The sequence below is a fragment of the Chenopodium album genome, chromosome 25 (assembly GCF_948465745.1).
Source record: "Chenopodium album chromosome 25, dcCheAlbu1.1, whole genome shotgun sequence".
In the NCBI taxonomy this organism is placed as follows: Eukaryota; Viridiplantae; Streptophyta; class Magnoliopsida; order Caryophyllales; family Amaranthaceae; genus Chenopodium; species Chenopodium album.
The window spans coordinates 20,015,045-20,087,133 of NC_137858.1; the positions used below are offsets into that span (position 1 = coordinate 20,015,045).

General features: G+C 37.9%; 3 protein-coding genes across 3 annotated transcripts; 1 reads left to right on the forward strand and 2 right to left on the reverse strand.

Moving 5' to 3' along the window:
- Positions 1-27,384: 27,384 nt before the first annotated feature.
- On the reverse strand, positions 27,385-29,880 carry LOC145613852 (replication protein A 70 kDa DNA-binding subunit B-like). Its single transcript, XM_081668894.1, has 10 exons — positions 29,737-29,880; positions 29,372-29,645; positions 29,135-29,231; positions 28,932-29,056; positions 28,538-28,695; positions 28,163-28,308; positions 27,953-28,073; positions 27,703-27,876; positions 27,531-27,625; positions 27,385-27,445 (listed from the first exon to the last, which is right to left on the reverse strand). Exons 1-10 carry the CDS (start codon positions 29,878-29,880, stop codon positions 27,385-27,387), a joined length of 1,395 nt encoding a protein of 464 aa, XP_081525020.1.
- A 1,931-nt stretch (positions 29,881-31,811) lies between these two features.
- On the reverse strand, positions 31,812-33,251 carry LOC145613853 (uncharacterized). The gene has a single exon (XM_081668896.1). The coding sequence runs from the start codon at positions 33,249-33,251 to the stop codon at positions 31,812-31,814; it is 1,440 nt and encodes a 479-aa protein (XP_081525022.1).
- A 12,741-nt stretch (positions 33,252-45,992) lies between these two features.
- Positions 45,993-50,778, forward strand: LOC145613077 (polyadenylate-binding protein 2-like). Its single transcript, XM_081668133.1, has 9 exons — positions 45,993-46,588; positions 47,592-47,710; positions 47,941-48,597; positions 48,677-48,754; positions 48,847-48,936; positions 49,529-49,663; positions 49,779-49,955; positions 50,033-50,224; positions 50,333-50,778. Exons 1-9 carry the CDS (start codon positions 46,288-46,290, stop codon positions 50,573-50,575), a joined length of 1,992 nt encoding a protein of 663 aa, XP_081524259.1. The 5' UTR covers positions 45,993-46,287; the 3' UTR covers positions 50,576-50,778.
- Positions 50,779-72,089: the final 21,311 nt, after the last annotated feature.

Below are 72,089 nucleotides of genomic sequence, written 5' to 3' on the forward strand. Positions count from 1 at the left end.
TCGCCCTAGACGTGAAAGGTTTATACTTTTCTGAGGGTTTGGTCCCAAATCTAGTCTAAACTTTTTAACTCTTTCTTTCAATTATTTAATTTAATTCTTTGATTTAATTATTTTTATTATTGTCATTGAAGTTTACTAACTTGTGTATTTTGTTATTAGAAAGAGGTACGAGGCTTCAAAGTATGTAATCTTATTACTCTCTTTCAATGTAGAAAGCATGTTTATTATTTATTAATTCCTAATATCATGTTAGGATGTTATTAATGCTTTCTAGAATCATGTTTAGGGTGCCTTTATTTATTTCTAATAGCATGTTAGTACCATGTTAGGTTTAAAGCTTTGATCTTTATTATTTAGTGACATGCTAGGATTTGTTATTAATCTTGTTAGTATCATGCCTAGGATCTTGCTATTATTATTTAACCTTTATTATTACCATGATTATGATTATTTATGATGTTTATGTTGCTTGATATTATTTTTATTTATTGTTATTGCTTGATCACACCTTTTATGCATGTTTAAAGGGAATTTGTACTTGAAATCACGCTTAATAAGATAATTAATAATTTGTTTAGGCTAATATGATTTTAATTCAAGTGATCGCCAATAATAGATTTATTTGTGCATTAATATTCAACCAACATAGTTAAACAGGTTTAGGGTTAACCTAATGTTTGCATGTTAGTCAAAAAGCGCACATGAATGCGAGTAGAACAAAGTAGAGGCCTATTTTATAGGGCGGGTCCTTTCTTTTGTAGATTGGATTCGTACCCTCATCCCCAAACCCTATTTGGTTCCTGACCTTATGGAGTTGACAATCTCCTGGATCGTTTTGGGTTTACAAGTTCCTAAAACTTGTTGGCGACTCTTTTGCTCTAGCTTTCTTCCCTTTGGAACGCCACCATACTTAAGTGTATGATCACAGTGGGGTTCAAACTTGGGGTTATAGTGCTTGAAATATTCCCTATAGTTTTTTGGCGACTCCACTAGGGAGGGTTTCTATTTTAATTCCTAAAATTTATTTTGGCAATTACTTAGAATGAGCGGATGAGACTCGAAAAATTCTAAGTATTTCATGTGCGTAATTTTGATTAACATTATTGTCATATGCATAAAAAAGGTCCTCATTGGATAGACCATCCGAAATGAGTCAAAAACATAGGATTTTACACGTAGGAAATTTGAGAAATATCTTTCACAACTAGAATCGAAATAATACTGCGAAATCTGGAAAATTCTAAGAACACAGATACCTGCTGAGGCATGTAGGAACTAGCATCTAGAAAACAGAGACCGTCGCCTGTAAAGAGCTTCTGTTGCCTGGCGACAGTTCTGTTTCTTGGCGACAGAGGTTCTTTTGCGGCGACAGTTCCTGTAGTCTGGCGCCAAGTTCTTCCAATACCGAGCTAGAACTCTGCCTTCTTGTTTTGACTAATCCAGTACTGTTGGCTCGATTCTACTTCCTGATTGAGTTTTTCTCACTTTTCTAAAACCCATATGTGTTCTACATATGGCCATAACCCTCTGGGGGTTCACGCTCCATCTACCCAATCGAACGCTCCTGGCAACGACGGGTACATTCGAGTTAGTGAATCCACCAAACCATGGAAGCAAGTTTTTAACTTGCGGGGTCTCATCCATACGCGCCAACCCTTCCAAAGGTAAGGCTTCCGCGCGATGCATCCAGACTCATAACCATGGACCCTCTTTGACTAACCCATATCCTTGAACTTTAGAGAAGTAGAGCCATGGTTAGGTTGCAAACTCATTGCATCATATTGTGACTTCTTGACTACTTGTGCATCTCTTACTTGTGCATACTTATTATGTGACTAAACTAACCGTTTGGTTTGACTTGTGTTTGTAAATAAGTCTTAATAAACTAACCAATGACTAAAGGACTTTTTTTAATTAATTAATTAATTTGAACTAATAAATATGCCTTAAATCGAGTCATAGTTCCTTTAAGTCAACCCGGATTTTTTAACCCCGTATACTGCACATGCGTCAACTTGTTTTGGTCATAGCCGGGGTTCTAGGAAGAGTTACGAGTCATACAACTTATGGATCTGTAGCCCCGAGTTTTATCTTTAATTTGGCGTTGGTTTTGTCCCAATCAGAGTCACAGATTAAAAGTTATGACTAAAATACTACAGCCTGTCCAGTTTAGTGCACATACATGAAGTCTTAACTTAGTCTTTGCTTGAGTCTAGTCACATAGTCTAGTCACATGGTCATGACACAAGTCTTAACATGTCACCTACACTCAATAGTTTTAGCACACACTTTTATATGTCACCATGACCATGTTTTAGGTTCATGCATGAGTTGTTTTTTCGTCATTTGAGTTAGGGGGTTCATTCTATTTCTAGTTTCCTCTATATTTCTCCATCTACATCATCTTCCCACTCTCCACATACTTCCTCCACACATATCATTCTTCCATAATCTTTTTTTCATCTATTGCATGTTGAATAGAGCTTGAGTCAAAATAATTAGTATAAAACTTACCCCTAATTTCCCTTTTCACAGTACTTGGTCAAGGAGAAAAGGGCGACTAATCAAGGACAACACTTTCGTTCAAGTAGCACTTTTTGACAAACCAATTGGTAGGAAAAGGAAAGCTAAGAAGATAATGGCAAGTCAAGAAGAACTCAATGAAGTTAGGGGAGAGGTAGCTAACTTGGCTGAAATATTGAAGAGTTTAACTCTTCAAATCAACGACCCTGTGAAACACCAACAAATGGACCTCATCCAGGAAAGTTTGAGCAAACTATCTAATGATTATAGGTTCCAAGGGATTAGCTCACAAGGGGTCTCGGTGGACAAGGATCTTCTTCCGCAAAAGTTCAATGCCAATGACATCCCTAAATTCAAGCCTATAGACAACCCTTATTTTCATTTAAGAGCTTTTGAAACCATAATGAATATTAAGGGAATAGATAAGAAAGCATTTCATCCTGTGTTCTCTTTATCTTTAGAAACTGTGTGTTAACAATGGTACTTTTCTCTTGACAAAGTAAAGACCTCCAATTGGGAAGAAATAAAAAACGCTTTCATCGATAGATATAAATGTAACATTCAAGTTGAAACGGACCATAGACAGCTTGAGATGCAAAACAAAAAGAAAACGAAGGTTTCACTTCCTTCTTCAACAAGTGGAGGGAAACTTCCGCTAATATGATTGAAGTCCCTAATGAGAAGGAGTCTGTGAGGTTGTTTGTCAAGAACTTACAAGAAAAATATTCGAAACACTTGAAATATCAACACAACTTGAACACTTTCAAGGCAGTCTATGACATAGGCATTGAGATTGAAGATGACCTTGCAAAGCAAAAAGCTACTAACAATAGTAACCACAGTGGCTGGAAAGGAAAGAAGAACGACAATCCTTCTTCTTCCGAAAGCACCCACTCGAGTAACAATGTTAGTACCTTTGACCTCAATGAAGTCTTAGCCATGAATAACCAAGAATCTAAGAAAGAATTAAGGAAAGAATTCACTCCTATTGGGATGAGCTATGATGCTGCCTTCGATCGACTCCATACTAAGGGGCTCATTACTCCCATTGGACCTATTCAAGATCCCGCACCTGTAAAGAGATTGCCTAGTTGGAATCCAGATGCACATTGCAAGTACCATCAAGGTAGGGGTCATACTACTGAGAGCTGTTGGAAGCTAAAAGAGGCCATCCAATATTTGATCGACAATAACAAGCTTCCTATACCTCCAGTCGGCAAGAAGACCGAGTGATGATAAAACACAAGACAAGAGGCGAGCTTTAACGACAAGATTTCGTGACCTCCTTTTTCTATTTCTTTTTTATTCTTTCCCCCAATAAGTCTAGCATAGGCACCTTTCATTTTCCCCTAGTTTTTACTTTGTAGGACTTTCATTTACTTTTTACTTTATCCTTTTAATAAAATGAGCATTTTAATTTCTTGCATATGATCATTGCATTGCATTATTCAAAAAAAAAAAAACTCCGAATTAAGCACAACGTATATCAATGATTGGAGGCACCCCTTGTAGCCATGTTATATCACCTTTTACACTTCAAATATACAATCCTTTTTTTTGATAAAACACTTTGAGCCTCGTCTAACGATAGACCTTTCATTTTTCTTCAACCCACATCTACCTAACCTTGGGATGGGATGGTGTGTAACTTATGCAATTTACAAATATGAAAAGCTTGAGCGATCTCAAAAGAATAATATAAAAATAAAAATAAAAAATAAAAGTGTACAAAAATGCAAGTGTTCCAATGTCTATGATATGAAAATATCTTTGATAAGAACACGTCTCGGATTGCGTCTCTTATCGAGTGCTCGGTACCGTGCCTGAGAAACATGAATGCCAAGTGAGTGATAGACTGCATGATCGGGATTGCCCACAGTTATCAAAATAAAATTGCAAAAGCAAAAGAGAAAAAGCAAAAAATAGAGAAAAAAAAAAGAAAGAGAGCTCAAAAGCGAGAAAGCCTCAAGCATAAAAATACAAAGATTCAAAAGCAAGGTTGCACACCTTGGGGGCTTATCTAGGGTCTTGAGCCTTTATCCCCTTCTTCTTTAACCTTTAGCCTAACCACGTTACAACCCTTAAAAAGACCTTTTTGAGGTATACACACACTTGTGCGAGGTTCTGTTAGAGTTACGTTTGGCCTGATTCCTAACGGATACGTAGGCAACCTCACATTGGGGTGCGACCGTAATAAAAATGCATTCATATTCACACTTACACCATGATCATGTCAAGGGATCTCCGATGCTCATCCCTATCTATTTAGAGCTAGACTTGGGGGCTTGATCCCTACATCATTAGCCTACCTAGCCTAAGAGTCATCATTATTTGACTCTTATCAAATAATACTTTTCCATACCGTTAGCCTTTGCAGCCTAACTTTAGTGTCACTTTCACACACATCACAGATACATGACCAAATAGACTTCCAATTAGGAACCCTTTGTCATGAAGTCTTAGCACAACGTTGAAGCATGCTTTACCAAAATCACTCATCACTCGTCAATCATAATCATCATTGTATCAGGAAGTATGAAGTGCTTAACCTCCGTGCCTAAGTTACCTAAATACTTTCATAATCGAGTCAACTAAGATAGTTTAGGAGGAATTAATCCTTGCACCTTGAGGGATAGTATCGAACGCGTATATTTGCCTAAGCTCATTTAACATGCACCATTAAACACTTCAATTCCTTTTTCCGCGTCTTTCTTTTTCGGGAGAAAGTCGGTACCCTCCACAAAAATGACGGAAAATTTTTGTTTTTGAGTCATGTACACATCGAGTCGAGTGCACACACGAGTCACACGTAGTGAGTCATCATTAAGTCAAAGTTCACACCTTGAGTCATGTCAAAACACATGTGTCAAACGCTTTGAGTCAAGTCATGTCAAGTCAATGAGTCAAGCAACACTAAGTCTTAGGTCAACCCTAAGAATAATTGCAAAAATATGAGCAAAGTCCTATAGTCCAAGATATGGTCACCTTCGACGGTCCCTCAGATAAAGAAGAGATTGACTATAGCGGCGACGCACTGCCGTGGCGACGTACTGCCACAACCCTGAAGATAACGACGTACAGTTATTTCGACGATGTTCCCGAGATACTGTGGAGGATTGTCGCCAGGAAATGTTGAAGATGACGACGCAATGTTACCTTCGAAGATGGCGTTCTCTAGCTTGTAGAAGGTCTTCAAAACAAAATACAGCAACAAAAACGGTTACTCCAGAGACGTGTGCTCGACGGTGCAAGATACGCGTTTCTTAAACTCTTTTATCTGTTTAACTAACATTGTTTTACAGGTATCGGCGTTGATTTGGGTAAAAGTACCCTAGGCCAGTTGGCCCAATCAGAGTCCGCCACGTGTCGCTAGAAGGGGCGCCACCTTGGACCTCCCAAGGAACGACACGTGGCAGACGGATAAACGGACCTAGGATTGGCGGCTTTCAGGCCCAAATCCCGAGGTCTGCAAAAGCTGCGCGAATATTCCCTAGGGCACGAAACCCTAGGGTGTGCACACTTTTTGAGGAGCCTATAAATAGGAAATGACCTCCTCATTTATGGCTACGCACATACGTACACTTTAACCTTTACACGCCTTACGAGGAATATTCAGTGATTACTAATCATTGTCAGAACTGTCACTCTCAAGAGAACAGTACACCCGAGCTCGGAATCCGAGCAGATAACCTTTTCATTCCGCTCCTTATTCTTCGGACCTTTACTAACTTAGGCTTCGGAGGCGGACCACCGACCACTCGGTGCTCCGTTGTTTTGCAGGTACAGGCGTCCAAGTGAGCATCCAGTCTTAGTGTTGTAACTCTCCCAAGGGACTCAAAAAACCCCGAAACATTTGGCGCCGTCTGTGGGGAGAGTACCTCTAAGATGGCCTCTTTGGAAACTGTACCAATTCCTGAAACCAATCGGCCTCCGGAAACCAATCGGCCACCGGAGACCAGACAGCCACCAGAGACCAATCGGTCCCTGGAAGAAGTATTGGTCCAATCGGACCATGACTCATGTGACGACGGTGACGTTGAAACCTATACTGCCAGAGATGGGTCTCTCATCTCCAGGCGCATTCGCAGCAAGGAAAAGCGGGAGCGCCCTCACTCTCAGAATGTTCCGAGCAAGCCAGCCGGACATCCAAAGAAGCCGGTTGATCCTACCCAGGTGGAAGGATCAGACCCAGTAACCAGAAACGAGCTCATGAAGCTTGTGAGCAGTCTCTGTGGTGAGATTAAACAACTCACCAACAAGAAGTCGGCTACTCCTGCAAAGGAGCAGTCGGCCAAGAAGTCAGCCCGGGTGGGCAAGCACAAATCGGTCAGGGACCGTCAGCCGACTCCTCATCCTAAGGAGACGGCTCGGCCTCAGTTTGACCTTTCAAGACTCCGTTTCCCAGAAACGGTTACAAGAAAAGCCATTCGGCATGTTTAGCCGGATGGTAACAAGAAAACATTCTCTGACGCTCGACATTACATCGAGCAGAAGAGGAATGAGCTTTCAGAGTCAGCCTCAACGTCGACTTATCATGACAGCTTCCAGAATACCTCCTTGAGGTATTCACAATCTGTGCATGAGACTCCAGTAAGCAGCCCTCGGGTTCAAGTTGGACCTCATGTAATTCAGCCGGCTCAGTACATGGCTCAGCCATTGTACCAGACGCCTGCTCAACCTTACATCCAACCTGCCTTCTTCGGAGGACAGGCGGCATGCGGCTATCAGCCCATGGATTGGCAGCTTAGGCTGCAGTACCTTGGAGATCAACCCTCTGCTTTCTCTAAGGAAATAACCGACGCCGAACAGGCGGCCAAGGTTAAAAATGTGTTGGTTGGAACCTATGATGGGACCACCAACCCTGAAGACCACCTGCTAGCATACACCCACCTCATGTATTTACAAGGGTTGGATGATGCCGCATGGTGTCGCTGCTTTCCAGCCACCCTGAAGGGCATAGCCCAGCAGTGGTTCGGCAATCTACCGGCTGGTTGTATCAATAGCTTCAAGACGCTTGCGTTCTTGTTTGCTTCCAACTTCTCTATGAACATCCCTGCCAAGAAGACAAGCCTTGATCTTGGCAATGTGCAGCAGGGAGATAGAGAAGGCTTGTGTTCCTACGTCAGGCGGTTCAATCTGGTGCGAATCCAGATCCATGGGTTGTCTGATGAGGTCGCCTTCACAGACTTCTTCAAGGGTCTGAAGGACGGTTCTACTTTCAAGTACGAACTCGTCCGTAAGCAAATCTTCACCCTGCAGGGAGCGCTGCGAGAGGCGGAAGCCTATATACAGGCGACCGAGCTCTGCTCCACCAATCGGTAGTCGGACTCTAAGAGGTCCGACCGACAGAAGGAGAGTCGGCCTGCTCAGCCGGCTCCTAAGCCAGAAGAGAGCAAAAAGAAAAAGCAAGTCTGGGCCGTTGATAACTCTGATCAGCCGGCCCAGAAAAAGAAGAAAGAGTGGAAACTGTACGTCCCAAGGTACGAGTTCCACAAGGACTGCTGCTCCATCTTGATGGAAATAAAGGATTGGCTGACTCTCTAGAAGCCGACTCCAATGAGAGGTTCCGTTGAAAATCGGAACAAAAATAAACATTGCCATTTCCATGAAGATATCGGCCATGACACCAACGACTGTTTCAGCCTCAAACGAGAGCTTGACCGTCTGGCCGACAAAGGACAACTAAAGTCCTATGTGAAGTTCAAGGTGACTTCAAAGGCGAATCAGGGGCAATCCAAAAAGAAGGCTCCCCAGCCGACTGTTAGTACCTACACCGATGAAGAGCCGGTATATACAATAGCAGGCGGATTCGCCGGGGGTGGCCCGACCATTCGAGGCACCAAGGATCATCTGAAAAAGATGATCCATTCTGTTGAAGAGGGAGAGGCGGCAGGCACATCCGCCTTCCCCGAGGTCATCATCACCGAAAAGGACAGAGGCAAAGTCCCCCGGCCGCATGATGACCCTGTGGTCATTGAATGCAAAGTGGCCAACCAACTGGTTAGTCGAATCTTGATCGACACAGGCAGCTCCTCTGACCTCATCAGCCTCAAATGCTTGTCCAATCTCAAGTACAAGCCAGACAGCATGATGGAGGTCTCTCACACCCATGTAGGGTTTGGGGGAGGACTTGTGCACCCAGTCGGACGGATAGACATGCCCATCCGTCTGGGGCAAAAGGGAAACGGTCGTCATATGACCATCCGTTTCCTCGTGGTTGAAGAGCTTACTACTTACAACCTCATCTTTGGTCGACCCACTCTGAACGAGTGCAAGGCCGTCATCATTCCTGCCCTCATGCTTATTAAGTATGAGAGGGATGATGGCACAGTCGGTTCCCTTAATGGGGACCAAAAGACAGCTCGGGAGTGTTACCTCTCGGACGTCAAGCCCGCGGTCGCAGCAACCTTCCGGGGCAAACAAACAGTCGACCTTGATGATATTAGGGAAGACCAGGCGGCCCCACCAGCCGAGAAAAAGAGAAAAGTTGATCAAGTGGTGGTGGTCAAAAAAGAGAAGCAATAGCAATCACTGACCGGGGAGCGGTCAGACGACCTCCGTCCCCAGCCGACTGGTGAACACATTGATATCCCTCTGGACGACACTCGGCCAGAGCGGACTGTTAAGGTGGGGACGGTTGCATTTGCTAAGCTAGGTGACAGCCTGCACCAGCTCCTGAAAGAATTCAAAGACATCTTTGCCTTTGAAGTGGAAGAGATGCCTGGCATCAGCCCGGATCTCGCTGTCCACAAACTCGCCGTGGATCCCAAAAAGAAGCCCATTCGGCAAAAGAAGAGAAATCACGGCGAAGAAAGAAGCCAGGCGGCAGCAGCCAAAGTTAAAAAGCTGCTGGACGCCAAATTCATTCGGCCATGCAATTTCCCAGACTGGGTAGCTAACGTTGTGTTAGTAAAAAAGCCGAATAGAACTTGGCGGATGTGTGTTGACTACACCGACCTGAACAGAGCATGTTCGAAGGATAGTTATCCATTGCCAAAGATCGACAGTCTGGTCGATTCAACAGCCGGACATGCCCTGATGAGTTTTATGGACGCCTATTCAGGCTTTCATCAGATCCCCCTGTGGAAAAAAGATCAAGAAAAGACTGCATTCGTCACTAATCAGGGGTTGTTCTGTTATACTGTGATGCCGTTTGGTTTGAAGTTTGCGCCTGCTACTTTCCAGCGAATGATTAATACGGTTTTCATTAATCAAATTGGGAGGAATGTAGAAGCATACATTGATGACATGATAGTCAAATCCAAACAACAAGCGGATCACCTTGCTGATCTCCGAGAAACATTCGCCACACTCAGGCGGCACAAGGTCATGCTAAATCCAAAAAAGTGTGTCTTTGGTGTTGAGTTTGGGAAGTTTCTCGGATTCCTGATTGATCAAAGGGGGATAGAGGCCAACCTTGAGAAAATACAGGCGGTCATCGACATGCAGTCGCCCCGCACTGTGAAAGAAGTTCAAAAGCTTACAGGTTGTCTGGCGGCCTTGGGGAGATTCCTCAGTCGGTCAGGCGATAAGTGTCTCTACTTCTTCCAGGCAATCAGGATGAAGACTAATTTCGAATGGGGAGAAGACGCAGAGGTGGCCTTTCAAAAGTTAAAGACTCATTTGCACTCTTTGCCGAGGCTTGTTAGCCCTTTGCCCAAAGAGACGCTCTTCATGTATTTGGCCGTCTCCGATCATGCCCTCAGCGCTGTTCTCTTAGCTGAAAGAGACGGCACTCAGCTCCCGGTCTATTTCATCAGCCATGTTCTCAGGAACGCTGAGCTTCGGTACCCCATGATTGAAAAATTTGGTCTCGCTCTTTACATGGCCATCAAGAAATTGAAACCTTACTTATTGGCACATGCGGTAGTGGTCTATACTGACCAGTCGATCAAGCGGCCACTGACAACCTTGGAGTCTTCTAGACGAATGCTCAAATGGGCGATTGAAATGCAAGGATTGGAAATCACTTACGAACCCAAGAAAGCAACAAAGGGGCAGCATTCGCCGACTTTATTGTGGAAATGACAAGGCCGGTTGCTCCGGATGATACTAGTCAGGTTTGGAAAGTGTATGTGGACGGGAGCTCCACTGCGAACGGTTGTGGTGTAGGAATTATCTGTCAGTCTCCTGAAGGGGACAAATATGAATATGCACTACGGTTCAAGTTCCAAGTCTCTAATAATGAGGCCGAGTATGAAGCCCTGCTTGCTGGCATTCGGTACTGTAAGGCAGCAGGGGCAAAGAAAATTGACGCCTGCTCGGACTCACAACTGGTCGTACTCCAAGTCAATGGGACGTACGAGGCCACTCATCCGGCCATGATAAAATATTTGCAGGCGGTCAAAGCTGAAGTTGGGACACTTAAAGAATTCACTCTAAGTCAAGTGCCCAGGTCTTCAAACAATCAGGCGGATGCCTTGTCCAAGCTGGCATCATCCGCCTCCTATGAAACGCCTCGGTCAGTCTTCTGGGAGGTCATGGAAAAAAGAAGTATATCTGAGGAAGACCCCATTGGAGTTCTTGACCGAAGCTCAACCTGGATGGACAGCATCTGGGCCTACCTTACAGACGGCACGCTCCCTAACTCACCACAGGAGGCGGCTGTTCTGAAAAAGCGAGCGGCTAACTTCGAGTTGCGACAAGGAGAACTCTTCAGGGCTGGTTTTCTGAAACCCCTGTTGAAGTGTGTTACCCCTGAGAAGGGTAAGGAAGTCCTCGAAGAGTTGCATTCGGGATTCTGCGCCTCCCATATAAGGGGCAGATCCCTCGCTGCCAAGGCCAGGCGGCTTTACTTCTGGCCAACTCTGGAGTCGGATGCAATGGAAATGGTGAAAAAATGTGACAAGTGTCAAAAATTTGGCAAACTCATCCATCGTCCGGCTATAGACCTGACGGCCATCCACAACCCAATACCCTTTGCCAAATGGGGCATGGACATTCTAGGGCCATATACAGCTGCACCAGGCGGCAAGCGCTACATACTGGCGGCTGTGGATTACTTTACCAAGTGGGTAGAGGCGGAGGCGGTCAAAAACATTAAGACAAAAGATGTCATTTCCTTCATCTGGAGGAACATAATCACTCGTTTCGGGGTGCCCATGTCTATGATTTTTGACAAGGTCCTCAATTTGAAACACCTCAACTCAAGACTTGGTTGGGAGACCAAGGGGTCTCTAGCTTCTTTGCATCAGTCGGCCGGCCTCAAGCAAACGGCCAGGTCGAAGCCTTCAACAAGTTAATCTCAGATGGGATTAAAAAGAAAATTGAACGGGCTGGTGGCCTTTGGGCGGATGAATTACCACACGTCCTCTGGTCCATCAGAACGACTGCTAAAGGGGCGACTGGGGAAACCCCATTCCTCATGGTGTATGGAGCAGAAGCTGTTCTGCCCATTGAACACTATGAGCCGACTCTTCGAATCATGTTGTATGATGAAGAGGCGAACTGGGAAGCCATGCGCCTAGCATTGGACTCACTACCAGAGCGCAGGGGCAATGCTGCCTTGCGCCATGAGATATACCGTCTGAGAATGACTCGGGCTTACAACAAAAGATTACACAAGCGTCCTCTCAAAGTGGGGGACTTTGTGCTACGGAAAATGGAAGCAGTCGGTAGGGCAAATGAGCAGGGAAAGCTAACCCCAAATTGGGAAGGTCCCTACCGAATCTATGAGGAAGTAAGAGACGGCACCTACCGCCTGGAAGAACCAGACGGCAGGCAGCTGCCTAGAACTTGGAATGTAGACAACTTGAAAAAGTACTACTTCTAAGTACGAATGTAAATGCTTCACTTTTGTTATCTCAAGTTTTGTTAATGAGAATATGCCTTCATTTTCCAACTTGTCTTTTCATTTAAAGTTTTTAGCGTCGCCTGTACCAAATACAGACGGCCAATATATTTGGAAAGCGTCTGTCCCAACAGCAGACGCCCCAATCCCTTTGAAGGAGCCGATTGTTTTAGAACAGTTGTTCCTACGAAATTTCATTAAGTTTATACTAACATTTGACGAATATTTACTTAATCATTTAAGAGGCCTAAGGCCAGATAAATACATAATGAGGCCTATAGCCGGATGTTAAAAAACAAAAAGAGACCGAATGGTCACAGTCTGCTCCAACATGAGTATGACCGTCTGCTCCAACATGAGTCAGATAACCGGCGACGTCCATTCGGGCGAATTCGTCGAGGAGAAGCATCTCCCATTTGGGTGGCACATTGCTTTACGAATATATCAAGCGGCCCTACCGAATGCTAAGGCAGCATCCGCAGTCGTTTGTTCTAATCGAAAGTGAAATCTAAAAGGCCAAAATTTTCTATCTGTTCTAGCACAGTTCAGAAATGGTCACTGTTTCACAAGTAGAGGATAACTGAGGCATAAAGCCGGATGCGCCTGTTTTAGCTCAGGGGCAAAACAGGCGGAATATTTTTTAAATATACGAGTTAAGTTAACTACTTAGCACTTAATTGAGGCTATTGGCCGGATGATGCCTGATCCTTACCTATGGGGCAAGACAGGCGGACAATTAATTTAAAGAAAATTGGCTAAGTTATAAACTTAGCATTTTTATCTCAAAGAGGCCTATGGCCGGATGCGCCTGTTTTTGCTTATGGGGCAGAACAGGCGGGGATTTTTCCTTAGCATATCAGCTAAGTTGGAAATTTGAGTTTAGTTCGAGCCAATGGCCGAATGAACACTTATATTTGCCAATTTTGAATGGACGTCTGCCGCGTGGTTTGGGGCAATCACCATAGTGATTGATTGACTTAGAAACCATGAATACCCTTCTAAGTATCAACAATTTCTAAGTCAATCAATCCAATAAACCGAAACCACTCGACATCCGTCTAGGGGCAAGAATATTCGCATGGTATACAGGTTAATACTTAGCCAAAAACATGCAAAAATTTCAAAAAAAAATTCAAAGGACAGAATATGGATAACTTCAGCCAAATGGCCGAATGATTCGAATTAAAAAAGACCAATCGTCACCAGACGATTGGTTAAGATAGTTATCTGGCAAAGCTAGAGATATTGTCAAATTATCCGACCCCTCAGCCGAGAAAAATACAAATACTCGGCACGCAGGCCGGAAAAACAAAGTACTTGGCTATTCGGCCGCAGAAACTGGAAATAAAAAGCTTAAGTGATCAGGGGGGAGTTTCTTCATTGACAGCCGGCCTGTTGTCCTTCGACTGCTCTTCATCATTTTTCTCTCGCTCCTTCGCCTGACCTTCCTCCTCATCAGAGGACGACTCCCCAGAACAGTCGGACCCAGAGCCTTCCTCGGCCTCAGCCTTAGTAGCTTCTTCCATCTCCTCGAGGAGGCGATCGTCGAATGCTTTGCTGATTTCATCAAACTTGGATTTCCAAGTCTGATAGTCCGAGCCTGGCTGCACAGCCGCCCAAGTGTCCCGCATGATGGAGTCATAATCACTCACCATCTGCTTAACAAGATCAGCTCTCTCTTGCTCAGCAAGGGACTCATACTTGGTCTTCAGCTGGTGCTCCTGGTTTGTGAGGCGCTGCTCCAGGCGGCCCACCCTCTTCTTGGCTCTCTCGGCCTCTTCCTTGGCATCTTGAAGAGGCTCGAGCTCCGTCTTAAGAGATTTGATCTCTTTCTTAAGGTTGGAGATTTGTAGGCGGGCCGAGTCCAGGTCCTTCTTCACCTGCAGATTGGCTTCCGACTGCGAATACATCATATCAAGCGTCAGAAATTCATTCTGAGCAATATCAAATTGAGCCCTATCTAAGGCGGACTCGGCCTGAGCTTTAGCGGCCTTTACCTCTTTGGACTTGTCCTTGAGGGGTTTCCCGAGCCCTTGGACGCGCAGCATGGCCTGCAAAAAGAAGCCGAACGGTTAAAACCAGGCGGATAAAGACTTGAACAAAAAAAAACGAATGAAAAATTGTTCAAGTTTAAACTTATACCTCGCAGAGGTTCCCTAGAATGTCATCTAAGTCTAGGGTGCCGACTCCTCTGACGGATGCTTTGTCGTCAGCATCAATCGCCCTCAGCATGGATTTGGCCATTTGAACTACAGTCGGCCTTTGCACAGGAACTGAAAAGAGAAAAAAGTTAGAAAAATATTCAAGGTTGGCTAATTAGGAGATAAAGAAGGACGAATGGTCTTTACCGTCGTCCTCTTCTTCCCCCAGAACCCTCTTCTCACCGGCAGAAGAGGAGGGCTTTTCCCCCAAAAACCTCTCCTTACAGGAAGAAGAGGGAGGTTTCTCCCCCAGAAATCTCTTCTCACCTGCTGAGCCGCCAGCAGTAGAAGGTGGCTTGAAGCCACCCTTCGATGTCCTTTGGACATCCGGCCTGTTGATCTCCCTATCAGCTTCGTGAGCAGAGGCGTCTAGGCCTCTCTTGGGCTTATGAGCTATGTGCTTCCGGCCGCCCTTGCCGGATGCGCTCACATCACCCGCCCTAGTCTTTTGGAGCTTAGGGTCGGATGGTTTTGATGGGGACTTGGTGGAGGTACCCTGCATCAATAAAGACAAAAACAAGTCAGAAAACATTCGGACAAACTCAGCATTAATCAGAAAAATGCTAAGTATAAAATCCTCACCCTTGGGGTACCGACTGGCCGCTGCTCATCCACCTTAGTGCTGGTGGTGGCCTCCGCCCTGTTGAGGACGTTTGATCTGTATCTGGCAGCAGACACAGCCGGCTTCCTGGAGGCCGAGAGTTTCTCCATTGCTTTGTCTGCAAAAAAGAACAAGTGTTAGAATCATTTAACAAGTGAAGAAAAGCAAAATGAAATTGCATATTAAACAGACGGGCGACTACCTCTCGGCATCTCAGTACTTAGCCCACAAGCGGCCAAGAACGTCCCCTCCTCAAACCATTTGTACAAAGGGAGATAACATTGAGGGGTGACTTCCTTGTCCCCCTCAGCATTCGTCTTCACGGACACGGTGAACAAACCCGCGTACATGATCTCCTCCTTTGCTCGTCTAGGAAGAGCTGGCAATGCACTCCTGCCTGCTAGGATAGGTGGATCCTTGTTCCACCTGTTAAACATTTGGTTCAGGCGGCTGTCGGCGGTTTTGACTATGTAGAACTTAGTTCTCCAGTCTTTCCACTTGTTTTCTTTGCCAACAGCCATCATGTACCCCTTGCAAGTAGTCAAGGTGTACCAGCCCTCACCACCCCTAGCAGGCGCCCTACTAAGATAATGCATGTGGGCGAATGCTTCAAAACTCGCCTCCACCTGCAATATCTCGCAGGCGGCAACGTACCCCAGAATGTTGATCCAGGAGTTGGGTACAAGTTTCCAGATACCAAGTTGGTATCCATCCAAGATCCTCTCCACGGCCGGATGGAGAGGGAAGCGCAAGCCAGCCTGGAAGGCCGCCTCATAGCAACCGAATGCTCGGTCTTCATAGCTAGCCATAGTTGGCCAAGTGATAGTGTCATCCTTGTTAGGGACGCACAGAGTATAGCCATGGCCCAGGACAACCTTGCGCCTATAACTTGCAAGGCCGTTTGCCATGGTGTTCCGCCTGCTTTGCGGAACATGATGATAGTAGGGGGCTTTCTCCAAGCGCCTGGAAGCACTCGGCTCGGCCTAGGACTCCCCCCTCTCAACTGCCAAGGACTCCCTGGCAGTATCTATTCTGGCCCTTGCCTCCCCAGAAGAAATGGAGGCATTATCTGAAGAAGATGACGAGGCCGACTCGTCATCAGAGCTCTCATCAGAGCTAGGGGACCGCCGACTGGTGCCAGCAGGGTCCTCCCCTAGACTCTCTTCCGGCGCCTGTCCAAAAGGCCCGGGTGCATAAGTTTCATCCGCCTCCTCCAGTATTCTATCACTGGGAGTACCACTTGAAGTGGGCGAATGGTAGTAGGTGGGGGTAAGAGGAAGATAAGAAGGGCTATCAGGGTGTTCCGACACCTCACTTCAAGGCACCCTCATTGAGCCGTCTGAATAAAAGGTTGAACCATCCGAATGGTAGAAAGACCCATCGGAGTTAGATTTTCTTGCTGTTCTTTTTGTTCTGTCCATAGTGTCCTGCACAGACATGAAAACGGTCGGATTCGGAGAAGTTCGCAAAGCACAGTCGCTAGCCAAGCAGTCGGCACTGCAAGTTCTAGATTCAGCCGTCCCCGATGACCGGCTGATCACTATCCTATGCTGTGCCGCATGCGATTGGGACACCATTTTTTCGAAAACAAAGAAAAAATGAAAAGTAAAAGAAGGAAACAGGCGTTACCTTTAGAAGAAGGGTGAGAGACACTTGGTTGGCTGAAGAACGGTCGGACAGCTGGCCGAGTGTCGGATGCTTGAAAGATGAGAAACACTTTTTGAGATTCTTAAAGTCAAAAAGTCTAAGATTCTCCAAAGATTCGCAAAGGTGTAAAATCTCAGGGAGGTGAAAACCTTCTATTTATAGAAGGGTTAAAAATCCTAAGTTTTCCCTCCACAGTAACTTTTTGAAATCCGACCAACCGGATGATGACACCTGTCACAGGCAACACGTGTTAAGCGCGTGTCACCTGTGAGGGGCAAATGATTTGGGTAAAAATACCCTAGGCCAGTTGGCCCAATCAGAGTCCGCCACGTGTCGTTGGAAGGGGCGCCAAGTGTCGCTGGAAGGGGCGCCACCTTGGACCTCCCAGGGAACGACACGTGGAAGACGGATAAACGGACCTGGGATTGGCGGCTTTCAGGCCCAAATCCCGAGGTCTGCAAAAGCTGCGCGAATATTCCCTAGGGCACGAAACCCTAGGGTGTGCACACTTTTCGAGGAGCTTATAAATAGGAGATGACCTCCTCACTTTAACCTTTACACGCCTTACGAGGAATATTCAGTGATTACTAATCATTGTTAGAACTGTCACTCTCAAGAGAACAGTACACCCGACCTCAGAATCCGAGCAGATAACCTTTTCATTCCGCACCTTATTCTTCAAACCTTTACTAACTTAGGCTTCGGAGGCGGATCACCGACCACTCGGTGCTCCGTTGTTTTGCAGGTACAGGCGTCCAAGTGAGCATCCAGTCTTAGTGTTGTAACTCTCCCAAGGGACTCAAAAAACCCCGAAACAGGCGTTATAAGAATGATTTGGAATCGCAGAACTTTCTGAATCATTCTCCGTCCCTATCCATACTTTGACTTTTGTTTTCGAAACTTAAGTTTCTTCAAACTCAGTCAAAGTGGGGGCTTATGTAGACACCCATTTGTGTCTCCCCAAAACCAAACCCAGTGATGAATACCTTTCGCGTCGAACCATAATCGAATGAAGTGAAACTGTGAAAAGTCTAGTGTTGCGGTTAATTTTTATTTAAATATCTCTCCTTCTATTTTTGAAAACCCACCCTATTTTATGAAAACGTCCAATCCAGTTTATTTTGGTCCATGATAAGAGTCCAATAATAGTGTAATTGGATGGGGTTCGAAAAGACCTTTCCAACGATATATTATAAGCCCAATTCCGATGAATAATGAGGAAGTTATGGCCAAAATACTAAACTGGGCCCAAACCGGATTTTACCAACGACCCAATGATCATGAGGAGAGTCCAAGGGTTTAATCCTATTCCTAAACTAATTAGGATTGATTAGAATCTTCTATAAGTTTCTAAAATATCTTAATTATCCTTTTTTGAAAAGATAAGATTAAGAAATTTGATTTAAATATAAAATTTCTAATGATATATTATAATATTATATGGTTGGATAGATCTTGAAATTATCTTTCCAATGATATATTATAATATTAATTCCAAGCTATAACGAAAAAGATATGAAAGAAATACGAAACTCTATCCAAAACTGACACCCTTTCACTATTTCGGCCTTTTTTTTATCTACAAAAGTTTTTAATCTGATTCTAATTGCATTGGAAAGTAGACTTCAAGAGCTTTCCAACGACATATTATATGACTTATTTGGACTTTTGGATCAAAAGATATGCTAAAAACAAAATCCGCAAAAAGTGTCTTTGTCGCCAAACAACAAGTCTATCGCCTAGCAACGGACCCTGTCGCCTGGCGACAAGATGAATTTCTGGCGACAAGGTCGGTTTGTTGGCGACAGCGTGGAGTTTTATTCCTTATCAAATTCTATGATTTTTCGGACTGTTTTCTTATAAATAGGGTCCTAAACCTCCGTTTTTATTCATCAACAATCAATTAACAATCATCAATTCTATCGATCAACTCTCATCGAGAATTATTTAATTCTTTCTCTTTCTCTCTCTTTCTAAACCAGCCTTTTATTAAACACAATTCCGCATACACAAGATTTAGAATTACCTAGCTAAGTTCGAAGTTACCTTCGCCCTAGACGTGCAAGATTGATATTTTCTGAGGGTTTGGTCCCAAATCTAGTTAAAACATTATTTAATTTGATTCTTATTTAATTCTTTAATTTTATTATTTTTATTGAAGTTTACTAACGCGTGTATTTTGTTATTAGAAAGAGGTACGAGGCATTAAAGTATGTAATCTTATTACTCTCTTTCAATGTAGAAAGCATGTTTATTATTGTTTATTAATTTCCTAGTATCATGTTAGGATGTTTTTAATGCTTTCTAGTATCATGTTTATGGTGCCTTTACTCTTTTCTAATAGCATGTTAGTACCATGTTAGGTTTAAAGCTTTGATCTTTATCGTTTAGTGACATGTTAGGATTTGTTAGTATCATGCCTAGGATCTTGCTATTATATTTAAGCTTTATTATGCCTTATCAGGATTATGATTATTATTATTATGTTGCTTGATTTATTGTTATTGCTTGATCACGCCTTTTATGCATGTTAAAGGGAATTTGTACTTGAAATCACGCTTAATAAGATAATTAATAATTTGGTTTAGGTTAATATGATTTTAATTCAAGTGATCACCAATAATAGTATTATTTGTGCATTGATATTCAACCAACATAGATTAAACAGGTTTAGGGTTAACCTAATGTTTGGATGTTAGTCAAAAAGCGCACATGAATACGAGTAGAACAAAGTAAAGGCCTATTTTATAGGGCAGGTCCTTTCTTTTGTAGATTGGATTCGTACCCTCATCCTTGAACCCTATTTGGTTCCTGACCTTATGGAGTTGACGATCTCCTGGATCGTTTTGGGTTTACAAGTTCCTAAAACATGTTGGCGACTCTTTTGCTCTAGCTTTCTTCCCTTTAGAACGCCACCATACTTTAGTGTATGATCACAGTGGGGTTCAAGCTTGGGGTTATAGTGCTTGAAATATTCCCTACAATTAGCAATGGCGATCAGCGCTTCGGGATCCGAAACTCGAAAAGACCAAAACGATGATGCATCCGACCAGCAGATCATGGCTGCTAAGCATTTGAATCTTGCGTGTTCGCCATCGGTGCCGGGTAATGAACGATTGAGTGAACTTGTGTCGCTTAAGTATTGGGTTAGTCATGATATCCCTAATTTCAGGTCATCAATTTTGAATTTTTTTGATATACAGTGCTTTATGAATGAATTGAGTTGAATTGATGGTGCTTTACTGGTAATTTAGGTATTATTAATGGCGTGTATATTTGGTTTTAATTTGTTTTTCGAAGAAGTAGATATATGATTTTACATTTCAAGTGTGAAATTTAGGCAAAGTAAAGGTTTGTTGCTGGATTTTGGGTTTTACATGGGGTTATGTTAATTGTAATGATGTTTGTCGCATTTATGTATCGAAAATTTCAAGGAAATTTTGACTTTTACCACCAAAAAAATCAAAAAATTGTTTTTTACCACCAAAACTTCTAAAACTTTTATTTTACCACCAAAAAAATTTCTAAAAATTGTTTTTTACCACCAAACGTCAAGAAAACCGTTAAATCTAACGGCTTAAAAAAATTTCCTTCGAATTTCGTGTGCAAAATATGTTTTTCATAGGCCTAGGGATCCAATTTGAGGTCAAAATTGATAAAAAATGATCGGAAATGCCTCATTTTGCATGTTCACGCAAATTGAGGTTTTTTAAAACACGCAAAACGAGGCATTTCCGATCATTTTTTGTCAATTCTGACATCAAATTGGGTCCATGGGGCCAAAGTGCCCCCCAAAACCCCTAAAGAGCATGTGTTTGACACGAAAATCGAAGAATTTAAAAAATTCCGTTAGGTTTTTGACGACAGGTGGTAAAAAACAACTTTTAATTTTTTATTTGGTGGTAAAATAAAAGTTTTAGAAGTTTTGGTGGTAAAAAACATTTTTTTGATTTTTTTTGGTGGTAAAAGTCAAAATATCCAAATTTCAATTAGGTTCATTTCAACTCTAGATAGCAAGTGATAAGGGACAAGCTAATGGTATTTATGATATATAGTCTATGCAGTTAGTGAATGTATTCGAATTTGTTGCTCTTTGCAGAACTACAATGTTGTTCAATACGATGAAAAGGTAGTAGATGGGTTTTATGATGTTTATGCTATCACTTCGCATTCAGTTGCACAAGGGGAAATGTCGTTGCTTGTGGATCTTCAAGCTGTTTCAGTTTCGAGTAATGTTGAATATGAAGTTGTCTTGGTGAACCGGTCTATTGATGCTCAGTTGCAGCAGCTTGAGAATATATAAAGTGTATGCTATATCAATAGAATGTAAAGTTCTGGGACATGGGATGTCTTTGAATGATTTGATTCAGAGTTTGGTTAATCTTGTTGTTGATAGAATGGGTGGTCCTGTTGCTAATGCCGAAGAAATCACTAAGAGGTGCGGCGAGTGAGAAGTAATCAGTTGAAAGCTTCTCTCAACACCATTATTCTTCCTCTTGGTTGTCTTGATGTTGGGATATTATGACATCGTGGTTTCCTATTTAAGGTTTGTGGGCTTGTACCTTTGTTCTAGAGTCTCAATTTTCTTATGATTTTATGACACTTGGTTGCAAAATCTCTCTTTTATCTTTATTATTTAATCATAATAGAGAGTCTTGATGTTTGAAATATACACAACTTTGATGATGGGATTACTAATGTCATAAAGAGTCTTGTGGCAAGCTGTGGACTGGGTTTTGCCTAGATGTGAATAACTAATTGGTTATCTTGTGAAAATTTTAATTGTTTTACATGCCATGTAATTTTAGTTTACTAAATTAGGTTGGCTGATGTTGATGCTGATAGTAACTACAGAAGCTGTTAAAGTTTTATGTATCTTATGGATTCTACATTCAGACTAATTTCTCAGTGTAAAGCCATAATATGAAATGTTGACTTGCTACTTAGGTATCTAATCAGATGAGATATTAAGAAATCTATTATGTAGCTACCACTTCTTTGTTCCTCACTTCCTCTATGGATAAATATTCTATGATTTCACATAATTATATATGAAATGCTATATTGAAATGAACCATTTTACTAATTTTGTGACAGAAAGTCAGAGATGAATATTTGGATAAGTTTAAGTCTTGCAAAGTTGGAAAATATGTTATGGAGGGAAAAATCCTAGCCGTCGGATATTCTTGCCTTTCAACATTTTTGGCTATCCTTGTTTGCAAGGCATGGTTTGCATGACATACTAAGAAATGTTTTAAAACTTTCTTGTGTCGGGGAAAAAAGCGGTCTGCCTATTAACCCCATTGAACACAAGCATGCATATTTAGAAACTTGAGGTTGAAACTTGGGATTCTTTTGTGTTTCATTTATCTTGGCGGGACAATTAGTTTGATCATTTGATTGTGTTAAATTTATTTTGAGCTTGAAACTTGAGGTTGAAACTTGGAGTTCTTTAGATTGACTTTCTTTTTAATAGTATGGTGATAGACAGATAGAGTGTGTGAATCCTTACAAAAACTAATTAAACTTCAGTAGGTCCCTTTGAGTGAGGTTAAACAAGTTTAGAATATGAGAGATTTGGAAGATTGTATTGGATAGTGTCGTATAATTTGGTTTTGTGTTGCATTTAATCTCAGAATATGGACTAATATTAAGGTTGTGAAATTGTAATGATGATTTTGAGATTCTGTTGTGGGTTTTGTGTCATATAATTTTGTTTTGTTTTGGCTTTCATACGCATTGGTGTTTTGGACCTTAATGAATTGCAATTAATTAAAATTTAGAAGCTTAAGATCCATTTCAATTGCATTTTTTGCAATGAGAACTGTCTTTTCTGATGTCATTTGTTCTCATCGGATTCTTCACCTATTATTCTATCTTAAGCTCTATTCTTGCGTGATTATGAAATGTTCACTATATAGTTTATAAAGAATAGGGTTGTCTCCTTTTCCTACAGGTCTTGTACTCAGCTCATCAAGTTGGAAGATTTTTTGTCTCAACTGCCCCTGATTTGCCTTACAAGGAAATGGCCATCCACTACGAAGCTCTTATGATGGGTAAGCAGCAAAAGATGTCCCATTTGATGACGGTTCAGCAACAAGAAGGCTTAATCAACTTCTATGTCCAGCATGCTGATCTCGAACCAAATAGGGCTACTCCTTCACATGTAAGGCACTTATTAAAATTCTTTTAGCTTTGAGGTTTCAATTGTTGCAATGTTTCATACATACATCTATGAAGAAACTTTTGATATGGCATAATTGTCCTACAAACAGTTCGAACACAAACAATTTGAGACCCTAAAAAGGAACTGGCTAACAAGAAGGGAAGGAGGGATGATCCATTATACTGTTAAACACTTATATTATTTGGCTACTCAGAACAATCTGTCATCTTAGAATGGGAATAAGGCTATTTTTGGTGTTAAATTTGGCAATCCGAGTGAGAAGTGTTTTTTCTTATTCCGAGTTGAAAAATGTTGCAGAAAGGAAATCCTTTTGAATATGATAACTTAATGGCTCCTGCAATCAAATACCTCTATCCTGCCTTGTTTTCCGGATACACTTAATTTTGTCATCTATAATTGGCTAGCTATATGAAGAGCTATATAAATACAAGTAACAGTTAAACCAAACTCTACTTTTGATGATTGAGTGATTGACTATTAAAGATCAAAATTAAATAAAATGAATAATTGAAATATGTGAGTAATTTATGTTTGTATGAACTTTTTTTTAAGAAGATTGTTATAATTTTTTCTGTTCTTTTTCATCATCTTTTTCGATATCAATATTTTAGTATACTCTCGAAATTTAAAGGCTTGTTTCCAATTTTTTTTTCATTCTAGCTTTAGGGTTTTTGAATATGGGTTTTTGATTTGAAATTCTGAGTTTTTACCCTCTTTGATTCTATCTCCGTCCCTATAATTTGTAGTTTATTTGGGGGGCTATGTCATTTATTTACTCCTTTTATTATTGGGCTTAGAAAGTTAGTTTAGTTGTATTGCGCTGATTATCTATTTTCGCTATTGCTCTCTTGGAGTTTGAAACTAGCATGCTTCATGTCCAGTCTTTTCCATTAATCTAAGTAAGTGTCGGGTTAATTTGCTTAATTTGCAATGTTCCTGTTAAATTATTTAACAAAGTGGCACTCTGATAAGCTCTATTATCTGAATTTAGTTGACAATTGCTTCTGTTTGGTTTTCTTCAAATTAATGGTCTTAACTTGCTCCAAAATCTGACTATGGTCTATATACTGAAAGGAAGGTGTAAGAAGTTACATGCTTCTAATTAGTGATTGTTTTGGGCTGAAATTTTGCAGGATGGACTTTGTTCATCTAATCTAGCATGTGACCAAGTAAGTACTTGATCCCCTTGCTATGGTGGCTCGACAAACACCAATTCTCTTCGGAAGCTCTTCATAGGTGTGATATGCGATGTCAACATCGTCCTATTGAGTTTGTCAAAGAGGTATGCTACATTTTGTTTGTAAATATTTCTTAATCAATTGAACTCATGCAACTACTCTAATATGTGTTCCTTCTTTTTTTTTCTTTCTATATTGATTGCTTAGTTGTTACAAGCAATAAATTGCTTTTTAAAATTACACATGACATGAAAACCCCATAGTTAATTACAATAATAATATTGCTTGCTTCTATTTCTTAGGGCCTCTCTGTAATGTGTCTATGTTGCCTATTAAGTTTTTTTTAATGTAAATGTATTAACTACTATAACAAAAGAACGTGAATACCAGGTGTAATTTAAAGAACTAATACTTAATTACTACTACTTTTTTTTTTAATGTGAATGCCTCCATTTTAGTCGTCCAAACCTTGGAAGTGGTAACCATGAATCAAATTTTGTCCTTTGTTCATCTTATGCTTTACGATGTTATAAGTCTTTTAGTTCATAACATTTTGACTAAAAAGAGATTATGGATTGATTTGCTTTATTCTTTAACCTTTGCAATTAACATGCTTTAAGATGTCAGATGTGTGTAGTTTAATTTGAGGCAATTTGGGTATTTAAGATTGTATCATAGCAATTTGTGTGTATATATATGAAGGCTATTAGCTTAATTGGTAAAGCATTATGCTATCGTGCATAAGATGTGGGTTCAACACCTACATAGCCTAGATAAAGATTGTTTATGATGTGATTTGGTAATTGCTTATTATAATTGGACCCTATTATGTATTCACATATAATTAATAGTTTTATTTTATTTGTAAGAAAAAGTAGAATTAGGAAAGTAAACCTAAAGGAAATTGATGGTAAAAGTGAGGTAATTTCGAAAACCTAATGAAAAGGGAAATTCCTTAGGTAGTAAGAGTGTTGGTATGCAATTTAAGGAGAAAAGTACCCGAAGGGTGGGGGTAGAATATCGTAGTCGATTTGTAATAATACAAAAATAATAAGATAGACAATCATGATTGTAAAGTCATATGAAGAGGGTATATCAAGTGGAAATTGGTTATAAACTTTGCAATTCTATAAAAGGAGAGATAAATAGATAGATAGATAGATAGATAGATAGATAGAGATAAAGGTCACTTTGAAGAAGTCATATGTAGTTAAGGTAAAATGGGGATGAAAGCATTTATGATTAGGATTACTAAACTGTTCATACCATACAAAAAGCTGAGAGGAAGGGAAGAAGAAAGAACGAGGGATAGTAAGGAGAAATGTGATAGAGAATGGGAGTCGTGGTGATATGGAGAGGTGATACATACGATAAGGAGAAAGGAAGAGATGAAGAGAAGATAAATAACTAGAAGTGATTATTAAAAAAATAAAAAAATAAAAAAAAAGGAGGGGGAGGGGGAGATGATCAAGTAGGATTTCATTTTATAATGTTAATAAAATCCCCCCCCCCCCCCAATAAAAAACAGACATGACGATAAAAAGAAAAACATTATAAACACCATTTTTAAAATTTATTTGAGAATTATTTCTTAAAAAAAAAATTTATTAAAACAATAAGCAATTGAATGTTTTATGAGATATGCAAAATCATGAAGAACGAGTAAGAGAAGGAGCGAGGAGAAGGAAGGGAATCAATAAATTTAAAAAGTCTTGTAAAAACCTTGAAAGATTTTAGAAGACAAGTGAGAAGTTGAGCGAGAGTTCATGTACGGGGAGGGTAGGATTGTAGGAAAACACGAGAGCAATTTTAAGTTATCAAAGGGAAAGGGGTTAAGTGGGAAAAGACTTTTTTAAAGGAGGGATAAGGGAAAGAAAGGAGATAGTGGAAGTATAGAAGCCAAAAGAAAAAAATGTACAAAATTCCTGTTCCATGACATTTTGAAATTGATGGTGGGGAGCTATTCAAGGTAAGAGAGCTTTAAGAAAAGTGATGTAGTAAAAGGAGAAGATGATAGGGTGATCAAGTAGCCAAGTTGGAATTGAGAAAAAAAAAAGGCATTTGAAACCAAATTTAAAGTATATTTGACTAAAAAGATATTTAGCATTTTTTTAAAAACAAAAAAAAGGGCATTATTAGAGTATAGTTTGTTTTTGATTAAACAATGTCTCAAGAAAAAAAGGCAATAGAATGTTTTATGAAATATGTAAAACTATAAAGCATGGGTAATAAAGAGAGTGAGGGGAAGAAAAAGAAACAAACTTAAAAGACTCATTAAAATTTGTAAAACAGTAAAAAATGATCAATTAAGTAGTCGACAATGAACGATAGTAATATGTCAAGCAAGTAGATGAGAGATGATGCAAAACATGAATTGCACAAAAACCATCATATACAAGTGACAGAGGATGAGTGAACAAGTAGTATATACTTTTTTTTTCTTTTTTTTTTAATTCATGTATTATGTATCAATATTTACTCCAAAGTATTCGTTTTGTTGGAAAAATACTCCGTATTTGATTTTTTAAGTGACATCTCTATTTAATTTATACCATAGTTATTACAAACGTATACAACATATTTGATACTAACACTAATAAATTCCACAAAATCGTACATTATTGGGCTATGTTTCGCTAGAGTGCAAGCATTTTAAAAAAAAACCAAATTTGAAAGGTCACTTTGCCTATGTTTCCTATATCTGCATGATATCTAGACACACGTGTTTAAAATGAATACAAGTTAATTATATTTCATACAATCGTATCACGTTTTAATAAAAAAACTAGTGTGTCACCTGGGCAATGCCTCGGGTTACTGTGTTTCTTTTGTTTTTTAGTGAGCAATTGGTTTGTCCATTATGGTGTTGTGTATTCCAAATTAGTTACAGCTATTGTTCGGCCAGATAGTGTTGGAAGACAATAGCAATTACTTTGTTTTTTTTCCCTTTTTTTTGTTCGTGCAAATGGCTTGGTCGTCATTTTAGTTGTTTTTCAAAGTTGCTAAAGATTTTCTTTCGAACACAAAGTATTGGTGAACATTACTTTTTTTGATATAGCAATTGTTTTGATTTTTTTAAAAAGGTAGATATTATTTTTGGTCTTTAAATTTGCTAAAGATTATCTTTTGGACACAGAGTATTGGAAAACAATATGTAACACTCCATTCTTTGCAAGTTGTTGATTATGGTCCTCTAATTTTTCTTCCATTATGCGCTTGTTGTTTCTCTGTTTTTTTCTGTCCTTTTTTTGTTCCATTCACTGTTCAGCTGCTACAACTGTTTGGGTTGTTGATGCTCCATCTTCTTTCTCGTTCTCCCTGTATTTCAAAGATTATGTTTTCCTTGTTATTGTGGGTCATTTTTTAGTAATTGTGATTCATTGTGTTGAGATGTGTGACTTACATCTCATCTCGATTCCTCTTTTTTGGAGTTGTTTGGGTTTCAGTAATTCCCGTGTTGTCATCCTCAAGTTGTTCTGGTTGGTGTGTATTGGCTTCCTGCAAATTGCAGTTATTTTATTAATGTGTAGGTATTAGATTTAGGCAGTATCATTTGCAAATATGTTTCAACAGACCTGGTTTTGTTGTTGTTGCTCTTGATAAGCCTTTTCTAATTTGTAGTTGATGTCGTATGTCTTTTGGCAAATGAGTTCAGTTTTGTTACTTGTTGTGCTTAGCTTGACCTTGAAAACGAATTGTTTGCCAACGCAATGCTCCAATCGCTGCAGCACCTTTTCTTTGCCGTTTTCCTACATTTTGTATATGGTCATTTTAGTTAAAAGGCATAATATAGTAGTTGTCGTTAGTAATCTGTAAGAGTTGTACCTTTTTCTCGAGTTCCATTAATTTGTGGACTGGACTTCCTATTATTTTTTCAGCCTCCTTGTCGAACAAAGCCATTGGAATACATGCACTTCCGTCGTCTATGTCAATAGTTAATAGGTACCTGCGAGTTTGTTGGTTGTTAAAATGCAAGTATATTTTTTCTTTTTTTTTGTCCTTATTAATTAGTGTGTAGTTGGTGTTTTGTTGTACCTTGTTTTCGGGTATTTGACTATATCATCGCAGTTTGAGCAGTAAAAAGTCTCATCTATCTTTTTCTTACATGCAGCACAGGAGTTGTAATGCCATTTCTTGTCAGCGTGAATGCTTGTTACTGTTGCATTGCAAGTAAACATCTCCTGCAATGATATTAATGATAAACATACATGCGAAGTCAACATTGAATTTATGCTGCAAAACTATCATGCCTTGAGTTGTGATGTGTGACTTTTTTTTTTAACATGAATGCAAGAAATTAAGTTGGATTATGTTATGCTTCATAACATAGCCATAAGAAAATTAGTGGTTTTTTGGAAATGTTTGATGGTGAAGAATAGATGTATGGGAAAATCAGTAATTGGTGCTTACCTTGGCTTGTGGATCCATCTGTAGAATCTCTTCAATCTTTTTTCTGTTTTTAAACATGGCATCCTCAACTGGTTCATGTGGTTTCGCCTCTAATTGTTTTATGGGTGTTTTTGGCTCTACCATGTTAGGCCTGTAGTTTGATATTCTGTGTTTAGATTCTGGTTTTTTGAATTGCTATATTTATATCACTGTAAAAGTTGCTTACCCTTGCGTGAAACTTTCCACTTCAGGAATTGGCAAGTTAATGTGTATCTTTGTAGCATGGGTTGAGCTCAACTAGTAGTTTCCTGCATGGTGCATGTTAGGAATGATGTTATTATGGTAGAGTGGTATGAATGCTTTATTTGAAGTGTAGATCTTAGACTTGTGTTTTTCCTTTTTGTTGTGTTCTTACCTTGGTACATGGTGACTTCTGTAGAGGTGATGAGGAGTACTTTGCAGGAATCTTGATCTTCTGTTATCTCAGTGGTTATTAAGTCAGCTTTGGCTCCCCATAAAGTTACCACGACCTTGACATTGCTGCATGGTTTATGAGTGTAGTTTATTAGACTGACATATATTTGGCATTTTTTCTTTGTAAGTATTGTTTTTTCTTACCATTGGTCTTCAATGTGTATCCTTCTTAATGGAGTTTTGTGTTGGCCAACATTGACCCATGTCTTCTCTTCAACTCCAGTTAGCAGACCAACAACCTCTGTAATTTTGTTTTTGATTTTAAAAACACATATTAAAATTATTAGATGCAAGGATTAATAGTAGGAAATTATATATTGTAGATGTTGTATGCCATTTCTTTGAATATATGTTTAATCCACTGAATTTAAGGTTACCTACCTATGGCGTAGTCCGTCTTTTTATTTCGTTCTTGCAAACGATCAAGAGGGTGTATTTGAAAGCTGTGCATCTGAATTTCAGCTGCACTTTCTTCTTCTTGTACCACAACAGTGAAAGGTGTAAATTTTATGAGCTGGTCCTTTTTAATTGGGCAGTGAAGCTTGTTGTTCTTAGCTACTTCAAAATTATTGAAGGTGTGTATTTTTCCTTCTATAATTTCCTCCTTGTAAGATTTCAGCAAGTCCTTCCTTATAGTGGCCTGTATAAGTCCTCCCTGCAGTTTTGTAGATATTAGGGTGGTTTTTTTTTTTTTTTTTTTTTGTATAGGTAATGTAGCTGACATTTTTAACTAAATATTTTTTTACCTCTTTGTCCAAGAGAAGCATATCAAAAGAAGTGGGCTGGTCATTGAATTTGTATACTACATCCCATGTCCTTATCACTCGAGCTATCAAAGGGCCTGCCTTTAATGTGTTCTTCAGTTCAGCAATGTTTTGTGCTTTCGCCATTTTCGCAGAGTACCTGAACATAAGTTTTTTAGAATCAATGGTAAGCAACATGTAGTGTATTATAAAATTTTGAATAATAATAAACAGGACATAAACTAAATTAAATTAAATTACTCCAACTTAGAAATTAACTGAGGGTTTGGACCATACTCTCATTTTATATCCCTTAAGCACTCTAAGGAGTCCATACTTGACCCGAAGTTCTATACTTAAACCAAGGCGTGAAAGGTAGAATTAACTGAGGGTTTGGACCAAATCAACTCTACGTTAATTTAATTTACATTTGATTTATTATTTATTGAAGTTACTAACAATTTATTCATGATGTAGCAATTTAAAGGAACGCGCGGAGTGTGAGTAATTAATTTAATTACTCTTATTATTATTCTTATTGCTATTATCATGATTAGGGTTATTATTATTTGATTTGACTAATGCTATTATTGTTAGATTGCTTCCAATATTAATGTTTATTCTATTATTTATTATGATCACCGTATTGCATGTTAAGGCAATATGTAATTGAATATCACGCCTAATAAGATAATTTGGACAATCGGTTTAGGTTCCTTTAATCTTGTTATTTAACCAAGTGATCACTAATATTTTAGAATTATGTGTGCATTAATATTCAACCAGTTTAGCATAATAATAGTTTGGAGCGAATTGAATATTTTGTTTGTATGCCTTTAAGATCGCAGGAAATACTTTTCATAATAAGAATCGAGTAGAGGCCAATACGGGCGAATGTGACTCCATGACTCACTTCGTACCATCATCCCCGATCCTCCTTTTCGTGGTTCCGAACCATATGGAGTTAGTAATCTCATGGATTATGAATGGGGTGTAACCTTCACGGGTCAATCGTTGTTGCCTTTCGTTGTCCCTTTTCGTGGTTGCCTTTAATGATCCGTGAACGGTTTACAAGTTCCTTAAAAACTTATTGGTGGCTCCCTACTTTCCTTGTCCCTAATCGTGTCCCTAATCGTTATGTCAATTCCCACTTCCTATGAGTGCCAAGCATATTCACAACATGCTTTTAAGTAGGCGCACTTCAAACGACGCCTACATTACCCCAACTTTATCAATAATAGATTAAACTAAATTTAATAAAATTACGCAAGGTACAGTTTAAACACCTCACTCAATTAACTAATCATGAACATTTATTTAAACAACTTAAGAGTAGTACCAATAATATGCATCCAACACCAATCATGCAGAACCATCATTATTTTTGCTCAATCAAAATCAATTGACTTACCAATATTATCAAAGTTGTCTTGCTTTTAGCATGTTAAGAAACATGTACTATATTATTAAATTTTGAATAATAATAAACAGGAAATAAACTTTATGGAATGTATAGGATTTTATTAACGGTTGATAAGTCAAGGCTTACTGTTAAACCTATGTCTAACAGATACATTTTTTCTGAAGCTAAAGATCATTAAAAATTTCTTTGTACACGACATTTTTTGTTTTTCCAATGTTGCTCTCATCACATTGTGTGTTAGGGATGCAGATTTTGAGTCCCTTTCTTGCGGTGACTCTTGAGACAGCCACGTAAAGTTGCCCATGGCTGAAGACTGGTTCTGGTAAGTATATTCAAACATGATCGAAAATTTGCCCTTGGCTTTTGTTGATTGTCATTGCAAAGCAAACCTTGACTGGGAACTGCCGACGCTTTAGGATGAATGGCCATTTTGTATCTGATTGAGACATTTCCACACGTGGTATGCATACCAGATCTCCTACATTTGTTCCAGTTACAATCCGTGCTTCAATCACTCGATTTTGTAATCTGGTTACAATAAGTCGTGTACCATTACATAAGCCATCTCTTTGGCTGATGTTCCTCAATAATAGTATTGGGCACCCTACCTTAAGATGTATTTCATGGTTTGGTACGCCCGGGAACTGCAAGGTGTTTAGGAATTCTGTAGGGTACAATGACTCCACATTTCTCCTACCTCTATTCTGTCTGCACTCTTGTAGATCCTCTCTTCTCCTTGAATAATTTGTAAAATATGTCCATTTATCTTGTCGACTGTTTCATTTTTTGTAGCTAGTATGGCCCGTTGTTGGAGATATCTCGGGTCCATGTGCTTATCAAGGATTTCAGGGTAAACTTCCTCCACCAATGTTACTATTGGATCTGCTCCTCCATTTATTAATAAGTCACTTGGAATATCTATCCACATTGGTTCGTCCTCACCTTCTTTTGTTGTTGCTGTTATTTGGCCATTTTCAATGTCTAATACCCATTTGCTGAAAGCTGCCAGGTTATGTATGTTGTCTGACTGACGTAGCCGCATATTTGTCTTCAGTGTGTGTATAATACATTGTGGCCAAATGGTGTTTGATTTGCTGACAGATGCATCTACAATGTCTACTCGTCCCCCTTTTGGAACAACAGGTAGTATTTGTCGGAAATTGCCTCCTAATACAACAGTTTTTCCACCAAAAACTTTATCCTTTGCTGTCTGGTCAGAGAGTTGCATTATATCTCTCAAGGTGCGATCTACTGCTTCAAATGCATATCTATGGACCATTGGTGCCTCATCCCATATTATGAGCTTAGTTTTGTGGATTAATTCAGCAAGGTTAGACCCTTGTTCAATGCCACAGCAAGTATTCTCATTTAAATTCATAGGGATCTTGAATCTAGAATGTGCGGTTCTCCCTGAAGGTAGAAGTAGTGCTGCTATTCCTGACGATGCCACTGCGAGGACTATGTGTTCTTCTGACCGAAGCTTCGATATTAAAGCTTTCCATAAATAAGTCTTTCCAGTTCCTCCACTACCATAAACAAAGAAGAGTTTCCCTGTGTTATGGTTAACCGCTTCAAGGATGTTATCATAAACATTTCTCTGTTCAGCATTCAATCCATTCTCTAAGTCACATGCATTGTGAGCCAACGATTGGGTGTCGTAGTTTTGCTCTTCTAATAACATCCGGTTTCCAGAGTCTTGTAGTAAAGTTGCATCTGGTAGCGGTATTCCGTGGTAATCAATAAGGCTTCTATTCTCTCTATTTAAGAGTTGTTCAATCTCATATAGAGCGTAGTTTTGAAGTTGCTCTTCAGTAAGACTCGGGTTTGCAATACCAAGTCTTTGTCGTTGTCTGTGAGTTATATCATCCGATAAGGCCTCCCAATGCTTTTCCCACAAGTCTTTTGGGTCTGACACCTCACAAAACAGTAGTATTGTAACAAAGAGGTTCTGTAATTGTGTGCCAGTAGCCCATAAAACTGCTTCATGTAAACACTCATGCCATTCATTATCTCCAGTTAAAAGTCCAAGTGCATGGCATGCTGCCTTGTATGTTGGATGTATAATTCCACCAACTGTCCTGATGCTTCGAAGCATGTCGCACCTTTGACAATATTAAGCAACAACCTTAAATAATACTTCTCACCGGACGCTGGGTGGGCAAAGTAAATCCTTCCAATGCTCATCCCTATCTTCCTTTTTTGCCATTTTTTCTCATCACTCAACCACCTCCACTCTGTAGGGAAGTCTACATATGTCAGGTCACGTGCTTCTGCGCACAACTTATTAGCAGTCATCCACTCTGTCAATGTTGTTTTCTTCTCCCCCACTCTTTTCAGGACATCATCTAGGTGCTCATGGTCTTGAAAAAGCACCTGTTGTTGATTTTCTAGGTGGAACGTAAGTCTTTGTACTGGGGGATCCTTGTATTGGATGATGAATGCAAATATTCGCCATCAAGCTTCAGAGGCAGACACGTATCTACATTTTAGATAATTCTCTATCTCATCTACTACTTTAACCCCTGGTGTTTGAGTATGAGACCCTTCATTTTCCCCTCTAGTCTCCTCAATTCTTGCAATAGCCATGTCTGGTCCTTTGTTCATGTACTTGAATAAGTATTTCAGTGACCTATCTTTATTGCAGTATTCAACATTTATGTGGGCTTGATATTTGACCACCAGGTCGATGTTGTAAGGTATGACAAATCTGTTATCCAATATCTGTCCATTTTTCGTTGCTGTTCTGCCATTATCTCGTCTTCTGTAAATAGGGTAGCCCTCATCATTTAGCATTGTTGCTCCTTCAAAATCCTTTGGATAGTGTTTTGAGCACTTTCCATCTTGCATGCATGGAGAATTTTGATTCATTGTCCCACAGGGTCCATGCATCATCGATTGGACGACAATTTCGTATCCAATTAAGTCATGATCTTTGTCCGGTAGTTCTGCTGAAATAATCCTATCTATGTCTTCTGGACTTTGTGGCTTATCATCCGGATGCAAGAATAATAGGATGTGCGCATGTGGTAGTCCCCTTTTCTGAAATTCAATGGTATAAACCACTGCATTGGTAAAACAAAATGTTAGCTTTCTTATTTTTCTGTTTACTATCTTTGTATTGAGAATTAAGCTTAAGGTACTACCTGCTATTGTCCGTCCAAAATGTTCTCTTGTACTCAGATCACGTATTAATTCATCTAGCTTGAGTTTAAATACGCGAACCACAACATCTGGTCGGTCTTCTGCACCTTGACTTGGTAAGTCTGCTAAGAATTCGGTAATTTCTGGCCACTTTGGATTGCAAGTAAACGTTATGAATAGATCCGGTGGCCCAGCCCATCGGCAAATAGCCATTGCATCATGGTAGTTCTCCACCATGTATCTAAGTCCAGTAGTGAAGGAGGACAGTAGGAAAACTCGTTTTCCTATTGAAGCGGGAGATGTGTCCCCTCGCAAAACAGCATCGGTCAATCCGCACAACACTTCTTTTCTTATTGTTTGCTGGTTATGACGAACATAATCTAACCTCACTTCTTGCATGCATGTGAATGCATCCACAATGAATTGTTGGCGCAAACGCCCACAAAGAATGAGTGTGCGAGCCTCATTTAATCTTTCAATCAAGCGGAAAGCATAATATTCGCGCATTGTGACTGTTTTTTTTCTTACGCGTTGTTGACTCTGCATCTCGGTGTGGGATGTCAATTCTAAAGCCATCTTCTCCATATGGAAATAAAAGTGGATATTGTAAAGCCATGAAGCTGGGGTGGTTTTCGGATATCCTTCGAAGTCCTCGATGCTTTTCTTCAACTATGACATCCCGTTGTCCTCCTTCACTTTCTCCATTTCCCACAATCAAAGCTGAAGTTCATTACTGGATGGTAGATTGTATTGTCTACCATCCTTTGAACGTGTTCCAATCAGGCGAACTGAAACAGGGTGCATTTCAACATTTGATAATCGTTCCCTGGCCATTTTGAACACTTTTGCTAGTTGATTGTTCTCGTATAACATTTTGGAAATTCCATCAACTATTTTCGGGTCAAGGTCGGTTGCTGCTAATGAGTTAATTCTATTATGAACTTCATTACCAGTGTCGTGCACATAGAGTTGGGTGAATCTAGGTTGCTTCCCATCAGGTGGTAACAAAGATCCAATCTTGTGGTAATTTTGACCATGGATTCTGAATACATAAGGACCTCTTCCTCTATTAATAGTGTTGTCCACTTTGCCTCCCATTGACGTGAATGCAAATATAGAATTGTAAGTTCTAATGCATTCCTTGAACTTTGTTGAGCGTGACCCAGTATTTGGATCGAGGAGCGACTTTAAGTAGTCTGGTGGTTCTGTCAGCAGTGGGAGTATGACCTTTCCTTTTTGACAGCATATGCTGTATTTTGGATAGTCAACTTTTTTTTGTCTTTTAACTCTTTCCTCTATCCAAACCTTCGCACCGCAATCTCGACACATGTTTTTTGGCCCACCAAAGTTCCAGGGTTTTGTGAATTTTCCTTTTAAGAAGTCATATAGAAGTGAATTAGTTAGGTTGATAGTGTTTTATTGTAGGTTTTTATATAAATGAGCTATATATAAACTTACTTTGATGAAGTGTAAGTGGTGTTGAAGGTGCCCTTTGGTCGGTTGTTAAGTTATTGCTGACCACTATCATAGAAAACAGTGTTGAATATACATATGTAACAATTATCGGTTTTTAATTTGGTAAAATTAGAGGATATAAAATCATATTACCTCTTGTTAAGTTGGGTTGGGGAGGTATGGAGTTAGATTCTCCATTTTCAATGGTAGGCCTTATAGGCGATACTGAATTCATTCTGCGCCTAGATGTGGGTGTGGGTTGTATGTCTTCAATTCTTGTACGCCGTCTTGTAGCACTACCAGATAATTGTGTATTGGTTGGTGCACTTGTTTCTCCTTTATTTGTTTTTTTATCAGGTAAGAAACATGCATAAGTCCTTAAAAATCCATTTATCTTTTTAAATAAATTGGTGTTACCAACCTCTGGTTGTTTGCGGTTGGTGTGCTCGTTGCACTGCATTCATCAATGAGGTAAATGTATATTGTGGCCAAAGAACTGGCATACATTGTGGTTGGGCAAATCTAGCATTTCTACTGGATGGGTTGTTGTTTCCAGCCTTGTTTCTCCTTTGTATAAGGATGAATCTTCGCATTAGCCTTCTATACCTTGCTTGATCTTGTTTTTCCATCTGTTTTTCCTTATAGCAAAAAGACTTTGTTGAAACGTTAAATTTGTCTGTGAAAAATTACTTTGCAAGGTATATTTTAAATTGTTATGATACAATAATTATTAGAATATATTCAAAGAAGTAATTCAAAACAGGTTCATTTTACTCAATAAATTTTTTATTGCAAGATATATTTTTGAATTTTATTATACAATAATTATTAAAATATTGATAGAAGTAATTCAAAATATGTTTATATAATTCCCTAGTTTAAAACATCGCCTAAATTTTTGGCTTTATGTAGCTCTTCTTTTAGGGCTTTATTCTCCCAACACACATCCATATAATTGTGCTTCAAAGTCTCGAAATTCATTTCCTCTTTAACTCGGTTGATGTCTGCTATGCGTCGTTTTTTCCTTTCTCTCCGAATGCCTTCTAAGTTGAAATCAGCTATATCAAAGTTATAACATTCCTTTAATTTGTATATGGCTGATTGTGCTGCGTGCTCTGTTGCAGTTTGCAGATCTTTTGAACTATTGCTTCGGATTCTTGTTGTTGTGCCACCAGTTGTTGTTGTTAGCTTTAAAATCACAACATATTGTTGTCTTCGTTTCTTATAGTGTTGTTTATATAGCGGCGGTGGCAAACCATACCAACTTATGATATTTGATAGCAGAGAACTAAAGCTTATACTGAATAATGTAGTAGAATTATTCATTTAGCAGGTACTGTCAGATTGCATAGTAGTTAGATTTTATTGGAATATTTAAAAATAATGCTTTCATGTATTATAATGGTTCCTATATTAAGCATAAAACACATTTTTTTTTTCAAAATAAGGTATTCATGTACTCTCAAAGATAAAATTTCATATATTGATGTCAATCATGTCATACTTAAATTTCAGTAAATACATCATAAAACACAAAGGGTGTTCCGGGTGAAACACCATTAAAAAAAACATACATCATAAAACACAGAACTGATATATGTAATTTTCTATGAATAATTTAGATTTCTATTAAAAAAAATGTAATATGTGTTTTATATGAATAATCATTATTGTCCGGCGGTAACTATTGTCCTTTTTTTAAAAAACTGCACATATGTATTGATTGATAGATGTAGCCACAAATAGGATAACAGAGAAAACACATAATTCTAATAATGATTTATATAGATAAGATACATGAGAAGAATTGGGTGTATAAGCAACTACATACCTTTAAGATGAGCGATACCAAGTCCAAGTTCCTCTTTTGCTCAATATTTGACCAGAGTCCCTACAATGCAGAAAGGGAAACAAATTCATTATTTTTGGGAGATCACAGAGTACTTACACAGATTCATTATTTTAGGGAGACAACAATCCCTACACAGATTCATTTGTTTTGGAGTTTAAGGAAATTTCACATAAACATATGATGTTGAACCAAATTACAATGGGTCAAAGGATACACATTATATTCTTTCTGACCATGTAATTAAAGAACTTAAACCTTACTGACTAAACTACTGTCGAACTTTCACGATAAATATTCAGAAGTAAATCAAAGTAGAAGTTGCAATTGACCAAGACATTCATGGAACAATTGCCATATTATACATTAATCCGGAAAAGTCAATATGACTACATTAAGCTAATTTTAATTAACTATACATCAAAATAAGAATTTTCAGAAAGAATAAAAACCTCAAGACACATAGATCAATTCTGAACATTGTAATTTCTTAACCTCCCTACTAACATACTACCCCAATCCTCAAGGACAACTACATCAAAGATTAATCATAGGAGGCCTATTCACATCACAGGAAGAAGTTCAGCTTTGGAATAGAATAAAAACAAAAATTTGATTCATATATGAAATAATCTATTCTTGTATCTTAGTACTCCATTACTTAATTACTTAACAAATACATTGCTAAAAAAAACCAAAACTGCTATTCACAAATAAATTGACTTACCAATAAGCTTTCCTGACTTCCACAATGACTATAAGAACCCTGAGGCTCAATTCTGCAACAATACCCAAAAAAAAAAAAAAAAAAAAAACATAACAAAACAAAAAAAAATCAAAATCTATAGATAAACCAATTAGATATTGAAGATAAAAAAAACTGATTAAATTGAGGAATCAAAATTCATTCGGGAAAACATAAAAGCACACTAATAAGCTAATAACCTTTCTTTTGAGGGAAATAAGCAAGCTTTGTGGAAATTGCAAGAAAACGGAACATATATATATATATATATATATATATATATATATATATATATATATATATATATATATATATATATATATATATATATATATATATAGTTATATATATATATATATATATATATATATATATATATATATATATATATATATATATATATATATATAGTTATATATATATATATATATATATATATATATATATATATATATAAACTATATATATATATTCGAAACTTCAATTCAAAAATCATTGTATAATTTACATTTCAGTTACAAACTTTACATCTTATTTACTTGGATATTAATTAATTTATGAATTAATTGCACCAAATGAAAAAGGAATATGAAAGAATGAATCTATACTTAATTTGTTGGAAATAATTGCATACTCAATTACAATATTATTCAGAGAGAATTAAGGGGTCTTTATAATTGCATACCTCAACGGTAAATTTATGGCGGTGTGCCGTCATGGTTGCGCCGTGGCGGTAATTTAATTGGTGATTTGTAACCACCAATCATAAATCAAGCCCTCTTCCGAATCTTAGTGTAATTTCATTTTCCATCATCAAATATTGTATGAATGTATGATATTGATTGCTAGTTGGTTCGTCCGCCACCATGAGCGTTTCATCATCACTTTGACGAAGCTGAGAACATGCATTCTTAGCATTGTTATGATCCACAATTTGTTTTCTTTTATTTTTTTGGTAATAATAAAATGAATATATAATTTGACAGGTGTAATAAAATCTAAAGTGTAGGGATATGGTGCGGTAGGGTGTATGGAAGGAGTTAGTGTGGGGTTGAGTTTGAGCCGTTGATTTATGGGATTGGATGATGGACGGTGGAGATGAGAGAATGTGTAATGGAGTGTGTCACGGAGAGATGGGCTGGCAAGTCGGTGGCGGTGGATCACATGGCCCACATTGCTTTAATTTGTTGATTTTCTTGTCCTTTTATTTAGAGATATAAGTGCATTCATCTAGATAAATGTCATGAAATGAGTATTAGCTAAGGTGGTTAGTAGTCTTGGCTTTTGTCCTAGAGATACACTGTTCGAAACCCAACCTCTTTTTTTTTTTAATTAAAGTGGAATAATAATTCGTGAAGTGGTGATGACACATTATTATGTGATGATGTGACCCTATGCTAAAGTGAGTATAGATGACGTGGCGTAAAGATAGGGGAGATGACGTGGCACATAGACATTTGTAGAAACGCTTTTTAATATATAAGTATAGAGTATAGATATAGATTAGGTAACGTGATAGTATCATTTAATTTATACAAAAAATAAGTGTTCGTCGTATTTTATTATAGAGGTTTTAAATAGGAAATTAAATAATACAACAATAATAAATTAATAATAATTAGATAAAACGATTGTACCAAATCAACTTGATTTTGCTATAATGTTTAGAGTGTTTACAGGTTATGTTGTTGTTGCCTTGTTGGGGGGTTGAACAAGTTGGCCTTAGCTAGGGTGATGTGTGTGTTTTGTTGAAGTGGTATTAGGTGTCTTTCTTTTCCGTTCTTTATAATGATTCTTATAGTCATTACTCGATCTTGAAAATTACTATCTTAAGCAGGCGCCCAAACATTGTTTTGGGGTTTTACAAGCCTCGACGGTGTCAAAGCTTTCTTACCAACAAGGAAAGCTATTGAAGGAAAGGTCATTAGATCAAGTGACCTGTTTGAAGACCTTACTTGGCGATGAGTTGATCTCGCCAGGTAAGGAAATGCAAGCCATGGTCAAACAATTTCGAATCTCTCTGCTACTCTCTTTATGGTGTGTATTATGTTTCTATAAGAAAGTTCTCATCTACATCATGTCTGGCCAATTCCAGTTTAATATTGTTTTCAATATCAAAAGTTGTAAAAGCTTAAGTGTTAAAAGCCAAATTTTTATAAATTCTACGGCCTACCATTGAATGCCTAACTACATCTTTAACACATAGCTATATTAGATTTATACAGTACATATATTTAAAGGTACCATTAACTTCACTCATTCCGTGTTTATTACGCGCGCGATGGCTCAACTAGTTATAATCAAACATCAAAAATCAAATCCCAAAACTCATAATTTACACTTATATTGAAGCATAGATTAAATTAAAATAATAAAGCTAAGTTTTTTTTTATACATGCTCGAAAAAGGGGGAAAGAGGAGGAGGCAGCCAGTGGCTGCCGGCTGCTGGCAACGGCGGCCAACGGCTGACGGCTGCTGGCGGCGGTGGCCACCTGCTGCCGGTGGCTGGCAGCGGTGGAGGGGGGGCGAACACAAGGCAACCGAAAAAAAAAGAAAGGGGAAGGGGAAAAGAAAAAGAAAGAAAAATAAGGAGGAGAGAGAGAGAAGTTTACCTTGGGTTTTCTCCACTCTGGGCAAAGTTGATTTGCCTCATAAGTGGGATATTTATACCCCTTCTCAATCAATCCCTCTTTCCCTAAACTTCCTCTTTTAGTTTTTCCTAATTCCTTCCCTAATAAAACTTGTTAAAATTAAACTTTCTTAAAATAAAACCCCAACTTTTATAAATAAAGAAATAAAATATATAATTTTTATTTTTATAAAAAATATTAGTTAAAATGCCATAATTAAAATATTAAAATTGTTTAAATACTTTATTAAATACATATTTTAAATAAAATACGTATACAAATACGGGATATTACATGGAAGATCCCTTGCCTGCCTGTTGGTACTCATAGGCAATATCCTATTGATCAGAGTTGGAAGCCTCCGAGCCGAACCTGTCAGCGGCCTCTTCGCCGTCTAACTCATTATTGGGACTTTGAGCAGAGGCGGATCCTTCGTCGTTTGACTCGTCCAAGATCCCATCACTGTAAATGGTGGGGGCACGCGGAGTGGACTCTGCATGCTCATCCGATTCCTAGTATTCCCCGTGTGGGATTACCTCATCAACAGGCACTTCCAAAGTGCCCCTTCTCCTTCTAGACTTTGTAGCCGTCTATTTTATCCTCACCATTGTGTCCTGCAAAGACACATCGACGGTGGGATTCGGGGATGAGCAAAGCAAGTCCATACATTTAGAGACGACACCCCACTAGTGGAAATAAGGCCATCCGTAACGGGCAAAAAGGGCCCATCCGTAACGGGCAGCGTCCGTTACGTATGCGGCCGTTACGGATGGCCATTATTATTCGTAATGGGCACCGTCCGTTACGAATAAGTAGTTATTCGTAACAGGAGTTTAAAGTGCCCATTACGAATAATGGGTTATTCGTAACGGGCGTTTATTTTGCTCGTTACGAATAACCCATTATTCGTAACGGGCACTATAAACGCCCGTTACGAATAACTACTTATTCGTAACGGACTATATATCTGCCCGTTACGAATAGTGTTTGATGCAATTAAAAAAAAAATCCAGCACGTGCTAGCACATGCTTGATCATTTTATCAAATTATGAAATAATTTTTTTTTACACAAGTATAATACACAGATAATTTTTTTATTACACAATTATAATACACAAATAATTTTTTTATTACACAAGTATAATACACATTTAATATACTATAGCAAAAATTTTACTTGCTCATATAATGTCGCAAGTTTACATCTTAAGACTAAGACTAATAAAAGAGCAAAAACAAGACATAATTATAATAAAACAAGTTTTATCCCAACATTTGTGGTCTGATACGTTGATTCTTAAGCTCCCTTGTGTAGATATTATATGCTCCACCTTCAATAATTTCAACAAACCAAAATTAACATAATTGAAAAAAAAATAATATCAAAAATAAAAAAAATAATTGAATCAGCCCGTAAATAAAAAATATCAAAATTAAAAAAATAATTAAATCAGCCCGTCAAAAAAAAAATTGAATCAATGTTTATTTCTGGGAAAATTGAAAAGACTTACTTGAATACTAGAGCAATCCATAAGTTTTTCAGCATCTGACAATTTAAGGACATCATTGTAAACGTATCGTCTTGCCTATAAATCAATTTAAAATAAAAAAATCAACAATTTAATTCAAAAAAAAAAAGAAATCCAACCATGCATGTTGGAATTGAACTGAGACCCACCTAATAAAATGGCCAGAAATGAGCAATCCCTTTTTATCATAATATAATCATAACACCAAATATGCATAATTCCTCAAAATTCAAAAGAACAACTATAGATCTACAAATTCTGAACGAGAAAATCCACACAAAATGAAAGAACACCACCGCCGTACACTTACCATCACCACCGCCGTACAATTACCCAGATTTACACCACGAACCCAGATTTACAACCACGAAGCCATCCGACCACCACGAACACAAGTGTTTTGACACGTGACACCTACCCCAGAAAGTCATATCCACAAAAAGTCAGATCCGACCACCATGAACACCACCCTCACAAACCCACAAAACCCATGAAATCCCCCAAAAACTAATTTGAGAGTAGTAAAAGAGCACATATGAAACACCCTCAAAGTTAATGTTTGACTTAAAATCTAGGTGAAAACTCTTACCTCACGCTCACCATAACTAATTCAACTCTGCTCCCCATCTTTCTGCTTGTCGCCGCATTTGACATCCAAAAAATCCAACTTAGGAATTTCATTTATTGGATTTCTCTTTATGACACTAATATATTATAAACAAAAAAATCGCCCAGAGAAAGTTTTACCTTGATGAGAGAAGTAGAGAGATTGAGTGAGCAAGATAGAGAAAGAGAGAGAGAGAGAGAGAGAGAGAGAGAGAGAGAGAGAGAGAGAGAGAGAGAGAGTGAGTGAGAGGAGAGAGGATAAAGAGGGGTGAGGGCAATAATTAAGGTTGACGGCTACAGATCGAGAAACCCTAATAGTAATAACTAATGGGCTATGGGCTTAGTTGGACTAATTTATTTGTAACGGGCACAATGTGTCTGTTACGAATAATATATTATTCGTAACGGGCAAAATAGTGTCTGTTATGAATACTTATTTATTCATAACGGGCACTAATTTGTCCGTTACAAATACATACGTATTCGTAACGGACACTATTTTGCCCGTTACGAATATTTGCCCGTTACGAATATCTTAATTGTAACGGGCAAAGCTTTGCCCGTTACGAATGAGATTTTTTCCACTAGTGCCCCCAGTCCTAGACTCAACTGTATAAGGAGACCGACTGACTACTATCATAGGTTGTGTCGTGTGTGTTGATGGTAAATCCATTTATTGAAAAATCACAAAAATACAAATGACAAAAGCTTGAAATAGCTAAGGGAGAGACGGTTACCTTTGTAGAACTCTGAAAATTGTCTTAAGTGATGACCAGTTGTGTCCACGCATATTGTAGACGGAATTTGTGGAAATCAGCTACAAGCGGTAACAAAGTGTCTCTTTCTAGAAAATTCTCTCTCTTTCTCTCTCTAGACTTGTATAATGGGTCAACAATGAAGGGAAAAGGAGGGGGGTAAAACCCTATTTATAGAAGGGTGAATACGGGGGCATCCTCGTCACTATAACAAAAGGTGAACCGTTTGTTACTGTTCACCACATACAAAGGGACACATGTCACAGACGCCACGTGGCCTGCCACGTCACCCTTGTGAGTGACAAATGTTTAGGGTAAAAATGCCCTAGACACGTGGACCAATTAGAGAGGGGCACGTGTTAACCCGGGACAGGTCCAACATGGATCTTTCCCCGGCTGACACGTGTCAGCCTCAGATGACAAATGGAATGGCGGCCGTCAAGGCCTAATTCCCAAGAAAAGTCGCAAAGCGACGCAACCCATTAAGTCAGAATGACCTAATGATAGAGCTGATCATAATGAGCCCGGCCCGATTTTTGGCGGGTTTTGGGCAGTTTTTTCCGGCCCGAAATCGGGTCGGGCCCTGCCTGGCCCGATTTTAAAAAAAAAATTGGGCGGGTTTGGGATGGATTTTATGCATTTTTTGTTGATTTTTTTGGCCAGGCCCGAAAAGCCCGCATGGCCCAACTAGTTTGGGCGGGTTTGGGCACACGTTTTTCGGCTCGAAGCTTGGCCCGGTCCGAGAAATGGGCAATTTTTTTTGCCTTCGGCCCAACCCGAACCCGGCCCGGCCCGCCCATTGATCACCTCTACCTAATGAGCGCGTATTCCAATGACCCTATAAATAGGGAGATTTCCCCCATTTTGGGGACACGTTCATTTATTATAAGATTTATAACATACCTAAATTCTCTCACACCAGAGAAAACATCTGATCTCGAAATATGAGAAAATCTTACTTTCACTTTTTCCGCACCGTTTTACATTCTCCAAACATGTTCTAACTTAATCGTCAGAGGTGGAGCTCCTACCAACCGGTGTCTCCGTGTTTTGCAAGTACAGATCGCGCCGGACCAGTCTTGGTGACATAACTCTCCCGAGGGACTAGAAAACACTCAAAATAACACTCTATAAAGGCCGATTTATTTTTAGTTAATCAAAAGGTTGACTTATTTTGAGCTAACTGAACAAAGGTTGGCTTATTCTTGACAAATTTTCCTTTTTCTGTTTTTCCAAGATGTTGAGTAACAGGGGAGTAGAGTGATGAAGAAAGGATAGAGATTGGAGTAAACGGGAAAAAAAATTTAAAGGAGGAGTTCTTTATTAAATTACAGCTAAGATAAATTTAAGTCCAAAAAAAAAAAGACACGTAGATGGCCACGTCAAATTGTGACCGACATCAATAGGTTAGTAACGTGTTGGGACTACAATTGACAAACAACTCCAATAGTTAGGATTATAAGATAATAAATCATAGTTGGACTTATTAAAAGTAAATCAACCATGATTAAGATCAATAAAGTATGTTTTTCCTCTAATCAACGTATAGGTTAATGACTTAGGCCCTGTTTGATTCACCTTAATTTTGCTGAACTGAAATTATTTTCACTGAACTGAACTTATTTTTACTGAACTGAAATTATTTTTACTGAAATTAAATTATTTTTACTGAACTGAAATTATTTTTACTGATTTTCTATTATAATTCTTCTTTAAGAAAACTGAATTTTACTGAACCGAACTTATTTTTACTGAACTGAAATTATTTTTACTGAACTGAAATTAATTTTACTGAACTGAACTTATTTTTACTGAACTGAAATTATTTTTACTTAATATTATTTTTTTAAGGTGAAATAAACAGGGCCTTAATGAGATTATCTCCTACTTCCCCGTATAATGTCCTCAATCCAATCCCACCTTGCATCACAAAACCTGTGATAAATCAACATGATATCACTCCTCTGACCAAAAAAACAATCAATTGACTAAAACCAATCAGAATCCAACGGCAAAGATTTACTTATGACACACTAGGGTTTTCCTTCTCACAAGCCCACCAAAAGCCCACCATCATCTTCATCATCCTTGGTATATAAACCAAACACTCGTTCATTCCCGGGTTGCGGTGCAGTCCCTCCCGTCTGTCTGCCCTCCCAACCTCTCAACAAAAACACCAAAAAAATTCATTCTTTTCTCCTTCTTTTTCATCGTCGTTCATATTTCTCGACGATTTATCACTCTCTCTCCTCAATTTATCCCCCAAAAATATTTACAGGGTTTTCTCAAATTATCAGTGTACTTAGGGTTTTATCGTTTTTCAATTTTGCAGCTGATATTATTAAAGGAGAGATTGAGAGAGTATCCTTTAAAAAAATCAGTAGAAAATTTTGTGTTGATTTATTTGTGTGTTGTTAGTAATGGCTCAAGTTCAGGCCCCGGCTTCGGTTTCGGCTCCAATTGCGGGTGCTCCTAATGGAGTGGCGAACCCTAATGGCGGCGCTGCCGTTGGTGGTGCTGGCAATGTTGGTGCTGCTGGTGCTGCGGCGTTTGTTACGACGTCTCTTTACGTCGGTGACCTTGATTTCAACGTCAATGACTCGCAGCTTTATGATCTGTTCAACCAGATTGGTCAGGTTATTTCTGTTAGGGTTTGCAGGGATTTGTCCACTCGCCGGTCTCTTGGATATGGTTATGTCAACTTCAGCAACCCTCAAGATGGTTTGTTTTCTTTGTTTTTTTCTCGATATTTTAGTTATTTAATGTTGATTTTAATGGTAGAAATTATATTTTTGTGTTTTTGTTGTGATTTGGTATTGCGATTATTTCTGTGTTTGATTGCTGTTGATGTTTATTTGTCTGCATTGGTGATTGCGGCATGTTGTTACTGTTTGGTGTAAATTTTACTATGACTTGTTAATGAATCAATGTTGTTAGATTGATTGTGTTTAAAAGTTATGGTTGAATTTAATACGCTGGTTAGTAATTATGCTGTAATTTATACAAACTCGGTTTCAAGATTTTCTGTTTTCCGGTTTATGAATTGGCGGTTGCAGATCCTTTCCTTTTGCAGCTTGTTGATTGTGCAATGTTGTTTGCGCATTTCATTCTGGATTTAATATAATTGTGCAATGATGATTTAGTGTACCTTAATATCCTATTGGGTTTGTGATTTACCGCTCTGTGTTTGTACCGCATGTGTATTGGTGTAATTGGCTTAATTTCTTGTTGTTTAGGATAATGAGATGTGAGAAACTGGAAATTGTGCTAAGATAGTTATTATTTCAGATATTGTAATAAACTAATTAAGTTACCATATTTCATTATTGGGTAGAATCTAAGTTAATATTGGGTAGAATCTGTAATACAATTGATTTCTAATTTATCTGTCTGATTGTATGGTATTTAAATTCTTTGGCATCTGTTTTATGTATTGTTTCGGGTTATTATAGAACTGGAAAAGTTGTTGGGACATGTTGCCAAATGTGAATAATTCTTTTTTATAACGTGTTTGTTGAAGGTTATTGTTTTAATTGAACAAAGGAGGCCTAATATAATCAAACTGCAAAAAGTTATAAAATTTCAGTTTAAATAATTAATGAGAATTAAATTTAGCTAAGACAGTTGGTTAGTAGGCCTTGGTTCTAAGTTGCTCTGTATAGGCAGTTGGTTAATTAATGAGTTTTTTTGAATTCTTATGTTCTGGTTCAATTTTGCCGTGCAGCTGCTCGGGCACTGGATGTGTTGAACTTCACTCCTCTGAATGGAAAGCCTATTAGAGTCATGTACTCTCACCGAGACCCTAGTATTCGTAAAAGTGGGTCTGGTAATATCTTTATAAAGGTGAAGGATTATTTTTTTTCTTGCAAATGGTTCTTTTCCTGCCTTTGATTTGTTTCCTTTTGGAAGATTTATGTTCCCATTATAGATTTTTTTATCATTTATTTGTTTTCAGTCCTTTGCCTTTTTTCAATGTGGTTCCTTTTAAGAAAGGTCTCTTGGGTTTGGGAACCTCCATGGCCAGCTTACCTATATTTATATCTGAATATTTTCTATCTTTTGTGATTTTGCAGAATTTGGACAAAACCATTGACCACAAAGCTTTGCATGACACATTTTCTTCCTTTGGAAACATCCTGTCATGCAAGATAGCTACTGATTCTAATGGTCAGTCTAAGGGATTTGGGTTTGTTCAGTTTGATCTTGAAGAAGCTGCTCAAAAAGCCATAGAGAAGCTAAACGGGATGCTGATCAATGATAAACAAGTGTATGTTGGGCACTTTGTTCGTAAGCAGGAAAGAGATTCCAATTTAGGTGGAACAAGATTCAACAATGTCTATGTGAAGAATTTGGGTGAAGTAACTACCGATGATGACTTGAAAAAAGTATTTGGTGAATATGGACCTATAACCAGTGCTGTTGTGATGAGGGACGCAGACGGGAAATCAAAAGGGTTTGGATTTGTGAACTTTGATAATGCTGAAGATGCTGCCAATGCAGTTGAGGCATTAAATGGTAAGAAATTTGATGACAAAGAGTGGTATGTGGGGAAGGCACAGAAGAAATCTGAAAGGGAGCAGGAGCTAAAGGGAAAGTTTGAGCAGACCATGAAGGAAGCTGCTGACAAGTACCAGGGTGCCAATTTGTACATCAAGAACTTGGATGATACTGTTGATGATGAGAAGCTTAAGGAGATGTTTGCAGAGTTTGGAAAAATTACATCTTGCAAGGTATTTAGGTATTCAACATATCTACTGCCGGTCTATGATAAATGTAGCCAGCCTTAATTATTTGTATGATTGACTACAGGTTATGCGTGATCCTAGTGGAATAAGTAAGGGATCTGGCTTTGTGGCATTTTCAAACCCTGAAGAGGCATCCCGAGCTGTAAGTTTGTTTCCTTGTGATTCACTTAGACTTATGGTTAAATGTTGGTGTATGTTAAATTTCTAGTATTGATAGTTATCTTTATATCTCAGCTTTCCGAGATGAATGGAAAAATTATAGTCAGCAAGCCTTTGTATGTTGCCCTTGCACAGCGTAAAGAAGAAAGAAGAGCTCGTTTGCAGGTGAATCTCTGGATCCACCCCTTTTGATTTTCATAAAGTATTTTTGCAGTAGCTCTAAGTTCCTGAAGCGTGCTCAAGTTTCTTTTGTTCCCTTTTGAAACTACGTATAAAATTGATTTTGAAATATACATTTAAGGCAAATCAATATTAAAAAATGTCGCACATTTTGACATTTGATTTTGTATGAAAAGCGTTTGAAGTATGTGATAACTATAAAATGATGAAGCATTCGTTTTTATGCCTTTCATCTACTGTGTGCTTTGATTAGTTTTGGAATATTGCATGACTGATTTTCCCATTTTCTATTCACATCATTAGATCTGGAAACAATATGAATGTTACTTTTATTATTTATGTTTGCATGCAATTGACAAATACAGGTTCAGCGATCATGTTAGTCTCATTATAACATGGATATGTAATGCTCAACTAGCTGTTTTTTTTCTTGATAAAAAATAAAAGAATGGCTTCTGATGGCAGGGTTAAGAAAACACTATATTTTACAATACCATGTGATACCTAGGGTTACCATTACTCTGATTTGCTTCTCCATTGTTTTGCCTGATGATTTTAGCTTTCTTATATATCGCAGGCTCAGTTTTCGCAAATGAGGCCAATAGCTATGGCACCTTCTGTTGGTCCCCGCATGCCGATGTACCCTCCTGGGGCACCTGGCCTTGGCCAACAGATTTTCTATGGGCAAGCACCACCTATGATTCCTCCACAAGTAAGGACTGTAGAGCTATTGTACTTCAAATCTTGATTTAATTTTTCTCTTGTGCACTATTAATTTTCTATATCAATTTGTATTAATTATTCCAACATTTTTGTTTGTGCTCTAGGGTGGATTTGGCTATCAACAGCAGCTTGTACCTGGAGTTAGACCTGGAGCTGCCCCGATGCCCAATTTCTTTGTGCCTTTTATGCAGCAGGGTCAGCAGGGTCAGCGCCCAGGAGGTAGACGGGGTGCAGGTCCTGGACAGCAAAATCAGCAGCCTGTCCCAATGATGCAGCAGCAGGTATAGCTAAATTCTATCAGTTTTGGTGCTTTACATTATCAATTCTGTTGCATAAAATGTATTATTGTGATGTTCAGATGCTTCCAAGGGGGCGTGTCTATCGCTACCCACCTGGGAGGAACATGCCAGAGGTCCCGATGCCTGGGACTATGCTTCCTGGATATGACATGGCCGGCATGCCTATCCGTGATACCGGAATTGCTCAGCCTGTGCCCATCACTGCATTAGCAACTGCCTTGGCCAATGCATCTCCTGAGCAACAAAGAACAGTATGTTGCTTGTGATATTTGAATGATGTATCAGGGTTTTTATTTATTTTGCCTGACATTTGGTTTGTGGTTGGAATGGACTTGATAACCTATTCCTTTTATCTTTAGATGCTTGGAGAAAGCTTGTACCCTCTGGTGGATGCCATCGAGCATGACAATGCTGCCAAGGTGACTGGTATGCTACTAGAGATGGACCAGACTGAAGTTCTGCATTTGCTTGAGTCTCCAGATGCATTGAAGGCTAAAGTTGCGGAGGCTATGGAAGTACTGAGGAATGTTGCACAACAGCAGGGTGGAAATGCTGCTGATCAGTTGGCTTCATTGTCACTCAATGACAACCTGGTATCTTAAGATGCACCGCATTGGATTGCTGCACCTGGTGGAAAATTCCTTTTGGTAGTTTAGGCTTAGATACCTTTCTAAACAGCAACTTGACACATTTTGGTTCTCGTTTTGTTATGTTGCTGTCTTGCATTGTTTTGTTTGTTTGGAGGATTGCTATGCTTGATGAGACTCCTTTTTTTGGCTTGAAACTAGTTCTTACAGTTATTGTCCTCCTGCATCGTCGTTTAAAATTTTGGGGTCATGTTTTGCTAATTTGCAAGGAATTTGCGAGTGATATTCCTTGCAAATTTACCTTTGAACTCGGTGTTTTGCGCTATTCACCTGATCCAACATGGCACCCTATAAAGAGCATAAAATCTGCATTTGGTATGCATCAATTCAAAAGGTACTGTACAGAAGAAAAATGCTCCAATGTATGCGAGAATAAATGCAACAGCTGCCCTGTGCATTAAAATGATAAAAAAAAATGTAACAGCTACCCCTTAAATGACAGTTTAGAGGACTAAAGTTGTGCATTAAAATGATTGGCATCAATTCAAAAGGAACACAGAACAGTGTTCCATACTTGCATTGTATGCGATATAAAATGTTGTAGCTGCCCCTAAAATGATTATAGCACCTTCATTAAGCACTTTTTTTTAATGGAAAACCTTCGTTAAGCATTTTGTTTTGGTTCATTACATTAAGCATTTTTAACTCATTAGTTCAAAATGTATTATTTTTGAAAAACAAATTCCTTTGGTAACACCTAGTTTATTATTAAGAAAATTTTTCAAGAACAAAACGACCTTTGTCGCTCTTCTAAAACCTGAACGACCTTTTAATTATTACAAAATAAAATGACCTTTGATAGGTATGAAAGAATTATATTCCGTGAATATTAACAATGCTATGCTTAGCAATATATATAGTGTACAAGGATTATGCTTAGCCCCTAATTATGCTATAAACAAGGAAACAAAATATCCTTAAGGCTAAATTAAATACAAGGTAGCCGAAATATACACAAAATATTTACACTTATCTTAACACACCCCCACAGTCGAAGCGGGAGGTGGACGAACACTAAGACTGTCCCTAAAATCATTAAAGAGAACTCGCGGGAGACCCTTCGTAAATATGTCCTCGACCTGATATCTAGATGGAACATGAAGAACACGGACTTCACCACGGGCAACCTTTTCACGAACAAAATGAATATCCATCTCAATGTGTTTAGTTCGTTGATGTTGAACAGGGTTGCCAGACAAATAAATCGCACTTACATTGTCACAATACACAAGGGTATCCTTTTAAGCCTGACAATGCAACTCAAGAAGAAGGTTTCGGAACCAACATGACTCATATTCTACATTAGCCACACCACGATACTCGGCCTCTGCACTAGATTTGGACAATGTAGGTTGTCTCTTAGACACCCAAGAAACCAAGTTATTACCCAAAAATACACAATAAACAGACGTCAAGCACCTCGTATCAGGACAACCACCCCAATATGCATCAGTATACGTGACCATAGTAGAAAAAGAATAAGGATACAAGTGAAGACCGTAGTCTAAAGTACCCTTAACATACCGAATGACCCGCCTAAGGGCTAACATATGATCTACCCGTGGATCATGCATATGAAGACATACCTGTTGGACAGCAAAAGAAATGTCCGGCTGTGTGAAAGTCAGATATTGAAGAGCCCCTGCTAGACTCCTATACAGATTAGGATCATCAAAAGTAGTACTAGAGGTAGCATTAACCTTTGTGTTGGTGTCAACTGGAGTGGGAGACGGCTAACAAGAGGACATACTGGCACGCTAAATTATTTCTTCTGCATACTTGCGCTGTGAAAGGAACATACCACCCTTATGCCTAGTGACAGCAATACCAAGAAAATAATTAAGAGGTCCTAGATCTTTCATAGCAAACTCTGAGCTAAGAAGATCCATAATGGTATGCCGGAGAGTGTTTGAAGAAGCTATAAGAATAATATCATCAACATATAATAAAAGGTAAGCCATGTCAGATCCTCTCTTGAAAATGAATAAAGAATTGTCCATTCTACTGTTGGTGAAACCAATTGACAAAACAAAATCTGCAAAACGCTTATACCAGGCGCTGGGAGCCTGCTTAAGTCCATATAAAGACTTACGCAGAAGACATACATAATCAGGATGAGTACGATCCCTGTAACCCAAAGGTTGATGCATGTATACAGTCTCTTGGAGCTCACCATGCAAAAAAGTATTTTTAACATCCAATTGATGAATAGACCAAGCCTTAGAAAGAGAAAGACTGAGAACAGTGCGGATGGTTGCCGGTTTGACAACTAGACTAAATGTCTCTACACAATCAATGCCAACCTGCTGAGTTTTTCCATCACTTACAAGTTGGGCTTTATGCCTCTCAAACACACCATTAGATATAACTTTATGAGCAAAAATCCACATAGATCGAATAACATTAACATCAGGCAGACGGGGCACCAACTCCCACGTCTTATTTTTAATAAGAGCATCAAATTCCTCATCCATGGCCATTTTCCAATTAGGATCACGAAATGCCTCAATCGGATTACGGGGTAAAGGGGACTTCGACACCAAAGTGTGCATTGAATGTTGAGTGTATTTGGGATTAGGCTTAACTATCCCATTTTGACTTATTGTCACCATTTTAGGCTGCTAGAGAGAAGTAGAAGAGGGAGGAGCTACTGGGCCTGATTGTGTTTGGGTTGGATGGGTAATGGGTGGAGGAGAGTGTGTGTATAATGGTGGGATAGGAGGAGAATTTGTGTTTGGAGGTGGGCTAGTGGGAAGAGACCCACTGCCATGGGTAGACGGCTTGGCCGTAGGTGGAGAGGCCGAATCTGCCTGGGCCGGGGAGAAGTAGGTGGAGAGGCCGAATCTGCCTGGGCCGGGGAGAAGTAGGTGGAGAAGTATGTGGTACCTGCTGATCCGTGAGATGATGCAAAATGTATGGAGAAATTCCATCATCTAGAAAATCATTAGCATGTGGTACATATAGTTTAGCAAACAGGAAGAAAATCTCATCAAATAAAACATGGTGACAAATGATGATTTTATTGGATGATAAATCGAAACATTTGTAACCACGGTGGTTTGTAGGATACCCCAAAAGTACAGAAGGTGTTGATCTAGGTTGTAGCTTATTAATATGGTAGATGGAATAAGTGGGTAGCATAGACAACCAAAAACCCGTGATTTGAATATAAAGGAACCCTTTTGTAAAGAACCGGTAGAGAAGACTCATTTTCCAAAAATTTTCTAGGAATGATTTTAAGAAGATATGTTGCCATTTGCAATGCATGATGCCAAAAGGAAGGGGGTAGAGAGGCATGAGCTAGTAAAGTACGAGGGACATTGTTAATTGATCTTATTTTGTGTTCAACTTCCCCATTTTGAGAAGAGGTATGAGGACAAGATAATCGAAAAGACATGCCATGAGTCTTACAAAATTCCCAAAAAAAACTTGTAGGGAATATTTCAAGTACTATAACCCTAAGCTTGAACCCCATTGTGATCATACACTTAAGCATGGTGGCGTCCAAAGGGAAAGAAAAGAGAGCAAAAGAGTCGCCAACAAGTTTTAGGAACTTGTAAACCGTTTACGAGGTGAAGGTTACACCCCTTAACGATCGATGAGATCGTCAACTCCAAAAGGTAAAAAACCAAATAGGGTTTGGGGATGAGGGTACGAATCCAATCTACAAAAGAAAGGACCCGCCCTATAAAATAGGCCTCTACTTTATTCTACTCGTATTCATGTGCGCTTTTTAACTAACATGCAATCATTATATTAATCCTAAACCTGTTTATCTATGTTGGTTATATTAAATTAATGCACAAATAAATCTATTATTGACGATCACTTGAATTAAAATCATATTACCCTAACCCAAATTATTAATTATCTTATTAAGCGTGATTACAAATACAAATTCCCTTTAAACATGTATAAAAGGCGTGATCAAGAAATAACAATAATATATATCAAGCAACATAATAATAATGACAATTATAATCATAATAAGGCATAATAAAGCTTAAATACAATAGCAAGACCCTAGGCATAATACTAACAAGATTAAATACAAATCCTAGCATGTCACTAAGCATAAAGGTCAAAGCTTTAAACCTAACATGGTACTAGCATGCTATTAGAAATAATAAGAGGCACCCTAAACATGATATTAGAAAGCAATAAAAACATCCTAACATGATACTAGGAATATTAAAACAATATAAGCATGCTTTCTACATTGAAATAAAATAGAGAGTAAGCTAATTACTTACTTTGAAGCCTCGTACCTCTTTCTAATAACAAAATACACGCATTAGTAAACTTCGATGAAATAATAAAATCAAAGAATTAAATTAAATAATTGAAAGAAAGAGTTAAAAAGTTTAGACTGAATTTGGGACCAAACCCTCAGAAATTATCAACCTTTCACGTCTAGGGCGAAGGTAACTTCGAACTTGGCTAGGTGCTTCAAGATCTTGTGAGTGCGGTTTTGTGTTTGTGAAAAAATAGAGGGAGATGAGAGCTTAGAGAGAATTAAGAGAAATAAAATTGATTGTTGATGATCAAAAATGGAGGTTCAAGACCCTATTTATAGTCCGGAAATAGGTAGAATTTGATAAGGAATAAAACTTTACGTTGTCGCCAATAAACCAACTTGTCGCCAAGCGACAAGGTCTGTCGCATGGCGACAAAGACAGTTTTTACGGATTTTGTTTTTATCATATCTTTTGATCTAGAAGTCCAAATAAGTCATATAATATGTCGTTGGAAAGCTCTTGAAGTCTAATTTCTAATGAAAATAGAATCAGATCAAAATATTTTGTAGATAAAAAGATATGGCCAAAATAGTGGAAGGGTGTCAGTTTTAGATATAGTTTTGTATTTCTTTCATATCTTTTTCGTCATAGCTCGGAATTAATATTATAATATATCATTGGAAAGATAATTTCTAGATCCAACCATATAAAATTTGGATAAAGAATATGAGGCACGAAAATAAAATCTGACTGTCTTTGAACATCTTTAAATTCGAATAGTTATAGGACTTTAAAAAAGGAAATTTTTATTCAAATTCAAACTCTATGATCTTATCTTTTCAAAAAAGGATAATTAAGATCTTTTAGAATCTTATAGAAGATTCTAATCAATCCTAATTAGTTTAGGAATAGGATAAAACCTTTGGACCCTCCTCATGATCATTGGGTCGTAGGTAAAATCCGGTTTGGACCTAGTTTACACTACAACATAAACAAGCAAAAGCAATGGTCAAATGCAACGGTTAAATCTAATGCAACGGTTTAATGCAATGGTCATAGCTAGCTCAACGGTTTAATGCAACGGCTATAGGTAATGCAACCGAATTTTTACCTATTGCAACGGTTTTAAAATAACCGTTGCAATAGCTCTTCATATGCAACGAATTTTTCATCTATTGCAACGGCTGTATAATGATCGTTGCATTAGTTGCTCCGTATAACTTATTAGCATGTGCGATTGTGCGTGCCTTTCTTGAGCAAAATTACGGAGTAGTAAAATAAAGGGAAATTCTCATTGGTAGCCTCGTAGTTTTGCGTATTTCCATTGGTAGCCACTTTTTATATGAATTATCTTTGGTAGCCGCCAACTCTTAAGAAATTACTTCTATAACCTTATTGAGCTAACACCGTTAGTTGATTGTTAAATTTAAGCGAGGTTAGTTTTTTAATAATTAAAAAATACTTAACTAAGGTTAGTTATATCATAATTTAATTAATCTTAAAAAAAAACAATCCTTCCCCTAACCAGCCAGCCACCCCCTGCCATCTCCACCTCCACCAACAACACCGGTGTCGAAGCTTCCCCTCCCACCGGCGCCCACTTCTCGACACCCCGTCCCCAATTCCCGACACCCCCAACCCTAATTCCCGAAAACCCCAGCCCCAACTCCCAAACACCCAAGCCCTGCTCTCTCGCGCACCAAATCGGAAAACCCCGCAACACCCTCCAGCAAATGGCCAAGGTTCTGATCTTTTAATGATAATGCTGACTAATGGAGATGGTTTGTTAAGACGAATGAAGATGGTTAAATGGGGGTAAATCGATCGTGAGCAGCCAATGAAGAACATGGTTGGTTTGAGGGTTTTCATAGGAAGAGGGAAAGAGAAAAGAGATGATTTCGTGGTGGATTAGAGGGGACGGGGAGGAGGATGACTGAAGGTGGGGGACGACAACGGAAGCCAGAACGGCGGCAGCGGCAGAGGGGGAGAGGGGATTAGGTGAGGGAAGTGGCTGGGCTAGTGCGTGGGATGGTGGGAGGGGTGTTTTAATTTTTTTTTTTTAAAAATTAATTAAGTTAAATTTTAACACCCACTTAACGGTTGATGTTAAATATGGTTACGGAAGTGAAAACGTTAATAGTTTGAGGCTACCAAAGATAATTCGTATAAAAAGTGGCTACCAGTGGAAATACGCAAAAATACGAGGCTACCAATGAGAATTTTTCTAAAATAAAGAGCACCCAAATAAGCTCTAGAAACCCAAATAGGAAAAACGGAATTTTAGTTCTCTCTCCTCCATTGAAGCCCACACCTCTCTCTCTCTTCCAGTAAAAAGCTCACACTCTTTCTCCTCGATCTGATGAAGCTTTCACTCTTTGCATTCTCTCTCCTCTTATGAAACTTTCACCCTTTGCATTCTCTCTCCTCCATTGAAGTGTGAATTCTCTATGGTACTGTTCGCAATCTAAATCCTCCATTGAAGTGACGTCTTAGCTTTCTCCTCTGTTGAAGCAGCTTATGAGCTTTCTCTTCATTTGAAGCAACATTTGAGGTAATATTTTCAATCAATCAAAACCAATTTCATCATCTAGGGTTTATCGCTATTTAATTGTGTCATTGTATTCACTTTAGGGTTCAAAGCTTGATTTGAAGCACAATTAATTTACCGCTTTTGTTTAGCTTTTTACAATGCTAAATTTGTTCCTTTTTTTTTCGATTTGTTCATTTTTAGTCATGAAATTGAGAAAAAATGGTACTATTTTTTTTAAATTAGAAATGCTGACCTTAATTGGTTTTTTCTAATTTTTGTGGGGTTTGTTGGATTTTTTTTCTGGGTTTATGATATTTGAGGCTGTCCACATTGATATCGGATATCAACAAACAATGTTAATATCATGGCAATTTTGTAAATAATAGGTTTGCTTTTTGGAAAGTATTCATAAAATATTAGAATGCTGAGTTGGACTCCGTTTTTTTCATTTCTTTTACAAAATGCAATACGGATCTTGACAGGAAGAGTAACAGACGTTTACTCCTTCACTTTACTCTGATCTGGGTTGGAGGAGAGAGAAAATCAAACCAAAAAACTTCACGAGGAAATCAAATAAAAAAGCTTCAATTTATATGATTATTAGGAATAACCAAACTTAAAATCCTAATTGCATCCACACATTCCAATACTCCAGTACAAATCATAATCATCAAATTGTAGAACAATATCCAAATTCAATTACCCAATTTTACGGCTTTCAAAAAAAAAAAAATTTACCCAATTATACGAAATCAAACTTTTACAAGGCAACTAAGTCGTCGCCGGCAAAATTCATCATCATTTATCCGCTCTTTCTCTTCTCGGTTTACTCCACATTATTTTCGGATTCATTCCCCGGTTTTTTTCGGTCCGCTTGAAATCTCCATTCACAGCTTTGATGCGGTTAAAATTGGGTTATTCGAAATTTCGAACTGATCAAAGCCGACGGTTAGTTTTAGGGCTCGGGTTCGGAATCTGGTTGAGACGGGTCCGGTTCATTCAGGCCGGTATCCTGTTTCGGTTTGGTTGGTTCGGATGAAGAGGGAGGAGGAAACCATTGGAGAAAAGCTCATCAACTGATAAAAGATTAGTGCTTTGCATTGTGGGTCAAACCCGTGTTCGAGAACTCGAATTCGGGGAGAGTTTACTGAGTTGCTACGTCGGCGTCGGAGTGAATGAGGGGGTGGAGAGAGAGTGAGGAGTTCTAAGGTCTGCTTTGGGTTTCAAATGAGGGAAATTAATCTGACGTGTGACGTCCATCGTTATCATCAGTATTGGAGAAAACGGGGAACTCATTACGGGAAGAGCCATGTAAACTTCGAAATTACCAATTTGCCCATCATTTAAATGGAAAATAGACTGAAATGCCCTTGATATTAACAATGCAAGCTGATATCAGATATCAACTTGTATTTACTCATGATATTTGTTCAATTTTTGATTACAAACAATTTGATGGGTAGGGATTTGGTAACTGATTTTTCTTCTTTTCCTCCTGTATTTCTCTATTTTGATTAATACCTCAAAAAATGTCCTTCAAAATCTCAAATTGCTAAAAGATCAAGGAAAGGAAGCAAGGAAGAAGGGCTAAACTAGGGGCGTACTACTCATCAAGAGAGGTAACAAGAAATATCCCTTAGATTAGGATTTACTTAGTTTTGGGGATGGATTGATGATTAGAAATGCCTAGGTTTATTGTGTTTAAAGAATAAGGAAAGAAACCCATTTTTGCTATAATTGTACTGTGGGATTGGGTGTGTTTTCCTAGAGTTTTTCTTATGCTTTTAATGCTTATTTTCATGTGTAAATCATGTATATTTGATGTTTATGCCTCTATCAAAAAAATTAGAAGGTATGATTTTTAATGAGTTTTGAGGTGGAAATTTGGGTTAGGACATAAAGGAAGGCTGCTGTAATTTGTGCTTGTATTGTGGGTGTTAGATGCCTTGTATGTGATCATTCTGTGCCTTTTAAGCCTATAATCTTGCTTGGACTTAAAAGGTTACTATCCCGGCCCCTAATGTAATGGTATGATTTACAAGTGTTTTAGATGAGTTTTAAGATGATTTTATGCACTTGGAAGTCAAAAAACGTGGTAGTAACATTCCCCATGCTAGCCGTGTATATACGTTGTGGCTTCTAGTTTTGCCCAAGTTTTAATACCTTAAATCATGTCTAGTCAAGCCTATTATGTCTAGTTAAAGTTATATAAGTGTAGATTATGATAAAGCTAGAAATTTAAAATTTGGTGCATGAAACCAAGGTAAAGAATGTGAAAACTTGCTGCTGATGTACATGCTGCCATGCGTGCAGTTTAGGCTCCTAATGTAGTGGAATGTTGTGTTCTTTGTGCCTATTTGACAAGGATTTAAGTCTGGTTATATTGTAGTTGTTATGGTGTTGTGAGGAACTTGAAATATGAGGTGAAACTATAGCTTTTATTTGAGTCTTGGATGATAGAACTTGTACCATTGTGAACTAAAAAGATACTACACCTAGATGAGCATGTATATGTTTGCTGGCCGTGTGACATATATATATATTTGGCATGCTTAATTAACTATTTAGTTCAACTTTTGCCTAATAAACTTCTAGTAATATTGGGCAGTTGTTTAATTTTATGTAGTGGTGTATTTGCTTTCAAGTGGCTTGCTTTCTCAATGATGAAATGGTTCCAACATGGAATTAGTGGCTGAATGTGGTCCTCTAAGGACAGTCTGAACAATTTATAGTGTAATACAAGGATATCCATGTCCTCTGTGTGATGATCTTGTCTATAGGTATGATGGCTAACTAAAATATCAGGTGTTTGTGCACTATGATCACTACAGAATGAGTGAATTGTAGGTGCTTGTAAATATTTTGTCCCTTGAATATTACAAAGGGGTTGAGTAAGGTGAATCATTGTTTAATATAATTTTTGGATTCAATGCTTCCAACATAAGTCTTTATGTTGAAGGGAGGTTTGTAAGGTATATGCAGTTGTATATCAATTATTGGCTAGGTGTTATTAGAGGTTTTGCTAATTCAAGCATGATTTTCAAGATGACATGTTCTCTTTATTTTTTTTTTGAGGGAAGATGACATGTTCTCTAATGTCATTTAATTTGGTTGTTTTTTGTATATATAGGTACATGATAAACCACATTAAGTAGAGAAGGAAGAATGATATGATTATTGGTGGGATATTCTTGGTCGACGATCGTCAAAACTCATACTTCATTTTGAATTTACTTAATGTCCATATATAGGTTTATATATTAGTAGAATGTTATGTGAACTATTTAGATATGTATTTTCGGTATAGAATTGTTTAGGTAAAACAATGTTTGCATAGTCTAACATCAATGTACGGAGTCAATTACTAGCAAGAATAAATCGGTTGTATAAGTTTGTTTACATTATTTTTTTTTATTTGTACTTTGTAGTTTTATTAATTGTCTTATTTATTAAATAATAATAATAATAATATAATAATAATAATAATAATAATAATAATAATAATAATAACAATAACAATAATAATAATAATAATAATAATAATAATAATAATAATAATAATAATAATAATAATTCCTATCCTACCTTTTAAAGTAGTAGTAGTAATAATAATAATAATAATAATAATAATAATAATAATAATAATAATAATAATAATAATAATAATATTCTGGTATTGTTGGTCCTGGACCGGCCTTCAATGGTGCTCTTAGTCTTTTTAACAGGGTTGTGGAGACTGACCTTATGGGTAACCCTAGTGAGATCGCTGCCCCAGAGTCATGAAAAAGTTGGCAGATATATATTTCACGAAAGTCACTGCATCTGCGGATTCCACTTTCTCCTTAACTCCGCGTCAGGTAGCCTTATGGAAGTCCCAGCAGGGGGATCACTCTTCGGCCTGGTTGCGGACGGTCCCGATATCGGGTTTGGATCAGACTATGAATGGTAAGACCTACCGTAGTGTTCTTTGCTACAGGTTAAGTGTTCCTTTGTTCTCCGTTTCAACACCGTGTTCAGCTTGCTCAAGGGTTTTTGAGGGGGATATTTATGGGGATCATGCAGTATCTTGTGTTGGGATTGTGGGCATTAAACATCGGCACAATGTTGTTCGTGATACCCTTATTGATATTTGTTTTCGATCTGGGATTTCTGCTCGTAAGGAGGTTCACGTTGGGTTGACTGGAGGAAACGACGGGGCTCTACGACCAGCAGATGTGTTGCTTTATTCCTGGGATAGAGGCCTTGATGTATGTGTTGACTTGACGGGGTCTTCACCTTTGACACAATCGGGGTTGTCTGACTTCGTTCCTGGTCGAGTTGTGTCTGCGTCGGCTCAGCGGAAGTGGGACAAGTATGGGGCGCGTTGCAGGGCTATTGGCTATGGTTTTCTTCCTTTCTCCTTTTCTTCGTTGGGGGAATTAGAGAAGGATGCTGTTGCGTTGCTGAAGCGAGTTCAGGCGTTCGCTAAGACTCAGGATATTGGTGCTCGTGCAGCTGCTCACATCTTCAGCAGGATCGGGTTTGCTATAGCTAGAGGGGTGGGGGCCCAAATTGTATCTCGGCTCCCCACCAATTTCTTGTAAATTGATTGACTTTGTAGGTTTTTTGAAATAATAATATTAATAATAATAATAATGATAATAATAATAATAATAATAATAATAATAATAATAATAATAATAATAATAATAATAATAATAATAATAATAATAATGCAACGGTTCTAAAGAAAGCAATGGGTGTTGCACTAGAACTAAAATACCATTGCATTAGGTCTGCTGCAACGGTATGTAAGAGTATAAATGAAAGGTTGCATTAGGTGTTATTGACCGTTGCATTCGGTCTTGATGCAACGGTCCATGGCTGATGGCATAGGAGCGTTGCATTAGCTTAAATGGACCGTTGCATTAAATCTAGTGCAACAGCCGTAAATGCTACGGTCCACTAGCCGTAGCAATAGGTCTATAGCAACGGTTTTTTACCCTACTGCAACGGCCGCAAATGCTACGGTCCACTATCGAAGATTGCTTCGCTTGAAACGATCCTCTTCCGCTTTGTGACCATCTTCCACATCTTAGGGAACACGATCGAAGATAACTCCGCTTGAAATCACCTTCAGTTGTTTGTGACAACTCTCCACATCCTAGGGAATGTCGTCTATCATTGCTGCTATATCTCGAGCTTTTTCTTAAATCATGGTGACAACCTTCCCAATCATAGCGAATGTCGTCGAAGACCGCCCATCTCGTGCTATCTTCTCAAATCTGAATGACAACCTCCACAATCTTAGCAAATGCCGTCGAAGACCGCCCATCTCGTGCTATCTTCTCAAATCTTGGTGACAACCTCCACACTCTTAGCGAATAATGTCGAAGATCGCTCATCTCGTGCCATCTTCTCAAATCAAGTGATAACTTCCACAATCTTAGCAAATATTGTCGAAGATCGCTCATCTCGTGCCATCTTCTCAAATCAAGTGATAACTTCCTCAATCATAGCGAAAGCTATCAAAGACTTGAACCCCATTGTGATCATACACTTAAGCATGGTGGCGTCCAAAGGGAAAGAAAAGAGAGCAAAAGAGTCGCCAACAAGTTTTAGGAACTTGTAAACCGTTTACGAGGTGAAGATTACACCCCTTAACGATCCATGAGATCGTCAACTCCAAAAAGACAAGAACCAAATAGGGTTCGGGGATGAGGGTACGAATCCAATCTAGAAAAGAGAGGACCCGCCCTATAAAATAGGCCTCTACTTTATTCTACTCGTATTCATGTGCGCTTTTTGACTAACATGCAATCATTATGTTGATCCTAAACCTGTTTATCTATGTTGGTTGAATATTAAATTAATGCACAAATAAATCTATTATTGGCGATCACTTGAATTAAAATCATATTACCCTAAACCAAATTATTAATTATCTTATTTAGCGTGATTACAAATACAAATTCCCTTTAAACATGTATAAAAGGCGTGATCAAGAAATAACAATAATATATATCAAGCAACATAATAATAATAACAATTATAATCATAATAAGGCATAATAAAGCTTAAATATAATAGCAAGACCCTAGACATGATACTAACAAGTTTAATGACAAATCCTAGCATGTCACTAAGCATAAAGGTCAAAGCTTTAAACCTGACATGGTACTAGCATGCTATTAGATCGATTTAATAAAAGGCACCCTAAACATGATACTAGAAAGCAATAAAAACATCCTAACATGATACTAGGAATATTAAAACAATATAAGCATGCTTTCTAGATTGAAATAAAATAGAGAGTAAGCTAATTACTTACTTTGATGCCTCGTACCTCTTTCTAATAACAAAATTTACGCGTTAGTAAACTTCAATGAAATAATAAAATCAAAGAATTAAATTAAATAATTGAAAGAAACTGTTAAAAAGTTTAGACTGGATTTGGGACCAAACCCTCAGAAATTATCAACCTTTCACGTCTAGGGCGAAGGCAACTTCGAACTTGGCTAGGTGTTTCAAGATCTTGTGAGTGCGGTATTGTGTTTGTGAAAAACTAAAGAGAGATGAAAGCTTAGAGAGAATTAAGAGAAATAAAATTAATTGTTGATGATCAAAAACAGAGGTTCAGGACCCTATTTATAGAAAAAATAGTCCGAAAATAGGTAGAATTTGATAAGGAATAAAACTCCATGCTGTCGCCAATAAACCAACTTGTCGCCAAGCGACAAGGTCTTGTTGTTTGGCGACAAAGACAGTTTTTGCGGATATTTTTATCATATCTTTTGATCCAGATATAAGTCATATAATATGTCGTTGGAAAGCTCTTGAAGTCTACTTTCCAATGCAATTAGAATCAGATTAAAATGTTTTGTAGAGAAAAAGATATGGCCAAAATAGTGGAAGGGTGTCAGTTTTGGATATAGTTTTGTATTTCTTTCATATCTTTTTCGTCATAGATCGGAATTAATATTACAAAAACTTTTGTATATATCCGGTTTACACTAATATTAGTGTACATCGAGCAGTATAGGGGTATCTTTAAATCAATTTAAGGTAACTTTTTGCCTTTTTTTGGGTAACTTTGAACATAATATGATTTTTTTTATAAATCGAACAAGAAAAGTTTTATAAGGGTGATAAAATTACTTTCAATCACTAATAATTGAATTTTAGTAATTTAAAACTTGGTTCGTTACCAATAAAACGTAGATTATTTTTATTTGTATTGGGTTACTTTTATACATATTAGGGTAACTTTTATTCATTTTAGGGGTAACTTTGATCACTTTAAGAGATATTTAAAATGGATGTACAATAATTATTGTACACCCGATTTTTTTAAAAGTTTGTATAATATTATAATATATCAATGGAAAGATAATTTCAAGATCTATCCAAACATATAAAATTTGGATAAAGAGTATGAGGCACGAAAATAAAATCTGACTGTCTTTGAACATCTTTAAATTCGAATAGAATAAGGACTTTAAAAAAGGAAAGTTTTTTATTCAAATTCAAACTCTATGATCTAATCTTTTCAAAAAAGGATAATTAAGATCTTTTAGAATCTTATAGAAGATTCTAATCAATCCTAATTAGTTTAGGAAAAGGATAAAACCTTTGGACCCTCCTCATGATCATTGGGTCGTAGATAAAATCTGGTTTGGGCCCAATTTAGTATTTTGGCCATAACTTCCTCATTATTCATCAGAATTGGGCTTATAATATATCGTTAGAAAGGTCTTTTCAAGCCCCGTCTAACTACACCATTATTGGACCCTTATCATGGACCAAAATAAACTGGACTGGACGTTTTCATAAAATAAAGTGGGTTTTCGAAAACAGAAAGAAAGATTTTAATAAAAACAACCGCAACACTTGACTTTTCACACTTTCACTTCATTCGATTATGATTTGACGCGAAAGGTATTCATCACTGGGTTTGGTTTTGGGGAGACACAATTGGGTGTTTACAGAACTATTATCAAACTCCCTACCATTATCACATTGGACATTTTTAATATGACGCTCAAATTGGGTGAGAAAATGTGTTTTGAAAGCAATGAAATTATCAAACACATCCGATTTTCGAGACAAAGGGAAAGTCCACAAATAATTCGAAAAATCATACAAAATCAACATATGATATATATGTCCCAAAGAACTCAAAATAAGAGAAGACCATAAATCACTATGAATAATGTCAAACGACATTGTTGTATTTGATAAAGAAGAAGCAAACGACAATTTGATGTGTTTTCCCAATACATAAGAACCACAAATGCTAGAATCAGAAAATCTATAACAATCAATGCTATTATTTTTCCTAAGAGCATCTAAGAGAAGAGCCCCGGATGACCCAAACGATCATGCCAAAGCTTAGGAGAGATTGCGGTAAAAGTGGATGTAGCTTGATTGTTGATAGTGGTGGTGATAGAGATCTCCACGACTATTACAGTTCACAATTGGTATTCCCGTCAGAAAATCCTTCACAAAAAACCCAAATGGATCAAATTTGACGGACACAGAATTATCAGTTGTAAACTTACGAAAAGAAACGAGATTTTTGATTAATTTGGGTGCATGGAGGACATTGTTGAGGGAAAGGGGCGGATTAGGAGAGGGTAAACATGATTTTCCATAGCCAACAATCGGAATAGTATTGTCATTGCCAACAATAATGCCATTATTAGGATGAGTGCTCAAATTAAAATAAGACGAGAAATTCCAGGAAGAAGACGTCATATAAGATGTTGCACCGGTATCCATGTACCATGACGAGTCCGGGTGAGCAAGAGAGATAGTATGCATGGCTGCCTCTATGTCCGTTGGAGTAGACGAGGTAGACTTCCCATACTGAGAAGCATACGCTTGGTGTTGCTGAGTCGGAGGCCTCGGACCAAGAATCCCAGGAGCTTGAGGACGGATCTGCTGTGGCCTGGCCCATCCTTGATTAGGATATGGGCATGGAGGCATGGGCCAGGCCCCATTCATTCACCAAGGTGCGAATTGTAGATGCCAATACGGAGGAGCAGAGGATGCATTCTACTGCTGCTACTGCTGCTGAGGACGACCACCGCCCTGCTGTCCCTTACCGCCAGACTTACTCCCCTCACCCGAACTGCGGCTACCGCCTGTACCGCCGCTACCTTTGTTGCGCCGGCCACTGGTGTTTTTCCGACCAGAATTTATCCCTTTTGAATTCCCTGTATTATCAGGAATTTTTTGGGGAATTCGAATAAGACGACTCCACCATGGATGATTCTGTAGCAGCCTCCTTAGCCATGCTCGTCTCCTCAGGAATGAGCATGGACCGAGCTTTATAGAAGGGGGGAAGTGGGTTGCTCTGCCGGATAAATGTGCCAACACCACTCTAAGCCTTTGTAAGGCTTCCAACCAATTGTAATACCATTCTACTATCCGACACCAGAGCTCCGACGTTCTTCAACTAATCAGCCTAGGATTTGAGGCGTTGACAGTATGAGTAGGCATTAGGAAAATCTTCCATTGATGTGGTGGAAAACTCATGTTCAAGAGCAACGGCGCGAGAATTTTCATTATCTTGAAATATGTCACGCAATCTATTCCAAGAAATAACCGTGGCGTCCAAAGTCGACCATAGTTCCTTCACCTCTTCAGTGGAGGGAGGAGGCTTCTCCTTGCCCTTGGCCGGAGCAATAATATGATCAACAACTTTGTGAGATCATGCGTGAACCTTGAAGAGTTCCGCCCTAGTTGATTATTAAGCATTCTCCATCTGTAGAACAATGGGAATATTACTTTCGATATTAGAAACAGTGAAAGCGGGATGGAAAGAGGATTTGTCCGACATTGCGAGGATTGCCGGAGAAGAGAAGAAGATGACGGAAAAACTAATGAATTTGGGCGGAAATAAGGTCGAGTGGAAACGAGAGAATTAAACCCTAGCTAACTGATACCATGAAAGAATTATATTTTGTGAATATTAACAATGCTAGGCTTAGCAATATATAAAGTGTACAAGGATTATGCTTAGCCCCTAATTATTTTATAAACAAGGAAACAAAATATCCTTAAGGCTAAATACAAGGTAACCGAAATATACACAAAATATTTACACTTATCTTAATAAGGTATATGTTAAAATAAAATAATAGTTTGGAACCTATTTGATAAGTCATTTTCTCCTGGACAAATTTTCCTCATCATTACTCTCTTTGGTAACCCGAAAAAAAATTATCTATAGGTGCCAAAATGATTTCCTATTGTAGGCATAAAATGTCAATTGGGCCTCCAAGCCTAATAGCCTTAAGTCAAGTTCCCTATATTCGTAAATTCTTAGCTAGAAACTGGTGGTCTGGTGCAGCTTAGCTAGCTACACTAGCCATATCTATGAACATACAATGCTTTTAACCTGAGACCTGCTAGACCCAGTGAATCAGGGTTCGGGAATAATTTATTTAGACCCAATGGATCTTGATCTGGGTCGAATCTAGATCTAGTTGCAAAATCTGGGTCTTGTCAGACCTAATCAAGATCCGACTCATTGTCATCCCTAAAAGTAACTGTCCATGTGGGTATGTGGGCCATGTGGCCATAGTGAAGTAGGCCGATAGCATTAGCAGGTATCTAGATGGTGAAGTAGGCTGATATGGGTATTTGGCCAGTAATCTAGACATGGTCGAACCCATTTATATGGCCCACCCTATTAATAGCCTATATCATCCTGTACAAATTTCCTCATCACCCCACATGGAGCTTCCCACTTTACGTGGGGCACCAATGCACAATAAAGTCAAAGTCTACTCCAAAGTTCAAGTCTACTACCTCTTTATTTTAATTTTTAATAATTTCAACTATGCAAGTAGCATCTTATTCTAAATGTCTAACATAAGCATAACAATTCTATTTAATCTTTTTATTAAAAGTCAGTAGAACTATGAATTTAATTCATATATAGGGTAACAATTGACTTAATGACTTTCAACTGCTTGTCATATTATCCTAATCACAATTCATCTATCTATTTATGCATCTAATATTGGTTATAATAATATCATATGAACAAATTAAGCAAACTCTAAACACAAACAAAGAAAACAATGACAAAGAATACTTGTTGTATTTTCTACCCTATGATGATGATAATATTTTTGGTGTTAATACCAATCTTTATCAATGGTCAAGACAACACAACAACACCCACCACGCCACCGGAACTAAGAATCGCCATCCCGGTGCGTGAGTTTGAGGATTGGGTCCGTGTCGAACATGATCCCATTACAGGAGAGCAGCAAATAAGTGGGTTTGCAATAGAAGTCTTTAAAGCTGTTGTAAATAAAGGTCTCTCTTCCCCAATTTCTTACAAATTAATACCCTTTGTTAAGTCTGATGGTGTCACTATGAATGGCACTTTCGATGATATGCTTCAGGCCGTTTTCAATCAGGTCAGTAAGTCATTATAAATAATCCCTCCGTAACTTTATATGGCCCCTAATGCAGTTGAGTAAATGATTCAAAACTAGTAATTACCTATTTTTTTGGTAATTGTTTTAATGTTGAAGAATTGGAAGTGGCTGATTATGTGGGAAATTGGTCATTGTTACGGTTAGTGAAGTCATGTATAGTGGGTCAATTTGTTAGATAAAATCATGCTCCGAAATATTCTTTAGATTGTCATTTCATATGCTATTTATATTCCTCAAACTTTCACATGTGGTTGGCCACCATTTTAGGGTTACTCATCCGGTCAGGGGTTACTCGGTTAGTCAAAGGTTACTTAGTCCAGTCGGTCAGGGGTTACTTGGTTAGGGATTACTCGATCAGGGGTTACTTGATCAGGGGTTATTTGGTTGATCAGGGGTTACATGGTCAGAGATTACTTGTGTGTTAGCCACTGACCGCACACAAAAGTTACTGTCTATATTCATGCATTTTTTTATTCTCGTTGTGTAGAGCAGTGTGATGAAGTAAATTGTTACCTTAGGATTTTCTCTTAGGGGCTGTTTGGTGGTAGCGTTTTAGGTACCGATTAGTGTTTTGACTAGTCAAAACACTCTTATCTCTTGCTCTTTTTTCATATATTTTAGTTCAACATGCACTGCTTTGCTTAGTAACAGCTATTGTTACGAGTGAGTGAACTATTGTTACGAGTGAGTGAAAATTATAAAAGGTTGATGTATACAAGTTGATCGAATATATAATAGAGTATAAAAAGTTAATGTTTTGAATTGAATATATAGAATGCCACATGATGATGATGATACAATATATTTAGTCCCCTCCCCTCCCCCTCCCCCACAACACTGGCGGATCTACAGAGAAACAAGGGGTAAAAAAAAAAAAATGTTTTCGTTAAAACAAACTCCAATAAAATAAAGTATAGAAATTATTGTTTGGCTGCTAGACTGATAAAGATAGCGTTGTCCTGGTGGTTTGAAGGTGCAAAAGGATAACGAATTATTTCAGTGGTCTCGGTTCGATTCCCCTCTAAAGAATTTTTTTCTTTTTTTCTCTAGTCTATATTTTGGGCTTTAAGAATACACAATACGCAGTGCGATGCACGGTTTGTTAATATTTTTTTTAAAAAATATAATTTTATTTTTATGTGATTAAAGTTGTTATTATATTAATTTTAAAATATTAGATAAAATTTCTAATCTCAAAAGATAATATTTTGTATTTAATTAATTATAACTTTAAAATCTCATTCGTCAATTTTGCTTACGTGACTTTTGAATTATTTAATTATAAAAGAAATTAATAATCTCTTATTTAATTGGCTACAACTTTGCCCGTGCGATGTACGGTTTTTTTTGAAATTTAAAAAAACTATATATTTTTTAATTAATGTGCTCAAATTTGTTATAGATTTAGATAAAATTCATACTATCAACAGATAATAGTTTTTATATAATAAATTTAAACTTAAAAATCTCATTCGTCAATTTTGCTTACGTGGTATTGAATTATTTAATTATAAAAGAAATTAATAATATCTTATTTAATTGGCTAAAACTGACATTTATAATCCTACGTGGCGAGCTAAGAAAATGAAATCCTACGTGGCTCACTAAAAACTCGGGAAAAAATTCCCCTATATATATATATTTTTTAATTTATGTGCTCAAATTTGTTACATATTTAGATAAATTCATACTATCAAAAGATAATAGTTTATGTATAATTAATTTAAACTTAAAAATCTCATTCGTCAATTTTGCTTATGTGGTATTGAATTATTTAATAATAAAAAAAATTAATAATCTCTTATTTAATTGGCTAGAAATGAAATTTATAATCCTACGTGGCGCGCTAAGAAAATTAAATCCTACGTGGCTCTCTAAAAACTCGGGAAGAAACTCCCCTTTAAATATATATATATATATATAATATTTAATATTTAATTAGTTTAAACTTAAAAATCTCATTCGCCAATTTTGTTTATGTGGCATTTGAATTATTTAATTCTGAAAGAAATTAATAATCTCTTATTTAATTGGCTATTACTAAGATTTATAATCCTAAATGGCGTGCTGAGAAAATTAGATCCTACGTGGCTCTCTAAAACTCGGGAAAAAACTCCCCTTTAAATATATATATTAGATTTTGATACATAGAATATAATTTATTAGTAGAAATTAAATCCATCGGAATAATTATTTAAAATTTAATGGTTAATAGTTATTTTATATGCCAACATAAAATTTTGACTAAACTAATAATGTCAATAATGTAAACGTTGGATAGTTGAAAATCAAACTATACGTTGAGACAATTATAACAAGCTAATATCCATATTTATACGGTTAATCTTATGTGTAAAACACCAATAATACTCAAAGTGATGTATGTATTCCATCAGAATAATTATTTAAAATTTAATGGTTAATAGTTACTTCTACTCGGTATGATTCACACATATGCCAACATAAAATTTTGACTAAACTAATAATGTCAATAATGTAAACGTTGGATAGTTGAAAATCAAACTATACGTTGAGACAATTATAACAAGCTAATGATCCGCCACTGCCCCCAATAATGTAATGACAAATATTTGATGGGTTTATTTTTAGGAATAAAATTAGTAATACTTCGGATGTAAGTTATAAGGGAGGGAAAGCATGCATGTCAACGAATTAATTTAGGGTCTGTTCACATTTACTGAACTAAGCTGAACTGAACTGAACTGAACTGATTGGAGCAGAACTGAACTGAACTGATTGGAACTGAACTGAAATGAAATGAACTGAGCTGAAATGAATATTTTATGAGAGAGAGAAATGAAGAGCTGAAATGAAATGAACTGAACTGAACTGATTGGAGCTGAACTGAACTGAACTGAACTGATTAGAGCTGAACTGAACTGAAATTAAGTAAATATGAACAGGCCCTTAGTTGGTTAAAATCTTAATTAATGAAGATGGTACTTGAGACTTGGAATCAAGTCCCAAAAAATATCAGTTGCTCAACAATGAAAATTGCATTTCTCTATATTTCATGACCAACCACATTTATAATAAACCAGGTTTTTTCTAAATTACTTTTGCCCTTCGTAGTTCATATATAAAAATTGGGATGCAAATTGTGGAGTATAATGTTTCATTGCAATACTAACACAATACAAGCAGGAGTACGACGGGGCGGTAGGGGAGATTTCAATCCTATATGACAGAACACGATGGGTTGATTTTACATTGCCATACATGGACACTCAAATGTCAATGTT

What these genes read in the sequence shown, in the direction of transcription:
- LOC145613077 (XM_081668133.1), top strand. Translation starts at nt 46,288, where the DNA reads ATGGCTCAAGTTCAGGCCCCGGCTTCGGTTTCGGCTCCAATTGCGGGT. An exon ending in CTTCAGCAACCCTCAAGATG is followed by an intron (nt 46,589 to 47,591) that starts GTTTGTTTTCTT and finishes TTTGCCGTGCAG; the next exon opens with CTGCTCGGGCACTGGATGTG. An exon ending in CTGGTAATATCTTTATAAAG is followed by an intron (nt 47,711 to 47,940) that starts GTGAAGGATTAT and finishes GTGATTTTGCAG; the next exon opens with AATTTGGACAAAACCATTGA.
- LOC145613852 (XM_081668894.1), bottom strand. Translation starts at nt 29,880, where the DNA reads ATGGCGAAAGCACAAAACATTGCTGAACTGAAGAACACATTAAAGGCA. An exon ending in AAAGACGGACTACGCCATAG is followed by an intron (nt 29,232 to 29,371) that starts GTAGGTAACCTT and finishes ACAAAATTACAG; the next exon opens with AGGTTGTTGGTCTGCTAACT. An exon ending in AGATGGATCCACAAGCCAAG is followed by an intron (nt 28,309 to 28,537) that starts GTAAGCACCAAT and finishes ATATCATTGCAG; the next exon opens with GAGATGTTTACTTGCAATGC.
- LOC145613853 (XM_081668896.1), bottom strand. Translation starts at nt 33,251, where the DNA reads ATGCTTCGAAGCATCAGGACAGTTGGTGGAATTATACATCCAACATAC.